The 71,938-nt window shown below is 39.8% G+C and overlaps 4 protein-coding genes and 1 long non-coding RNA gene across 10 annotated transcripts in view; all 5 read right to left on the bottom strand.

Moving 5' to 3' along the window:
* Window positions 1-6,236, bottom strand: part of ifi44g (interferon induced protein 44g) — a 7,024-nt gene extending 788 nt beyond the window's left edge. The window contains exons 1-11 of one of the 4 annotated variants that reach the window (XM_018695193.2): window positions 6,093-6,236; window positions 5,672-5,782; window positions 3,870-4,027; window positions 3,009-3,060; window positions 2,553-2,677; window positions 2,397-2,442; window positions 2,070-2,265; window positions 1,611-1,757; window positions 1,344-1,515; window positions 1,002-1,102; window positions 1-254 (exon numbers count right to left, since the gene is read on the bottom strand). The exon at window positions 1-254 is cut by the window's left edge and continues 788 nt beyond it. In XM_018695193.2, coding sequence (XP_018550709.1) covers window positions 51-254; window positions 1,002-1,102; window positions 1,344-1,515; window positions 1,611-1,757; window positions 2,070-2,265; window positions 2,397-2,442; window positions 2,553-2,677; window positions 3,009-3,060; window positions 3,870-4,027; window positions 5,672-5,700 — 1,230 coding nt within the window. In that variant the 5' untranslated portion in view covers window positions 5,701-5,782; window positions 6,093-6,236 and the 3' untranslated portion in view covers window positions 1-50. Of the gene's footprint in view, window positions 255-1,001; window positions 1,103-1,343; window positions 1,516-1,610; window positions 1,764-2,069; window positions 2,266-2,396; window positions 2,443-2,552; window positions 2,678-3,008; window positions 3,127-3,869; window positions 4,028-5,671; window positions 5,783-6,092 lie in introns of those variants that run through there. The other 3 variants (XM_018695185.2, XM_018695202.2, XM_018695210.2) reach the window with 3 other exon arrangements.
* Window positions 6,237-28,111: 21,875 nt separating this feature from the next.
* LOC108896218 (uncharacterized) lies at window positions 28,112-44,077 on the bottom strand. 2 transcript variants are annotated; one of them, XR_001963081.2, is made up of 5 exons: window positions 43,794-44,077; window positions 43,301-43,376; window positions 37,038-37,103; window positions 30,467-30,569; window positions 28,112-30,337 (listed from the first exon to the last, which is right to left on the bottom strand). It is a non-coding gene; the product is annotated as an uncharacterized LOC108896218 (long non-coding RNA). The 2 variants fall into 2 exon arrangements; XR_007814862.1 differs by having other exon boundaries at window positions 28,112-29,030; window positions 43,794-44,074.
* Window positions 44,078-48,804: 4,727 nt separating this feature from the next.
* On the bottom strand, window positions 48,805-54,217 carry LOC108896140 (arrestin domain-containing protein 2-like). The gene is given in 10 exon segments (XM_018695161.2): window positions 48,805-50,301; window positions 50,588-50,748; window positions 51,193-51,355; window positions 51,463-51,524; window positions 51,527-51,556; window positions 51,559-51,717; window positions 51,818-51,920; window positions 52,023-52,193; window positions 52,195-52,241; window positions 53,791-54,217. Coding segments are annotated over 10 exon segments (1,227 nt in total). The 5' UTR covers window positions 54,068-54,217; the 3' UTR covers window positions 48,805-50,247.
* A 4,081-nt stretch (window positions 54,218-58,298) lies between these two features.
* On the bottom strand, window positions 58,299-60,401 carry LOC108896149 (arrestin domain-containing protein 2). Its single transcript, XM_018695173.2, has 3 exons — window positions 60,211-60,401; window positions 59,014-59,268; window positions 58,299-58,761 (listed from the first exon to the last, which is right to left on the bottom strand). The coding sequence occupies exons 2-3, from the start codon at window positions 59,264-59,266 to the stop codon at window positions 58,742-58,744; spliced, it is 273 nt and encodes a 90-aa protein (XP_018550689.1). The 5' UTR covers window positions 59,267-59,268; window positions 60,211-60,401; the 3' UTR covers window positions 58,299-58,741.
* Window positions 60,402-62,642: 2,241 nt separating this feature from the next.
* Window positions 62,643-71,938, bottom strand: part of LOC108879433 (uncharacterized) — a 26,674-nt gene continuing 17,378 nt past the window's right edge. The window contains exons 5-8 of one of the 2 annotated variants that reach the window (XM_051076976.1): window positions 63,574-63,695; window positions 63,216-63,405; window positions 63,053-63,138; window positions 62,643-62,858 (exon numbers count right to left, since the gene is read on the bottom strand). In XM_051076976.1, coding sequence (XP_050932933.1) covers window positions 62,730-62,858; window positions 63,053-63,138; window positions 63,216-63,405; window positions 63,574-63,695 — 527 coding nt within the window. In that variant the 3' untranslated portion in view covers window positions 62,643-62,729. The remainder of the gene's footprint in view (window positions 62,859-63,052; window positions 63,139-63,215; window positions 63,406-63,573; window positions 63,696-71,938) is intronic. The other variant, XM_051076974.1, reaches the window with a different exon arrangement.

Raw genomic sequence — 71,938 nt, 5'->3', positions numbered from 1 at the left:
CACAAATGATGACTTTGCTAATATTGTTTGAAAGGTATACTTCCAAAAGCTTAGGCTGTAAAGTTTTTGTCTATCTTTGACTCATATTGTGGCGTGTTGTCCTGGAAATACAGATCAGCGTACTGCAGGATGTGGTCGACAGCACTGAGAAGCAGCACGTCTGTGTTCACGTTCAGGCCCAGCTCTGAGGAGTAGTTCTTCACAGGGACGATGTAGGAGGTGGACATACCCAACAGAGTTCCAGCTTTACCCATCTACAAACACACATATGTACAATACAGACTTTGTTTGTATCATATTCTCAAAGCAGTCTATATATTTTTGACTACTTCATTTGTGTACTGTTATTGATTAATTAAATAACCAGTACCATACATTTTGTATTCAGTCACATAGACCACTGACATTAAACTGTTACATAATATGGTATAATGAATGTAAACCATGTTATATTGGGGCAATAAGGTCAAATGTCTGTGTCTGAATATGTGTGAACCAAATCCACATGCAAGAGTGTGGTAAGTTTTGAGGGGACTGTGTGTAAAGAACAGGGTGGGAGCCTGATAGGAAATAACAAGTGATCAATCTGCCAACCAGAGTCCGGTGGGGTGGGGTGGGGTGCAGTCATCTGAATGAGCTGATATAAATGTTAGTTATACTGGTCTTTCAGTTTCTTTGCAAACTCATTCCAGTTCACAAATGTGCTTTAACAGCCTCTTCTGTCAAAAAACTCTCCAAGAACCACGACATGGTGGCATGTTGGCAAGTGACACATATTCAAAACAAGTTCTATCTTCTAAGTCATGTTTTAAGTGCTATAAAAGTAGGCATGTTTATATAGTACATTGACTAAATGACAACCTAAATGTCTATATCATCCATTACATTCATTGTAAATTCATGGTGTGTTGTGAATTACATTTTTACAGACAGTTTTAATCTGAAATTGATGATTACAGAATAAACATTTCTCAAACTGCATATAGATTAATTCAATTTACCATATCCTGAATTATGCGGCTCGTGTAAACCTGGGTGACATCTTTGGCTGTTTCTGGACAGATTTTGTCTATGTGGGTCAGCAGCGCCACCTGGTGAACACCTGACAGACAGAGAGTACAAGGCAGCCATTCAGGTTTCACTGCAGTAATAAGAGAAACAGCTTTTAATTGTTACATCCTTAAATTAGTGACAATTTCAGCAATGCTTTCAGTTCGGTTATCTCTGAAACTTTCAAGCCCCTCTGTCAGTCCCTCTGCAGTTCTGAGTGACAAAAGTTCCATTTAACGTCACCGTGTCTGAAAATGTTGCCGTGTTCGACGGCTTGTGTGTCCTTTGCTCACCCAGGTCACTGATGTGCTCTCGGAGCTGTTGGAAAGTGGTGCTGAGGCCTTTGGGGTAGGTCAGGATTTTAGAGGCGTCCACCACAAAGGCCACACAGTGGATCTTGTCTTTAAGGCTCGGCCTCTTCACATAGCCCACACTCTCTGATCTCACCGGCTGATCTGGGCTGAACTGGCAGAGACAAGTGAAGAGATGCAGCCAAGACTATGAATTAGGTATAACCAGGCCCAGATCACAACGTTAACATATAAGGATTCTTGCTGTACCTTGTATCCCTCAGGTACATGACCTTTGATGACAGACAGGATGTCATAGAGGGTCAGTCCGGTCATTTCACCATCCCCCAGGCCCATAATATCACACAGCACCAATCCGGTAAGATCTTTTTGCTTCTCACCACGGATTTTGAAGGACTGCAGCTGACGCAAACAAAAAGAAAGTTAATGGTTGGTTTTCTGAAAGCGTGAGCTCAGCACCAACGCTGTCTTCTTAAGAGCAAACACAAAATTTTCTGGTTTAGTGTCACTTTTATGGCACTTTTTGTGTATATTTGTCTTGAACTGAAAAGTATCAGACAGAAGGACTCAGCATCTGGCTCACACTCTTTTAAGTATCATTTCATTTTTTAGAAATGCAACAACAAATTTCAGCCAATAAAACATCAATAGCTTTAGTGATTTCTCTAAGTTAATGTAATGTATGTAATGTAAGTGCTCCACTTGTACCTTCTTGGTGAAGCTGGTTGAGGAGGAGCCCACCATGGCCCGGTTCGTGACTCTTCCATTAAACACAGACTGGACAGAACTGATGAAGCTGGATTTTCCAGAGCTGACCGGGCCAAGGAGGAGAACCCTGGCCTCAGTCACCTCCTCACAGCTTGGTTTGTAGGAGCTGACACTCGTCATCAGGCTCGTCTTTTGCCTGGGTTGGAATTTAAAATGCTCATTTATTGTTTATAGTAATTAAAATGTGTTTTTTTTTATACAGAAGTATTAATGTGACTGCCAGGAATCAAAATAGTTGAAAACTTGACTTGTTACAGCTTTACTCACTCTTCTGTCCACTCCACATCTCTCCACTGAGATTCCAGCTTGGGTCCTGAAGAGTTTTAAGAGTTGATGAGATTTAATGAAATAATATACAATTCTATGGATAAATGGTATGATAAACACAAAGTGATAACACAATAGCTTCGTATTTTTTTTTACCTGGGAAAGGAAAAGGTTTGTCTGTCTTTGGCTCTGTGGAACTGACTGTGCTGAGACTGTCTCTAGCGCTCAGTGCTGTGGCATTAGCAGGCTGGACTGTAGTAGCTGGAAATTTAAAGCTGAAACTGATCAACAAGACAATCACATACATTACAGGAAGACAACAGACAAAGCAAAGGAGCAGAAATTCACTTGAATGTCCTTGCGTAAAGATCTTGCATTAAAAATACTATGTCGATGTATGACCTAAAAGTAGCAGCATTGTTGAGATGATTTTTGTTGTTGTTGACAACTGAGATCTTAAGGCACTTCTAATTTAAAGGTTCTGTAATAAAACCCCCACAGTTCTGTAATAAAACATGGCAATAAACAAAATGCAGCTGAAACATTTGACCCATTACTCATGGCCATGAACAGGATTGGAGCTGGTTTATTGAATGTCGCAGCTTTACTCACACTTGTTTTGAATCCATGTCTTTCCGTTGAACTCTGACCCTCTTATAATCTCCTGAGGAGAGTTTAAGAGTTGATGAGGTTTAATGAAATATCCAGTGTTTACTATGTTTCACTTCATCTAAAAAAAGTGGTGAAAAACAATGAAAATAAAGTGTACCTTGCATTTATGTTTGTTGTTCAATGTATTTTTCTAATTCAATAGATAAGTGGCAAACACACAGTTTACAGATATTTCTTTCCATTTAATTGTTTGAATACATTGTTGGTAAAAGTGTTAAGACTGCAAATGTAGTAATGCAAGCTTAACCTGCTTTTGTTCAGCTTTTACACAAACTGCAGAACATTTAATGCAGTACAGACTCTGACTACAGACACTAGAAACTCTTCTGCTCACAATATTCTCAAGCTTTTTCTTCGTTAAGATGAATCTCTGTTCATTTGTTTTCTATGAATATGCAGAAGCACTAAACTTTTGACTCCCCTAAGTATGATGCCACACTAAGTTGGTTACCTACTGTATGTAAAAAATAAAAGAGAACATATACAGCTGTGGAATTTGTGCAAAGGTGGGGAAATGCTGGGGTAAGAGTTGCCCAACATTGTTACAGTACAGTTCTGTACTGACCATCTTGACTAAGGAGAATTTTGTTGACAGGTTTCTTTTTGCACCACATCATGTTATTTTGTTAATTGTGTAAAGAGTTTCAAAGTATTTGCTTACTGTTTGAGACACTGGAACACAGTTGTGTATCCTGTTTCCAAAACTGACCTATTGTTGTTTACAATGTATCTGAGCAATACAGAAAAACTGTGACAGTAGGGGTGATGTGTGTCTTGATGTGGAATTGTGTAGTAGCTTACCTAGGCGTGTATAAAGAGGTTTGTTTGTTTTGTCCGTTGGGCTGATTGTAGATGTACCTATGTTGAAAACTTTTTTGGCATCCACTGCTGTGCTTGATGCTGGTTGATCTGATGTAGCCAGAGCTGTGAGAGACTGGACTGGACCAAATCCGCCAACGCTGATGAGGAAAACAATCATACATCACAGGCAGAAGCAAATGAGCAGAAATTCACTTAAATGTCCTTAAAGATCTTGTACTTAAAATACTGTATATGTGACCTAAAAAAGTTTCCCAAAGACAAATAAGACTCAGTCCAGTTGAGTCATGAGTTTGTAGGCCACTACTAAGTCTCATATCCATGAACAACACTGTTCACCTGCTTCAACATCACACCCAGTCCTGTCTTTCTTTAAGTCCACTGATTGTGGGTGCAGGTCAGTGCCCATGCCTTATGACATTGGCGTGGCAATAAATGTGATTCTGAGTAATCAAATAATCAAGAAAATGACAAATCTGAAGCCTGAATCAAATCTCCCATGTGGTAGAACTATATATTATGAAACTGTTTAAAAATGGCCTTTTGCAATTGCAACAGCCCCAAAACCAAATATAACATTTAGTGATTAACAGCAGATCTGCAGCTTTTGATATCAGTTACCTTATATGACTAATCGTGGAGCATAACACTGGCTTATATTAGCTTGTTTAAAGTTTAACATACAGGTAAAAAATTTAGCTTAATTTTCTGCTAATTTTTCCCGCGCAGGTTATAGACCTAACTAATTCAAGTCAGATCTTGTACCTCAGTAAAAGTAGAAATACCACAGTTAGTCAAATTTCTCATTTCATATTGGGAAAAAACTGCAACTATACTGTCCCATTACATCTTCAGTTTAACTTTTTTGCGCTTTGTGTTGAATCAATGGTTGAGTCTTGTCTGGGTTTACGCCCCTTTTCCCATGTTTCCCCTTCACCACTCCTGAATCATGGGAGGCTATCAGAGGTCAGGTGGTGCACCAGGTGGAGCGGAAACATTCAGATTTTGGCCACACTTAATTGTAAGATTTTCTGCTTAGTTTGAAAGCTTACAACGCATTTTAGCTTATTTTTCTAGTTATAGGAAGTTACTGGAGCTGTTGTGCCAGAATATACTTTGATTTCAAAGTAAATAACGTTTATTTTTTAAATATAACTCCCGTCGGATCAATTTGCTCTTTGTTTGGACTGCAGCTCGGAGCCTGTCACACGATACCCGGAGCCTCAAGGCAAGTTTGGTTTCTCAGGATGGCCTTTACAACAGTGTAGAAGTACTTTGTTTTTTGCAGTCAAATTTTGATTTACGTGCAAAAGCAACAGAATCAAAATATACTTGAAGTACCAAAATAAAAGCACAAATTAAGCAGAATAACCAATTTCAGAATATTATAATTATTGGTGCACTAATGTGATCATCACTGTAATGCTGAAGCTGGTAAAAGTGGAGCTGATTCACCTTTAAGAAAACTGCAAAATAAGTAGAGATATTAAATAAATATGAATGTAGTGGGGGGGAAAAATGTTGCAAAAAAATGGATGTGCCTCAAAATTGGATTTAAATCCAATAACTACTTGAGTAAATGTAAAAATATAAAATCTTACTGACTCAGTTTAGTATAAAAATGAATGTTACAGTTAGTTTACCGTTGCCTGCTTGTGAAATATTATTCAGTCTGGCAACATTCACGAAGTGTTTGACAGCTGTGTCCACACAAACCAACACCGATCATAACTCAACACAGGTTAACAGCAGTTTAACTGTCGACACTAAAAGTGACACTTTACCTGTTTTTTAATCCAGTTTGTTTCTGCATAACAACTTCTACATGAAGACGTGGCGAACAACAACAGAAGTGAAGTCTGGGTGGAAAACGAAAAACACAGCCGGTGCCCTTTCTGGGGAAAAGAAAGTGAAACTTAAGCTGTCAACACAGAAATCGTACAACATTCAGCTAAGGAAGTTAATCACTGATGTCTTTGTATTTGGGTTCTCCAAACAACAAACATGAACCAGAGTTATTCTGGGGGCAATTAGGTTGAAACTTATCGGTTTATTCAGCGATTAAAAGACTGGAGATAAGTGCATCTTGATGACAATAACAACGGGGCGTGCCTATCAAAGTAGATGCTACGGACGCTGTGCTATGATTATTTGTTGAATATAATGCATTGAAATACAACAGCCATGCAACACAACAAAATCTACCTTTGTGGAGCTTTAAATGTTCAGTTTCCTCAGAAGTTAGTTCCTTCCCTTTAAACCTGCTGAGGCTGACAGCTTCTCATCCACCCCCAAGTTTAGGTTTGCATGAGCAAATCATGTGCTTTAAGTTACAGTTGCACTGCAGAGGGCGACACTGTTTCACATACCAGGGTTTTTGAATATGCAGACAGACAGCAGAGCAAGAGCACACTGACAGTGGAAGAAAGAAGTGATGTGTCACTTGATCGAATAATCACTGCAGCTCTAATGTTGATGTTATTGTGTAACAGCCACTGACTGAGTGTTCAAGTTCCACTTCAAAAAACATGAGTGGACCTGAGGACAGGTCTGATTTGTCACTGAGCAGTACTGCATGTAGCTTTACAGACACTATACGAGGAGAGATGAGTGTAGAGTGACACTAACGCTCAGTGTGGGAATCTTTTTCATAGCAGACATTTTGATTTGTCATAGCAAGAAAATAACAGGCATAGCCATTAATCATGTGTACAGGTGTGTGTATAATTATGGCTGTGATATTGTGCATTGGGTTGGCACACCTGAATGCAACTGAGCTATTAGTAATGTTAGTTTCACTTGTTCTTTCTCTGTCTTTAAATAAAATCTACGCTGACTAATAATAGCAAAATATGGGTATCTTCGTAAACATTCACAGGCAGCTGTAACGCACTTCCATGTTTCTCTTGTTTGTACTCATCATATCCACTAGAGGGAACTCTAGGCACGTGTTTGAGGCTGTAGCTGCTCACCCACCAGCTGACAGCAGAGGTCAACCTGTAGACAGCCTGTGCTCTTATTCCTCCGCAGGGAGACCCCTCAGGCTGATATCCAAAACTTCCTCCTACGGTCGAGGAAAATATGTCCTGATACACAATCACTGTTGTCACTCAGTAGCTTTTAATAATTTGAGAACATTTTGAACTGGACACTCATCTGTAATTGATGTTGGTGATTGCTAGTCCTTGGGTAGGAAATTTACTCTGTGTTCAGGTGTGTGTATGTTTATGTGCTTTTGTTTCTTTGACTTGTTTGAGACAGGATCAGTTTTTCATGTTAGAGCAGAACTGTCCCTCATCTAATTCTAATATATTACTATAATCAGATAAATATACATGAATACATATTAGGCTATTATTATTTGTACTAATTGATGTTTATGGTTACACTTGATTGAGCTTAACTCTATTATTGCATATCCTTCATATATGAGATAGTATGTACTTTACCATGATGTTTTAATGGCGTGAACAAATATCAAATTAATTAATCAAAGAATAAAAGTATTTATATATTGGCTTTCACTGTTTTTTCACTGGTGTAGGTCTGTTTAAGAATAAACATTTGTAATGTGTATTTTCAGTGTATTTTCTGCATGAAAGTGGTCTAATTCAGTCATTCATTATTGCCTTTTACTTAATCCCAAAACTGCTTGCCTTATGAGTATGAGGTGTAGTGTTGTTTATCACTATATTGAGGGGAAAAAGGCACAGTTCCCACTTTTCTCCATACCTGTGCCCATGTTATAGACTCAGTCTGTGGACTTTGGTTGTTCACTTCAACCGGTCTGACTTCCCCATGATCTCTGTTAATTAACCATCTTGTTGCTATCTGACATTAAAACTGGACTTTTCTGGGCTCCTCTCTTTTGTCCTTTTAGTGCTTTTTGACCAGTGTTCATCAGAGCAGCCTCAGATGTGCTCCACGTCCAGAGAGCTCCTCAGGAATCCTGTAGCAGATCACATCTATCACCGCTTCACCGGGTAAGACATCATCTCCAGTTTTTCACCACCACCACCACTCTTGACTCCACTGGGGAAAATGTTGACAACTCAAAGACTTCATTATTAATGATCACTAAAATGATGTCAGTAATAGTAATGCCTAATTTTTCTGCTAGTTAGTTCTTTACAATTGGAGGTTATGTCTGCAAAGTTTAGAGGATCATGCTTACTCAGCAGAACCCCTCCAACCTAAATAAACATTTGATAAAATATATGTTTGCATCAGGTCTTTCAGGTTGGCTGTTTGTCATTCACCTCTGCTAGTAACCTGCAACAGATCAGGCATAATAACAGCCCACAAAAAGATGCAACTATCTTTATGGCCTTATGCCACGCTTTTGCTGTATCAGCAAAAATAATCTACTCCCAGGTCTTATTTCTGCAGCCCCATGTAGAAAGACTGGGTGATTTTGACCCTCTGTTTGGATATAGACATGAGGGTTAGGTTGGTAACTTGATGTTAAGAAAGTGAAACATTGCGGCCTTGAGGTCATGACTGGGTGTCATTAAAAGTGAGTGTAACTGTTGGTGGTTTGACAGCAAAGTCTATCTTTAGGCTGTTAATCTGTCGATGGAGGATGTTTCCCTGCAAAAGCTGGACTCACACAGATCCAGACATAGTAACTGTGCAAAACAGAACTCGTGATTTAGCTTTCCTGTAACCAGAAAACAGGTGTAATGCATCTATAAATAAAAAGTATGTAATGTGCACCTAAAGCACAAATTTCTATGTACACTATAATTAATTTTATGTGTCCTGACTGTTGCCAGGATTTAAGAAATGCTTAGGCCTCAGTGTTCTGGATAGGGATGTTTATTGCCAAGTTTGGTTAAGAAATGACTAACCAGTAGTCTTCCAGTTATACTATGTGATCAGACTTACTCAAATATACACACACTCAAGTCTTTCTAAAAACGAAGGCATGTTCTGTGAACTCTATTATTACAAGGATCGCAGCTTGTCCCTACCTCCCTCCCTGGGAGAATAAACATGAAAGCAGCTACTGATTTTGAGCCAATGAAAATGTCATCTCAGCTGTTGTTGTTTTCCTTTACAATGATTATAAACACATCTCATAATTAATGTAGAGAGGAGATTATTTATTGATGGTTAACACCTTTACAGCAGCTCCTCCTCATTGTCTGGGGCTCTCGGTTTATAGGGTTATATAGTTCAGACCGATTCAGCTCTTGACTCAGCAGCTCCAGCTGATATCTGTGGAGCAGAGCGCTGCAGGTGGGAGCAGGGGGATGAGCCGTCTAAACAGGGAGCTATGCCGACCATGTAGCCGTGTGACACAGCAGTCTGTTTTACAGGCAACACCCCCACCACCACCACCACCCTTATCCATCCACTCTGGGTGACACACATGCACTCAACTTCTCCCCCTCTCTCTCTCCCTCTCCCCCCGCTAAGCCTGCCAGTTGCCTCGTTAACCCAAAGTGCAGTGAGGGTTGAAATGAAAGTGCTGCAGTGATCTGGATGGAACAGGTTGGAGCTGAGGAGAGGCCTTGGAGAATAACAACTTGAAAATACAATGGCTGTGCTTTTGAAATGCTGTTTGCTTTTAGAGTCAGTGTGAAAGTTGGACAAAACAGACGGCTAAGCATCCAAAAGGCCAACAAGGCTCTAAAACAGAAAGACTGTTTGGTAGACTGAGAAGAAAGCTTCTTTTCATTTAATGTATTTAGATGCAGAATGAGATTAACATATAAGATTTACAATATGTATCTCAGAAAACATTTAGAAATTCTGCCTGTTTTACATGTTTGTTTTTGTTGAAACATGGCTTCCTCCTTAAATGATGCGGGAATCCCTTATATTAGCCCAGTCAGTGACAAGTTAAGAACTGGCTGTATAATATTAGTTGCCTTTTAAAGTTTTAAATAGTGACCAGTGCAATGTTTTAAATGCCAAAGGTCGTGGGGAAAAATGAATAACCATAAGAACCCACGGTGACACAGGTGTCACCAACTCTTTAAATGTTGTGGAAAGTTGACTTTTATATAAAAACATTTCAGAGATGTGTTACATGTGGTCAGTTTAGTCTGTTTTATATCCCCCATAATTTCTAATTTTCCTAAAAGGAGAAACGGTTCTGGGCTCTTATGGGATACATAAATAAATCTTGGTACTCACTGTCCTTTTTAGGCTAGTCAGTGTGTTTGTCAGTGCTAAAAAAAACACCAGAACACATCCCCATCTCCAACTTTAGCCAAACTCTCAAGTTATGAACTTTAATTACAGGGCCCCCCATTTGGCCAGAAAGCATATTTCAGAAAAAGAAAACAAAACACTTGAACACAGAATTTTATCATCTATTGGAGTTGAAAATCAATTGTCTGCTGTCTTAATTACATTGATCAAGAGAAGTTAATTCACTTCTTTTATGCTTTGAGTATACTGACAAAATGACTGATAATATAAACCATAGACAGAAACATGTGGGGTTTAAAGAAGGTTAAATAATGCTGTTTTTCTGTCAGCTGAGGCACAGAGATGACGACAGAACTGATCTTTTTCAGTCTTATTGGTTGTTTAAGAGAGTATTTTTCTGTCCATCTATTCTACTCATGTTTACTTTCCTCTCCGTGGAGGTGATAATGTGACACTTGGGTTTTGACAGCTATAGGATGGACAGGACATGATGTTCTGTACTGACAGCCTCTGGTCATGTTCACAGTGCCATGTATAGACAGCAGCTGGGTGGAGGTAATTACTACACCTTAACGTAAAGTGGGTCATCTAGTTTGTTTGTTTAAATGAAGAGAACGCAGACTGGCATCCTTCAACCTATTGCCTATTTGCTATTGCAAAGCTGTTGCTATTTCCTGTTTATATCATTTCTCTTTCATGGGTTCTTTGAGATTCTGATTCTTTTTTCTAATTTCTAAGAATGAAACACTGAAGTCAAAGTGCTCCCCAAAGGTCGTTGCAGGTACCAACATGACTGTGTTTGCTTTGGTGCATGTCTGACTGCAGACTGCCCGCTGCTCTGTGCCTCCCATGTCTAGAGGGAGCTATTTATAAAATGTAGTTTTTCTGTCAGACACCAGGGATGAAAAAATGTCCTGACAAGTAAAGTTTTGCAAGTTTGTGTGACTCCTGGTGTATGCATACCACTGCAGATGATTTTACACTTCTCTTGAAGTGGTCCATTTTACAACATGTACGATAGTAACTGAATCCTCTGCAGTGGGTGGCTTAGTGCTGGCAGAGCACCTTGCAGTTGAAAAGATTTGATTCATCTTCATGGTCATTGTGTCCCTGAGGGAAACACAGAAACCTCTCCCTGTATTTACTGTACATTGCTCCGAGAAAAAGCTTCAGTTAAGTGCACTCTGACCCCGCCTCCACTCCTACACTGAGTAATATGGGTAAACATGACTCTGCCGTTTTCCCTGCAGGTTACAGGTAGTCTGCCTCCTCACAGGGGAGACTGTTACTTTCCATGCCTGAACTTGTATTCAGTTAAAGCTGTTTATACAAAGTGACCTGCTGATATCTCTTTATAACAGGTGACTGTTTGTTAACATGTTGGCTTTGTTTCCATCCATTTTCACACTTTGCTATTCAAATGCAGCTATCATTATCAGTTACAGTTCACCCCAGTCTGTTTATGGTGTGAGGAATCGCAAGGTGTGAGGAGACAGTTAATTTGTGCATGTGTTTCGACAGGAAGCACTTCGTTGATGTCACTTCACTGTCACAGGGTTGTTGTGGTTGTCTGTCCCAGACAGACAGACAGACAGCCTGTGGTTCACCTTGAGACACCTAGTGTGTTATTATAGGCGATATCTGGTGTTGGCAGCAATGGATGAAAATATTTTGTTCTCCTATCTTGGTTAGACAAATAGTTTAAATCGGAGGCGACCATGGCAAAGAAGGAGGTCAGTGTTAACATGTAGCTGCAGAGTGCTGGTGGTCCTGTTGTTAGTAATAGGTGTGGTTAAGCACAAGCTGCCAGTGAGGAGTCTGAGTGCAACACAAACATGTAGACAGCATATAAATCTATATCTATCTTTACAATCTATCACCAACTGCAGAAAGGCTGTTATGTTGACTGCCATTTTTGTATTTGAGCAGTAGAAAAAGAGTAGTTGTACAAAACAAAAAGATAACTTTTGTACTAACAGTACAAAAGGACTGCAACTTTTGAAGTGCTCATTTAACTTCATCAGCTACTTTATCTGCACACTTTCTCTGTAAAGCGAGACAGCTGATAAGCTCTTTTGTCTGAGATCACCTTGGACTGAAAGATGATTTGCTGGTCATCTGTGTAATATTCACCAAAAGACTGAAATTCTACTTAAATTCATTTCAATTCTGGTAATTATATATAGAACAAGTTACAGATCTTAAAAGGTTGCATTTATGGCACCTGCAGTTCAGCACCTACTTAAACCAATGCTTTCAAGGTCAGTGGCTCAGTCGGTGCCTGACTGTATTCTCCTGCAACCAGAGAGGGATGATGAGAGAAAAAAGTAGACATAAAAATAAATCCACATTTAACAGGAAGGCCTCGTACTTTAATAACCAGTGCAGGTCAATGAGATTATCAGATGCTGTGTCTGCTGGTCAACATGCCCACTACACCCCACACAGACAGTAAACAAGCCTTAATTAGTAAGTCGAGCTATCAAGTGTCTCCCTGTCACCAGAGATGCTTGTTTGTGCACGGGACTTTGGCACGGGATCCCGCAAAATAACGCTCATAAACAACTTTTAGGGGGAGTTGTTAAGAATATAAGGCAAAAGCTAAAGATAAGTGGGCATGGACTTGTCAGCAGTAGGAGGATATTTAACCCACTTCTCTAATCTTTCTATGGAGCAAAACATGGCACAGAACCCAGTCTGAATGATGTCTGTGTCAGTACTTTTAAATTCTCCACTGGCTAATCAGTGCTAGCACTAATAGAAGAGCTTTTGGGAAACGAATAGAGCTTTAATCCTATAGGGCACTTCATTATGATACTTGGACATGCTCTACTGAAAACATAACCCGCAAAAGTACGTCTTTGGTTCAAGAATCTTCCATCAGTCTTTCATCTCATCTGGCTGAGCTGTTTCTTTGCGTCAGATCTCTCTGCTGACACTCTCTAATCCGTCTGGCCGGCAGCCTGGAGAAGGAAGCATTGTTCAGCCTCACAATGTTTACATCTCCAGCCTCCTCCGGGTGAACGAACCCTGCAGCTCAGTGGAGAAGTGAGAGTCTGCAGTTTTGCTGAGAAAATTCTGAACTCTGTTTAGAATATCAACAACCGGCAGTAAAAATCAGACCCACCTTCCAGTGTGTTAATCTTCTTCTCTCAGTCTGGCCTCTAGTGAAGGTTGTGTTTCTCAAACTCTAGCTGCAAAAATGCTACTGATACCTGACTTTGATCTGGTGCATTTAATGTGTACTGTACATTGTGCCATGTTTGTGTCTATCAGGAGACACCACTAGGAATAAGGACCATGAGATCATGAAAAAGACTATTTATCTCATCATCTTTCTTTCTCATGAAAAGCACAGACATCTTGTCACACTTTTACTCTCTCTCTGTCTTTTTCTTCTCCTATTTCACACACTCTCCAACTCCCAACTGGCCTATGACCTTCTCGTGATCAGAAACCGTGTTGCCAGCAGAGTTTACAAAGTGACCATTTTAAAAGGTTGCAACTGGATTTTACACATTCAAACCATATCAAGATGATGAATTATTCTGTTTTTAGCTGTGCATAATCTCTTTCTTTCTCAAGATGGAGTAGTGAGTTAAGTTTGCAGCCAAACATCTGTAAAGGGGAAATAAGAGGAACAGAAAGAAAGACTGTGAAAAGACGAGGAGAATAGAGGCAAAGAAAATAAAAGAAAAGAAAAAGAAAGAAGAGGAAAGAGTGAAGGAGAAAAATAAAATCAGACCAAAACAGGAGAGGAAGCAAAAAAACAGAGGACACGATGAGATGAGGAGAGTAAACGAGAGGAAACGAGGAGGAGGAGAAGCGAGAGAGGAGAAGGGGAAGGGGGCAGGAACCGGTCTGAACCAGCGTGGGCTGACTGGGCTATATTCCCCTCCTCACCCCCTCTCCCTCCCTCCTCATCCTCCTCATCTTTCCTCTGACTCAGACTGGCTGAACTTTTTCTTTAAGCACTCCGTCATGCGCTTGTTGTTACCAGGAACAATTTGGATACACATTCCCCAGAAGTGTAAGAGGATCCAGCAGAGTAAAAGAAGGGGTGGTGATGATGATCCAGGACCTTTAGTGCTGAGCAGGTGTTCCCCCACACTTACATAAGGAATCGGGAGGTGTTCAGAGAGAGTCAGTTTGGATATATTGATTATCAGACAGACATTCCTGGGATTAGTGAACTTCCACACATACCTCTGGTGGGACAGTTTGTTCTATTGCATTGCATGTAATCACAAGGCAACTATTTGTGGCTATAAGTTGTAGATCTATATGTGGATACTATAAAAATGAAATGTAGTAGTAATGCTTTCAAGACAGTATATCTTCTTTAAGCGTGGTTGCATAAGATGAGTGATTTATGTCTTGTTTATTCAATCAGATTTTTTGTTGGTTTTTTTTTTTTTTGAGTGGAGGATGTATCCCTATAGAAATAAGAATTTTAAGGTGTTGCCCCAAATGTGCACTTTTAGACAAAAACAAACACACCAATGAAACTGAGATAACAAAAAATACAGTGTTGTACTTACAGTGCACACTGTACTGCTTATGGGAATAGGTAAGATAAGAAGTTTTTTACCACTTCAGAGAAAATTAATTAACCTGATTGAGGTAAAAGGCCATAGAATGAAAAATAGTCAAAAAATATTGCTAGCCAGAACTTTTCTTATTTGGAGTACCATGAAAATAAAAAATAAGAATTCATTTATTTATCAGGTATAACATTCATAAATTAATGCTATGATTGGTCATAACTGCAACAGTACGCAAATGATGGTTAGTTGCTAATGGTTAACAACAAAAAATCAGGAGAAACTAAAAACTATGTTAAGAATTAGTTAAAATTACTTATCTTACTTATTTTTTCAAATGTTTCAAATATATCCATAACACTTAAGGTGAGATGATGGATTTAAAAATGCTGTGTCAGTTAAGGTCTCAGATGATGATGGTGATGAGGAGAGGAGAAGATGACGATTATGAACTAAATAATGGACATAGAGAGAGAGACGTATGCAGCACTGGAGTCAAGAGTCAAAGTCAGCTTTATTGTCAATTCTGCCATATGTACCATGTACGCACATACAGAGGACTGCTTTTGTTGCACTTAGACCCATGGTGCAGCAAGGTAAACATAAACATACTATACGCATAGAAAATATATATATATAAAACAAAATAAAATAAAAATAAACACCTACAACACAACAACAGGTCAATAAATATAAAGACTAAGGCACATAACAGATTAAAGTGACAGTGATGTGATGTTGTGCAAACAGAGCAGTCCAATGCTGCGTAAAGTGGCTGGTGCCCCTGAGTTAGTGTGTGTGTGTGTGTGTGTGTGTGTGGGGATGAACAGTGGTCTTAGGAAAAAAAAATAGGGAGGCAAATTTCTGGTATGGTGATTTAGAAAGAAGCCAAGAGAAAGAAAAAGAAAAGTATTGATTGGTTTGGAATTAATAATGGAAAGAATGCAGAGAGGACTGGCTGTAAAAACACTGTAAAGAAATATTAGGTGTGTGTTTGAGGAGTGAGGAGTGCTTGGGCCTTGTGGCTGCACCGCCATTTGGTCTTCTCTTTTAGTAGGTGAGAGCTGTTATAAAACCTTGATAACAGAGGGTCAGCACGGTCAGAGACAGCGGTGTCTCGCTCTCTGCGTCTAATGTAAGCTGGCTGTCCGTCACAGAGCTCATGAGAACTGACACTATTCCTGGACTCAGCCAGCTGCCAAGTCCTAAATGTATTTTCCTGGACCGGCTAATGTTGGCTGCTGTCTTCACTGGAGATCAGACACAATCTATTAATATACATTACACTCCCAGTAATCTTCACTCATCAGAGCAAACATGGAATCACTGCACACCGCAGCTGATTCATGGCAGTTTGCCTCAGTCTCCATTTTAGGGCTTCAGGTCAGACTGATGCTGTAAACATGTTTCATAACTGTTATATTATATCCAATCTCAGATATTATTAAAGTCTTTAACATTTAGTCATTATATTTTCATATCACCATTTTCATTCATGTTTTGTCTTTAAAAAAAGTAGTCTATGAAAGATATTTAGTGTTTAGTTTTTGTTTGATTTCTAATGAGTATATATTGATATGCATGTTGTATACTGCACTAATCTGTTAAACCCTCGTGGATGCAGTCAAACTGTGGAACAACACACATACCTACTGAAAAAATGTATTAAAGAGCAAACTTGAATTGAGATTTTTTAGTGGCTGTAGCATAAATTTATATTGTGTGAAAACAATAGACAATGGAGAGCAACAATATGGAAATGCTATTATATGGAAAATAGATTTGGCCTTGTAGTAGTTGTGAGTAAAGGCAGATCAGGGTGTAGGGTGTGGGTCTTCAGCCCAGTGAGGTCAGAGCTCTCATTGGATGTCTGAAGCAGGGGAGGGGACACAGCTGGAGGTCAGACTCCTGACCTCTGACTTCACCCCATAACTCTGCCAGGAGCCTCACTGCATGCAGAGCAGCTATCAATCTGCTGCAGTGTGAGATAGTAGCCGCTTTGTGCTGACTCACAGGTTTTATAATGCGTGACCAAAGGCAGCTGTATACTGCTGGAGCAGCCCAGAGCTCTTGTCTTAAATACGATAGATCATCTTTGTCACTTTCACTGACAACACAACACGACTTTCTTCCTTTTTGTTTTTGGTGAACTTATTTGAGTGTGTAGTCAAGTTGAGTGTGTGATTTTATCATTAGCCTTACACTCTTTCCACTATTTGTAAACACCTGAAACTCAGAAGCATTAATTCAAATTGCTCACTGGGAATATATGTAGGAAAAATCTTTCAGGGTTTGTCTGGCTTCTGTATTTTTGGACCCACAGAGAAGGCACTTAAAGTCCCATCTTTGCAGAGCTTGATCGTTTCCTGCTATCTCCCAGCTCATGTGAATGGCATAAAAACAATATACTGGCTAGATTTTTTGCTTTTTATTGGACCCAATGGAACAAATTGTGTTAATTTGAAGAACTGTGTTCTGAGTGTTTGTGACGCTTCAGGATTTTCCCTCTTTCAGCTTTAGTCTGTTCAGCAATCCATCACATATAACTGAATTCAACCTGGAGGCTGGAGAGTTGCAGTCACTTCAGGCTGTCAGATTTCTCAGCAATGGTCTCATTTGTTTATGGTAACACTACCAGGGTTTGAAAATAAATGTGGTTAAAATTAATCGATGTTCAAATGTGGCTAGGATAATGGGATATGACCAAAACTGAGTCAGACTAAGTTTGAGAAACAAGTTTGTGAAAGTTGCTGGTTCAAAACCACAAATTGACCACAAGGGTTACAGTACAGTTGTGAGAACTGAAATGAAAACTCTCTCACAGCGGTAGAAAACGTTGGGGTTTGAATGAGTGGAAGTGTACAGATATATGGCAGGGTGTTGCTATAAAAAAGCTCAGTGGATAAATAGTGGTTAAAAAAAGCCCAAAAGCACAAATCCTGAATGAGTGTCTCCTCTCCAAATCCAAATCCTCACCACCTCATTGATTGGAAAAACATGCACTATAATCCAAGTAAAGCATACTTGGGCAAAATTTCTTCATGTGCCACAGATGAAAATCAGTTCCACCTGGACAGAGGCAAGGCGGCACCACTTAGTTTTTCCATTGCATAACTCTCCAGCTGCATTTTATTTATTACTCTGGAGTCTCACTGCAGACATGGCCTTACAACGAATGGCCATACAGATGTATCTATTGAAAGCACAGCATTTTTTTTTCGTGCTGTTTTTTTTGCCACATCTGCCCGAGGAAATGGAAAAATCATGCTTTCTCTATTTTCAGGTGCCAAAGGTTAAAAGAAACTGTCTAGTAATAGTTGGTCAAAACACTGTGTTTTGGACTTTGCTTTTCTACACAGCATTCAAGTAAAGCTACAGGAAGAAGGTCTACAGCAGTAAATACAGTGTGAATTCACTACCTGGTGCCTTTTCTTAACAGCAAAGCAAACAAGTTTTTCCTGCAAAATGTTTTCAAAAATCTTAGAAGCAGAGAAAACAGATAATCAACAGTGTTTAAAGTTTGACCTCTGACCTCTAATCCCCAAGCCTGAGAGGACCACTAACAATTAGATCCGTTTTTACAGATGTTTGTATCTTAAATGAAGCCCTAAGCTGACACACCACCTGCATCTAGTTTTTGTTGCTCACAACCATAGTGCGAATCTTTCTGTTGCATTTTTATTTTTGGCTTGTTTAAGACGAGCAATTACAAGTGAACCACAGCTTGTAAACTACAGCCCCGAGAACTTACCAGCAAGTGTGCTCGTTCGCACAGAGGACCGCTCGCCCTGCCAAGACCAAAACAGAACTGTAGGCAGGAAGAGGGAGTCGAAACACATGTACAGTAATTCCTGTTGCTGTTATTTCATCTCAGCGCTATAGTGACGTGCACTTGAATAAATAGACATCTCATTGCTGTTATGAAACTCTTAAGATATGTACAGGACTGTAATGTAGTCTCAAGCTTGCTCTTGTGAAGCTTGGCTGTGCTTGTTATCTCTAAAAATGACCACAGCAGTAACTCTGCTTCTGCTAATGTTTAAGTTAAACAGCTGTGTAAGTGACCCGCCTCTCAGTCAGTCCAACTCACTGCTGCATGTGCGCTCATGAAATATAGATTGTTTATGTTGCTGTTGCATAACTTCCTAGAGAGGCTTCTGGAAATGATCACTGTCTTGTTCGACTTATTGATTATTTACCGTACATTTACTGCATGCTCTTATATACATGCCATAGTCATTTTAGAGGCTAAATTTCCTTTTTTTTAAAATTTTGCTTCCATCAGAGTTTTGCTGTTACTGATCTTGATTCATCAGAAGTCTCAATCATTTAACTTTCACTTCAGCTTCTCCTGTGTTGTATTAATTTAGTCCAAATCTAAACAAAAAATGGGAAATACATTAAAAATGACCACACTGTGACAATAACCACGCAGTGCTCACGTGTTTGTGCAAGTGTTATACCCAGTGTGGTGCATAAACAACAGTATTCATATGACCAGCCTGAGTATCTTAGCCTTGATTCCTCATACAGGGAGTGGTGATGGCCTCCGCGTGCATTCTCTACATACAGATATCTGTCCGGCATGTCAGTGGGTGCCCCTGCCAAGGCCCTCAGTTCTGCAAAGGGCAGTCGAGGCGCTAAATGACCCCCCTCTCTGAACCACCTCCCCACCCCAAATCCATCCGCCTCTGCGCTAACCTCGCAACCTCGCTGTGGGGCTGGGCCAGTGAGAGGCAGCGCAAACCGGCGTGAGCCAGTGCTGGGAGCTGCATCACCCCTCGCCTCCTCCTTCCTCCAATTTCTTCCTCCCATATGTGCATACACACACACACACACACACACACACACACACACACACACACACATATTAGGATTAGTATACTTATGAGGGCCTGCCATTGTCTGTTTTCACTCTATGATATCTGACCCTCAACTAAACATCATTCTGACTGCAGTGCATTTTCACTGAAAGATCATTGAAGCTTGAGCAGAATTTTGGTTTTATTTCATTGTGGGTTCTTTGATTTCATTTCGTTCATGTTGTAAGTATAAGACCCTAAACATGATATGAACAGCATTTAAAATAGATTGATCCTCATCACACCATGCCTAACATAAACATCTTGATTCTACTTTTACCCCTAAACCCAAGCCTCCAACCAAAGTCAAACATCTACCGACTTCTAGTTGAAAGTCTAATCTGAATCTAATCCCTAATTATAATCTCTTCCAATCTAATGCTGATCATAGTTAAGAGAAGTTCAAGTAAATGTAATAATTGTCAGAAATGAGCTCACTTCACAAGTATGTTTCCACCCTGGAGGTCTAAAACTCAAACTGTCACTCACAGAGAGAGAAAAACAAGAAAACTCTCGCACTCACCATACACCCACACTTCCTCCTCTGTCCCCCAGTCACGCTCTGAGCGCTGACTATCTTGAGCTGGCAGAAAATGAGATGTATAACTCTGTGTGACCAAGCCTCTGTAACTGGCTGAAATAAATCATATCAGAGATGTTTCTCTGTGGTTATATGATGAAGACTGTCTCCTCTTAGCAGAGTTAGGCACTGTGCGTGTGTGTGTGTGTGCTTTCTCTTCGTTAATGAACCATTGGTTGGTGTTGTGTTAGGGACTTTTCAGCAATTAAACCTTGAGTTTTTTGGATGTAAAGATGGTGACTACAGTGGTACCTGTAAATTCCAGTAAAATAATTTTAACCACAGTGTGAGAATTGCGTAGCCTGAGAGAGAGGTTTAGCCTGAGTGGTCCAAGTTTACAAGGCCCTTTCCTGTTGTTGGGGAGCTGTGAGGGGTGTTGTTGAGCCAACTTCCCACTCATTCAAGGACGCTTCTTTTTTTGGCTTGACTCCTTTTCTGGAGTTTACAAGGGAAAATGTGACAGCACATCCTCATATTAGATGCTCTCACACCATAAAAATATATGCAGTGTGCCATAGACTCTTAAGGAGTCTTTTAAGGAAATGTCCGCCACTTCAGACAGGTTAAAGTGTAGGAAGCTATTGTATTAGCTGTATTGTACGGCCTGCTAGTGGTCACTATGTTAGCGAGCTTCCAGCACAAATGATTTCTGTTAAGCTACTTTCTGGAATCATTGGGCAGGGACAATGCTCTGCAACACCGTTGTGATCCTCACAAACACATATTAAACTTTTTTTATTTGTCATTTTCCCAAGACTAAACCTTTGCATAATAAATACAAAGAGATGCTGTGAGTATCTAAAACTCCATAGTAAATCACTGCTGTTTTCACACACACATCAGAAAACAGCCATTCCTTTCACAGAGAGACAGCCACACACACATACAAATGACAAACAGCCACAACATATACAGAGAGCGAAGTCTCAGTGAAGTGTAATATAACATGAAAACAAAGAGGAGAAGTCAGCGTGTTTCATACACAGGCAACAGGGGGGTGTGTTGAGTCGCACTCACTGGCTGATCAGTCACATGCTCAAAGCCGCAGAACACAGGAAACACAGGAAGTACTTTTCTCCTCTCACCATGCGCGACGTGCATCACAGTGGGTTCGCGTGTGTCTGCCGGCTGCACGGGGGCGTGTGCTGCTGATTTTTATCTCCACCTGTATAAAAACTTAGACAGAAGTTTTGCTGAGAGAACACGCAGTACAGGCTTTACGCAGTTCAAAAGGTCACAATGGCAAAAATAAAAAAGGACATTCTTATTTCTTTAGGTACATACTCATATAGCTCGATAAACAGTGTCAGATTTACTCACCCTAGTGCCAGATAAACAAGAGTCAGCACTTGTCAGCTCTTAACAAATGACATTGAAATATGCCCATCCAGCAGGCCTCTGGAAGACAGAGGGTCAAGGTATCAAAAGATTCCTGAATCTTGATTTTACACAGTGATGCTGTGGAAAGATATTTGATGCTAGCACATGTTTCAATCCCATAATAACCCACATGTGACTTTGTTAAACATTTTGTTGGCACAACTACAAATTTAAAGGCACAGACCTGGCTATTGGCCTGAGTGTAATGCTTAACTAATTTAACTTATAATGAAGATGTCCTGGAACTTTCCTGGGAGCAGGAAAAAACTAAATGCTTATATAATTGAGTTTCACTATAGGAATCAATGAATTGTACTATTCTAGGTCAGCTTTTTTTCCCAGAATGGTTATATATATATATATATATAACATATTGGAACAGAAGCCCTTTAGACAAATAAAGGCTGCACAGTTAGTCCTGCTGGTCAGTCACCCACTTGCATGTGAACTCTCACCCAGTGGCTAGACATCCAAGAGTTTCCCCTCTACAAGGCCGTAAACAAGTCATCTGCCCTCTCACCTGAAATGCCCGCTCACTGGTATGAAACAGATGCTGCCAATCTTTTATAGCATTGTTTGATGTGTTTACAGTAGTTAATCACAGGGGCTTTAATTATTTTTGCACGGTGGTTCAGTAGTTATTATCTCAGAGAGTGCACATTCTCCTCATGTTTATGTGTGTTTACCAGAAAACATGCATGTTGGGTATTTGGGACACTCATGCCATTGCTCTTCACCAACCAAATGCTCTTAACACTGGCGCTGTGGCTGCCCACTGCTACTAAATAGTTAGGATGGGCAAAGATGCAGATGATTTCCAGCTTGGGCATTAATAAAAAGAAAATAAATGTTTCAATATTTAAAAGCTAAATAAATAAAGTTAATAAATTTTTCACAAAAGAAAAAAAAAACATCACTTATTTAACTGGTCCAAAAGCTCAAAATATCCTTCACTCCTTTGTTTTCAACGCTTAAGCAAAGAAACATACATTTTGGCCTCAAGCCTTCTTCATTGGCTTTTATTTTGCATTAATACAAACAAACCTACTTAAAAAATAGGTAGTTAAATAGGTAGATAGTTTCATAGTTTTTCATACCTATCTTAATAAAATAGTCACATGCCCATATATAGATTGAAAGTGCTATTAATCACTGTATTTGTACTTGGTGTGTGTAAAAATGAAGCTGAATATGAGGCTTCTGCAGCCTTACATTGTCTTTATCTGAGCTTCACAGTGCATTTTTTGTTTACTTATACTGAGACTGCTTCAGAAAGGGATCAGTTTGCACCAGTATGGTTCGGGGGGACATACAGTAATTACAGCAACCATAAACTCTCACTGTATATGGGCATATCAGTTTTGTTTTTGGGTAGACTAGACACACTTTTCTAGAGCAGTCAAAACACAAATTTGTCTCGTTCCTGATTCTTGTTGTCCACAACCTGAAAGAATATTTCTCAACCTTTTCCCAATACAATAATCTGACTGGAATTTTTATAGGTCCTCTCCAGCTGTGGGTTCCTAGAATCATTAATGAGTATATTTACTAACCAGTAAATACACTTGCCAAGCTCCTATATTGCAGCCAAGTGTGCCACAAGGTGTCATTGTCAGAAACATTTCATAGAGCCTGCAAGTAGGCCAACTGTCAGTCAGCTGCTGAACACACAAACACACCTCAGACTTTTCTTTCCTCCTAGCTGTGTTCTGTGGCATCAGGCCATTTAAACTTGGTCTGTGGTTTACAGTTTAAAGAGCCACGTGTGACGTCACCACAGATAAGGTGCTGCGGCATGCTCTGTCCTGATTGGCCTGAACAGCAACTTGTTTTTTTATTAAATGCGCTTGACAACAGCACAGCCAATGAGAGCAGATCAGTGGGTGGGGCCCAATGTTCCCAGCTGTCTGTCCTCAGACACACACAGCACACACACATGCACGCGCGCACACAGTTTTTAGTTCCACTTCCCCTTTGTTGTTGAGGCTGATGCTGAAAGCAAGTTTTTCCAGTACTTTGCAAAGTTTTGCAGCTCTGTAATTAGTTTGAACATGTCAGTCTTGGGAAAACATTTTATGTTTTGTGGCACATTTTCACAGTTTCTACAGAGAATCTTAATGTAGCATAATATTACTAATATTTGATACACAATAATGTAAACAAAACCAAAAATGTTACAAACAAAATGTGAATTTGTGCTGAATATAAATTGCAAAATAGATTACAAGGTGCAACAACAATAGTATTAAAAGGACAAAGACGGACAGCATACATACTGGGAAATTTTGCAACTAATATGAGCTGTGGTGAGGAGTGAAAGTGAGAGTGTAGCAGTATGAGAATCTAAAAAGAAACATGTAGTGTATGTGAAATTACCGCCTTTTAAATGACACAAATTGTTCATTAGATTCATATCAAGTCTCTAAGGCTTTTGCACAGGAAGCCTCTTGAAAAGACATTAAATATTTTCAGATTACACTACAGAGAGATGATGTGGAGAGAATATGCAGATTGAAAATGTCATTTATTGGCTCCTAGTATTTATTTATTTACATTTCAGTCTTCAAGTTTTCTTTTTTTGACTGGTTTCCAGTGATATCAAGAGTAAAATCAGTTTAAATGTCTTGATCCCAATTATTACTGGCAACCAGCACCAAGGGGGTCAAAGGTCAGAGCTGGTCTCTTGCTGCTGACTCCAGGCAAGTGTCATTAGAGAGCAACTTTTGTTTGTTGTTTTTAAGGAGACTTTCTGCAGGGGAAGTTTGCTGAGTTCTGCACGTACATGCACACACACACACACACACACACACATACACACACACACACACACCTTGGAAAGACACCTTTAGGCTTGTTTTAGATTCAGCTGTAGTAGACTATTTGTATTCTGTTTGCTGGTGCAGCCACCCATTTTTAATGCATCATATTTCTTTTGTAATTCTTGTTTAACAATTCACATTATAACAGTAAATCATTGCATGTATTTACTTGTGTTTCTGCCACGGCCTCATCTCTCCCTACTAACTCAGACATTGTGAATCTTGGCCTTGGATTCAAATCAGCAACTTTCCACACACACACTGACATGCAGGCTCAATAGCAGTGACAGTCTGTGCACGCACAAGCCAAACACACACACATAAATGAATACAGACACACACGCATACACACACACACACACACCAGTCTGAACAAGCAAAAACATGCCGCCCACACACAAGACACTTGCAGAGCAGCATACAGTCAGCCATGCACATCCTCCATATGTTATTACATTTAAATGTCTGGAGCCTCAACACAGCTGGTGCTGCACAGAGGAAGCCTGTGCGTGTGTGTGTGTGCGTGTGTGTGTGTGTGCGTGTGTGTGTGTGCGTGCACAGTTGTCGCTCCATCTGCTGTAATTCTAAGTGTGTTCTACCATGCACGTGTTGGTGTATCACTTGTTCACTTGATGCCTGTTCATGCATTATGTTTAATATTTTTGCTTATTTATGTGAGTGTGGATGTGTCTGTGTGTGTGTCAGCATGTGTGTTTGCATGTGCTAGACACTAGTGTATCCACACATTTCTGTTAACGTCTACTTTGCCTATATGCTACCTGAGGCCTTAACAAAGTGACTTACAGTCAGGGATCTGTCCAGTAGAACCTGTCACCTCAAGTCTTTGCATAATACTGTGATCTCCGTCACACCACATCAAAAGTTCAACGTGACTTCCTCATAAATGCGAACAAACTGTACAGATTGTGTGTCGCACCTGGTTAGCTGTCAGTACTGATCATAAGGCATCAAGTGTGAGTTGTCAACTTTATTAACATGCTTTTGTTTATCCAGGTCAGATAACCCAGTTTAGTGACAGGACATGTTTGTTCCTGATGAGTTGATTAAAACACAGCAGCAGCTTTGTTCTGTTAAGTAAACAACCATATGGATGTGATGATACACTCCAGGTTGTCCTGTTGCGGAAAATATATGCTTCACCTCTTTCATCTCAACTTTCACTTTTTATACTAGGTCACTTTATTATGCATTATTACTTACACTAATCACACGTTTATGCAGGATCTTTTAAACAGTAACATTAGATGATTCATGGAATCAAAACTGGTATTTGAGAGGTTGAAAGTAAATTTTGGAAGTGGTTTGAAAAGTGAAAAACACTAGTGAAAGCTTTAAACTCACCATAACTACATCTTACTCATGATATTTGCAGTATGATGAATTCATTGCTACATCTGTGGTTAATCAATACATACTGCTCAGATGTTTACACCTGCATTTTATGTGTTTTATCTTTAGCATATATTACTCACTATGCCTTATCATATGTTGTTCTTTTTAAGTATATTGCTGCTCTGCAGGACTTGATCATGCAGCAGGAAACTGGATGGTTTTGTTTACAGGATGTTCTCTCAGCTAATCCAGCTGTAAGAGCTCAACAGCCAGATACAATGTGTTCTCAGTACAGGTCACCAAGTTTGTCTGTTTGTCCTCATTCCTCCATCCATCCAAGAGTCAGTCTGTCTGTTTCTTTGGTTGCTGGTTTTTGCTGAATTCAGATCAGATAAGAGCCACAATAGGCCCTCTGTATCAGAGGCATTCCTGTGCTTCACTGGTTACAGGTACAGGGAGTCCTTGTTGTTCCTCAGTTTGTGAATGGCATCACCTGTCCAGTCTTGCTTTCATTGTGACACATGCACACAAACTGACAAACATATGTGATAAGGAAAAACACCTGTATAAAACAAACTTTCTTCTGTTCGCTCCTTCCTTGACTTCCTTCTCTCTCTCTCACTCTTTCTTCTTCAGTTCTATGGTATTTCTGACTTATTAGATGTGTTTGGTTAAGAACAGTTGCCATCTGATGCTGGTTTTTAAAATCTGTCCAAAGACAAAATAACATAGTTGTTGGTTAAGTCTTTATATCTCATTTCTCCCTCTCCTTGGCTTTCACAATCTTTTATTCAGCCACAATATATTTCTAATCAGTTTACACCCCCCTCCTCCCTTCTCTCAATATTTTTCCATCTCTAGCTCTTTCATCCCACCTCTCTCCAGCTTTCTCTCAAACACAAACACTGTCTTTGCCCCCTCGCTTCTTGTGTTTTTCTTAATCTTCCTTTCTCTTAGCCTCGCTTTCTAAGTCCTTCTTTCACATTTTCACTATTTTTCCCCATCCCTTTCTTGCGTGACACGAGACGTCTTACATAATACCTCTTAGTGTTTTGCAAAGTTGTGTGCATCGTACATGTTTCTGTACATTTGACAGACAAGAAAATGAGCGAGGTGTGGTTACAGTGTAATGCAGGACAGATGCAATGCGGCAGAACTCTGTGCAACCCTGTGTTCACCCTGCAGATTGACTGCAGCTTTAGGATGAGTTGTGTTTGGAAAGAACTTCAAGTCAGTGAGGTACAGCATTCAGCCGCGAGCATTCAGAATGTAAACAAGTGAATAGGATAATTACATTTTAATAATTTTGATGATGGGTGTATTCACAATCTCTAATTTTGTCTAATTAAAATAGCATTGTAATCATGAATGTTGCCACAACACAAAATGAGTTCAATCAAAGCCTCTTTGACACAATCTCATTAAAAATTAATAGCTTCACACTAATTAATCCTCATAGCTCAGCTATGACAGCATTGTGCGGTGTCCCTATTTTTTGTTCCACCTCCTGTATTTGTCTCCACTTAAAAAGCTAGTGACCATCATAAGGCACAAGAACATCAAGATAAAGTGAAATTATTTATTTAAAAAATATATAGGCCATCTTCCCTGAAGTGACTTTATTTTAAAAGAGGTTGGCTTATTGTAATGCAGTCAAAGGAATTTTATGCAGTGGTATGTTCTGGTGGATCGATAAAGACAAATTAGATTAAATTTGTTAACTTCACCATCATCTTCGGGATGAAGAAACATTTTTTTTTCAGGTCAAAAATGGTTAAATTCGTCATAACAATCCTCCATTGGTCGTTTTCCCAGTGTTGTGTGTTTATGTGACCTGGACCGGGGATTAAATCAGCTGAGTGACCTTATGACTCTCCAGCTGTGCTTTTGGCTGCAGGAGCAGAAAGGAGGAGGGGGACACGATGAAGTTTCCCAAGGGGCTCTGGTGGATGGGTGTCAGGGGGTACATCAGGGGTTGAATCTGTTTTCCTAGTTCTGTTTCCCCAAAAGATTCCCCACTGCGTTTCTTCTTTCCAGAGGAGAAAATCCAGACTGTCAGGGACACAGACCTACTGTGACAGTTGCACCAGATATTTAGAGGCCTCAAATGTAAGAACAGTATCAGTTTTGTAGTTTCTGTATGTTTCTTCATTTATTAAAAAGGTTATGCTGGAACACTTTAAACAATACAATTCAATCTCATAGTAAATAATCTAAAATATTAGCTGTTAAAACATAGCTTTACTTTTTTATCTACTTGTATATTTTTATTTTAAAGACTACAGCTATTACAGTAATAACAATAATGAACCACACCTAATACACCTCTGAAGTCCCTATGATGCAAGGTGACAGTAATATCACTTGTCTGACTGAAAATAAAGGGGAAGTCCAATTTACTCACTGAGCTGTAACAGTGAAGTCATCAAAATGCTTAGATGTTAAACTGGTTCCTGAAATGTTGGGAAAACCCTTCCTGACCTGCCTCTGAAGCTGATCTCAAACTGGTTATAAGTGGTTTAGATTGGTGACAGACTTTTACTTCTCTTTTTATTTGCAACACACAAAGGTTGGTTTGGGTAAAAACAAAGAGGAGGAAAAAGTCCTGATAATGTAAGAAGGCATTTCTTTGTCATATCAGCAGGAATAGTTCCCTACTACATTATAGGAAAAGCTTCCTTTTCATGTAAAGGAATCACTGAGGAAGAAGTTCACATCTCATAAAAGAGCACACGTGTCATGTTTGACATGTGTGTAAACATTTTAGATTATGTTACATGAATAACATTTCCTGTTATGTTATAGGACAAGATTTTCCCTCAGGTGAAAATTATTATCTACAAAGTTGAGAAAAACCTATTGATCCTGTTAAAGGTGCTATGTGTAAGTTTTTACCATCGCTACATAACCATAGCTCTCTAGTGGTGGGAAGCATTAAGTCTTCCTTTGATCCTATTTCTATCACATTTCCCTTAGTGAACTTAGAATGCCTGTTATCCCTGCATAACCCCAGTCTGTCGTAATACCCCTTTGTGATAGTGAGTCACTGTAGCGTACAGTCTGCTCTCCAACAATGCAATGATGACTAAAGCTCTTGGTAGGAAAACAGCCGCTAATGCTTACATTGGCTATGCAGCAATAGCAAAAACTTACATATAGCATCTGTAAAATGAATTTAAAACATACTTCATATCCAGTGCCATATATTCAGAAAACAACAAACACGTATTCATAAAACCGTGTTCATATACTGTTTGTGACCACATGGATGGTGTCGTCAGGCACAACAGTGAGTATGGTCCACTCACATGTTAAAGTCATGCAAGTCACAGACGATGACAAGTTATGATTGGTTGGTGTTCACGTTGTAGACTGCTGTGTCCCTTGGCCCGGTAAAGGCAGGAATTTATGACTCTGTGATTGTCTAATCTGACAGTGCCCATCTGTAAAGGAAAAGAGATTCTGTATTGCAGTTCTGGCATAGGATGTTTGTTCCCCCACTTCTAAGGAAAAAATAATTCCACCGAACCAGTACAACAGATAAATAAGAGAAATGTTGCCTGACATACTAAAAAAACATACAACAACAGAAACTATTAGTCAGCTCAAGTTTGACTTGCTAGCTGAACTATTAACAAAACTATTTTGATTAAGCAAAAATGCTTCCTTGTTTCAGCTGAGATTTCTTACAAAGTTTGCTAATGCTATGCAAAAAGTCTGTAGGTAAGTCCTTTCCGAGGACTATGTAGGACAAATGTTAGTTTAAAATAGTCTTGTCTTTTTTATTTTAAAAACATTTGCAGCTATGTGAATAGTGTGGAACACAACAAGATGCCGTGACTCTGGGTTCAAAGTACGTCAGCAAAGAAGAATGCGTTTTTGACTGTTTGACTGGAAGCTGACAGACTGACCAACCGGTTTGAACAATGAAAACATCCAAAGATCACAGAGACATCAACATTCAGCCATGTAGGCCTCCCTCCCCTACACCCCCCCACCCCCCGTGACCGAATGATCTGCCTCATGTTTTTCTGAAAGACGATTCCCTATTCGCCAACACCTGGGCTGTAAAAGCAGGCACTTGGCCAAGAGGAGGAGGAAAACAAACCCGACAGGTTTCAGGTTTCCTTTCAATGAAAAACAAACAGGGAGAGAGTTGAGAAGGAGGAACAGAGGAATAGATGGATAGACACAGGGGGGAAGAGAGAGAGAGACGTGCAGATGAGGGGGTGTTTGGCCCCAGAATGGCCTGTTTTGCTGTCCTTCGACACGGGACCAGCAGGACTTCCTCTGAAGTAGCAGTTTGCTGCGAGCCTGTGGGTGGGTTGGGCTGGGGGTTGGGAAGAAGGTGGTGGTAGAGGCCCAATGGGTTGTGGTCGTGAAGGAGGAGGGAGGTTGTCCTCTGTTTAACCCTGTTTATCGGTAGCAAACAGGCCATAATTCCACAAAGTCACATCCCCTCGCCAAAAGTCTTAGAGTGTGTTATTCGAGGAAACCAGCACCTCAGCACGTGCCAAAAGAAAAAACACAGGAGGCAACAACAAATAATGGTGCTAAAAAACTTTAACAAAAATAACAACTTGCCAAAAATGGGTAAAAAATATTGTAGAGCTTAGAGTCATTAAAGACATCATCTTCATCTCTTATCCTGTCTTGGTGCATCGTCACAACTTTTTATCCATCATGTGCCTCTTGTTCTTTCCCCTATGTCTCTTTCCGACTGCTTCGACACAAACTTTCTTTTGAACATCTATAAAATGCATCGTGTATTGAAATGTCCATCAGCCAAACAAACATTTAAAACCATGAGATAAAAATATGCAATCTGTGAAGTTGTTGCAATGGCTCCGCAAAAACAACCATGCTCGCCTGTACAAACCTCAGACATTGTATCCTCTCCAGGGGAATGAGCTGAACAAAAACACCACACTCCTCCAATCGTGACATCACGGCCAGTTGTTGTTACCCTCTCAACACTGAGGCTCCATGTGGATAAAGGGAAAAGAGATCAAGAAACAGCAGCAGTATTAGTGGGTATGATAGCAGATATTCTAAAACACACATAAATAACAGAGAGTCTACACTACAGCCATGTTAACAGCTGTAATTTGGCATAGGAATAATCATGCTAACATGATTGCAATGGGCAATGGTAACATACTGACATTTAACAGTCATAATATTTGTCATGTTCACCATCTTAGTTTAGCATTAACATGCTAACATTTGCTATTTAGCTCTAAACAAATGCTGATGGAATTACAGTGATAATAGTGGTATAAAAAGTTAAGGGAACTTATTACAATTCATTATTAAGGGGGCATGAATGTCTGTACTAAATATGGTTGTAATCTATCTGGTATTTCTTAATCAAACCACAAACATTAACACCATTGTGGTGTTAGAGTAAAAGTCAGGGGAACAATGAATGTCCAAGTGTCTGAGCCAAATTTGTGCCAATGTATCTGGTAGATGTTGAGTGAAAACTGTGATCTGTCGAATGGTACTTCATAAACTGTCAGGAAATCACCAAAACCAGTACGGTTCATCCTGTGAGGATCATGAATGTATTTCAAAATGTCATGGCAGTTGGTCTAGTAGTTGTAATATTTCAGTCTGGACCAAAGTGGTGGACCAAGCGTCTGACAGGCCAGAACTGTAGGTTTACTGGATAACCAGCATCAGCTTTTAGCACTCTGCTAACATTGTTAACAGCTTAGCAGCCGAGGCTTGACAGAAACCCATTATCTGCATTTACTGTGTTGAAGAGCTGCCTTTCAACCAGGCTTGTGTTTACAGTGACAACAAATCTGTATTTCTTACATCAGTGATAAGGATCAAAGGTGATGCTGGCACCACTGAAGACTAATGAGGAGCAGTTTAAAGCCATTTTACAGCTGCTTGTTTACAGCAGTAGCCCTCAACCATGGAGAGATACTGTAGGTTTTCGTGCAGTGGCAATAAAAGTACAAAATATTCATCAGACAAGCACATTCCTTCTATAACTACTCAGGGTCTCTCAGTGCAATGTTAAGAGTCAAATGAAATCCTGCTATGAAATCAACAGATGGGCTATTTATTCTTCATCCATCTTTCTCTTTTGATCATTTTTGTCTGTGGACACACTCATATCTTTCAGAATTTACTGATGCTGCCTGTAACTGCTCTTAAAAACGTCATTTTAGTTTTGCCCTTTGGAGCACCTGAAATAAAAATGAAAATAAAGATTAGTCTAGATTAGACCACAAACTGGGGTGTAGGTGCTGCAGTGTGAGCCTACACTAAAAACAGTCCCAATTTGTGTTTACACTCACACTAGTAATGCCAGCTTGACAATACCAACTCTTATCTCAGTCACTGTAAGGATGATAACATCTGAACATGTCCCGTCTGGCACAATGACACTTAGTGGTTTAAAGCGAGACTTGGAGAAGATTTATGAGTTTGTTTCTATTAGGGCAGGATCAGTCAGTCAGTTTCAGCCACACAAAGTCTGTCTGCAGTGTCTTCAGTTCAGGATGCTTTGCATTACACAAATGTCTTTATTACAAAGCCCAGAACTACATGAACCTGCTGACCAAAGATTTACCTTATCCCTGTATTATCAGCTTTCAGATCAGTAAATACTTTTAGTTTCACTTTTCACTAGCAAGAGCAGCAGTAATTTAGGACCAAATAAAGCAGACTAACAAGGGGATTTTCAGTGCAGGCATCACATAAACTTAGCACTGAAGGTTGCTGATACATGACTATCAAAAGTTTTTATTTTTATTCAAAAAATATCAGAAACAAAAGTGTCCCCTCATGAACCTCTATGACAGCGCCACTAACCTGAATCATTCTAGTCTTATTGTGCATTTGGGATAATTCAACCAGTTTTTTTCCATTTAAATAGGAAAAGTTATAGATGAACACTCTCAAGCGTCTTGTGTTGTATTCTTGTTTCTCTTTAAATGATGCATGATCCCAGCTTTCTGCTTCTTTCCCCTCCCACAATACTGCTAAATATAAGCAGACGTAACAGACATAACATGTCACATATGTTCCATACTGAAGATTCGGAGGACGGCTCCACTATGCAGAAAATCATCTGGGATCCATTTTGAGCTTGTGTTTTTCCCTGAGAAGTGCCCACTAAATCTTAGGAGTTGGTACAAGGAGTATGACAGCTGAGTCAGTGGCCTCCTCTGTCTGTACTTGCTAATGTTTGATGAATGGATGTTTGAGCAGAGCCTCACTTTTGGTTTCACATCTGGACTGAGGTGCTGTAAATGTCAGGTAAACATACCAACAAGTGGAAAGACATTTAAGATGTCTGTGTTGTTAAAAGCAGCTAATGCAAAGATTGTCAGGGGTCAGAAGTTACAGAGAACAGATGGAATGAATAAGATTTCAGAGAATTACACCCTCTTCCTGAAACTGATCGAAGGTCGAAGAAGAGTCATGTCTTTCATGACCTGACAAATGTAAGTCTAATGACCTATTCACTCTCTTTTACCTCTGTTTTGGTCTCCACCAACTCCTGAGGGAAATAGCTGGCTCTTTAACTGCTAAATGTTCCACCAGTAGTCAGTCGGCTGTTTAATGTAGGACGGAGCTTAAAAAATTGCCTGCTGCAGGTGGAAATGAGGCTGGTGAGAGTGTCAAGACTGAATCTAAAAGCTGAAAACAGTGCTCATGGGGAAATACTTTCCTGTGTGTTCATCTACGTGCGACCCCTTTAAGATGACAGAGTCATTTAATTAATTCTTCATGTAACAAGATTGAGAGTCTACAGCCATGCTGACAGCTCTGTGAGGCTCTACTTGTTTAGATATTTCAGTATGGACTGACAGACTAACACTGCCAACCCTGTAGCTGTTAACATGGCTAACACATTAAGTATAGCCTTTAAGATGAGATCTTGAGGAATTCTTAATAAGCTAGGGAGAGTCACTGGTGTTTCTCACAATGAATGGTACGTGATTAATTTTCTGTGGCCGTGTGCTTTGTCAGAAAGTTTTAGAAATTCAAATCCCTCACTGCAAATATCTCTGTGATGCTGGGTAATAGGCGTGCTGTATGAAAATGAAATGAAAGACAGCCATTGATAAGATATACATCTAAATTCTGCCTGTCATCACATTTCAGTTGACTTGGTAAAGTTGGCAAAGCATGAGTTTACTTCCTCTTGCAGAAAGAAGCTGTGGTTAGAGAAGAGAACAAAATGTACAGCTAACAAGGCTTTTATCCTCCTTAACTCACATGTTTAAACCACCGATGAAAGTCAGAGTCAGGTCACAGCACACACGTTCTCTCCTCACCCAGAGGCTAAAAATAGAGTGTGCGGTTTGAAAACAATAAAAAGACACAGGACAAATTTGACTTTAGGGCACAGGGACTATTTACTGTAAATTCTCTGCTCTCTCTTTATCTTGTTCTGTTTCTCTTTGCTCCACGGGCTATTTAAATTTCACACACCAGTCAACCTTACAGCTGAGTTTATAACCTGCCACAGGATGGAAAGCACCTGAGATAATGCACATAAAAACCAAGGTCAGTGAAAATGGCTTAATGGAGTCTAAGGCCTATGCAGTAATACTGTTATATAAGTAACTTTAAGCTAACGTCAAAGAGGTGCAAAGGTCAGCCCGCAGAGACCATACAAGATCTCTTATTTCTGTAATGATAAACTGCAGTCCAAATTTTAGATAACGTACACATATATAGATCACAGATCTTCATATCTTTGATTCAAAACTCAAATGAAATAAACGACAACAAGAGAGTCAAAGTAATGTTATACCTGAAATCCTATGTTTGGGCCATGCTTCTTTCCAGATGTGGTGCTTTGTTTGTTTCTTTGGATCCCATTCACTCTTTCATTAAAGCAGCTATTCTGCTGTCTTACTGGTAGACTCAATCAAAGCACTGATTAGGAAGCTGGAGCATTGTGTTGACATACCTGTGGCCATCTAAGTGTAGTTGATTTTGTGTTTCTATTGATCAAGAGATCCAGGTTTGAGTTAAATGTTAATAAAGTCAGTACGTCCTTTGTCGTGCTTCAAGTCACTTTTGACTTTTTTAATATTTAACCAAGATAATGATTGTTCTCTAATCTTGTATGTCCTGTTAGTTACTATGTGCAGATACTGTAAAGAGAACAACTGTGAACAAGGTTAGTAATAATAGTGACGTTAATATCAGTGAATATTTTGCTGATATACTGTATTCAACAACATTTTACAAATTGGTGTATATATTCATTAAAACATTTTATAAAGCATGTACAGTTTTATATAATCATTCAAACTGCATTAGGTTTATTGTTACCAATGAGTAAATTAGATATTAGCATTTAAATATGCAACATTAGGACCCTGAGGTCAGGAAAGCTTCAGACTTAAAAGACTCCGAAGAAAATTCTCCGGAAAGAAGCTCTAATTTAGTGTGCTGTCTTTTTTTTCCAGCAACTGGACTGAACAGAGCCTGGATTCAAACCTCTATCATCCATTTATCCAAAGAGGAACTTAAACAATGTGTCTCTGTGCAGATTTTCTGCTGTTCACACAGACCTGAATCACATGACAGGAAGAGGACAGGGAATACTGGGAAACTTTCAGCTAAAGTGTGAGTAAAGCCTCAGTTAAACACCTTGTGTCAGCATTTTCTGCAGAACTTCACAGTGACACAGTAAACTTGGCCAGACTGACATTTACACAGGGGCTCTTGCAAGCCAGTGCACAGCTCCACATGCACATGTAAACACGCAGTCATGAGTCAGGGATGCAACCAGTAACCCCCCCTCCCCACCACCACCACCACCTCCATATATATATATATACCACCACTATCCATATATATATATATATATATATATATATATATATGGAGGTTCCTAAATTAATATATTTTCAGTTTTTCAGTTTTTCAGTTTACAGTTTCAATTGATTCTCCCTTAATGTGAAGATTCAGAGCAAATATTTCAAGGCTGTTGCATTATGTTTTATACCCCAGACGGCACAATGAGTTCAAATGACATGAACAAGGAAATAAAATCTAAACCAAAGAACAAATTTTAACCAAAAAGCATTAGTGCTGTTGGCACTAAAATTCAGGCTCAAAGCCACTAAGAAATGAGAGTCCTGCTTGTTGTCTAAGTAGTTTATATTTGAACCTGTTTGAAATTTCCTGTTTTGAACCTGCTTCTCTGGGCTATAGGTCATAGCTGCCGTAAATAAGTTTTCTGTGAGAAAGGACACAGTAAGGAGACACAGGGGAGGAACAGTAGCGTCATTTGGGAATAAAACTAGAGTGTAGAATCCAGACACAACATCACACTTGAGACCAATACATTTGTTTACACTTGTGTTGTTTATTTCTTAAGGTGCTGAGGCACATATGTAAAAACAGAACCAGTTTTCTTATATATGAAAAAGCTGAGTTGAGAAATGTGAGTTAATCTGCATAATTACACATTATTTGAATTTTTAAAAAAATAGTCACTGTATCCTTAAAATCAAAACTCTTTTTTACAGTTCAGTTCATTCCCACTTTTTGTTTTAGACCACACTGAGACCTCCCAAATCTGTCTAAAATTAGCACAATGTATAAAAGTCCATGTAAAGTACTCTGTGTATTAGGATCATGTGGAGGAAAACATGACCAGAGGAAGCAGTTGACGTAATAGTAGACATGGTAATTTAAGAGAGCTCTAACTGCCTTCATCATCTACCATAATCACCAGAATTTGAACTTTACTGTAACCAAGTTACATGTTTTATTTACAGTTTCTGTTTCCGTTACATAATTCTTTAATACTGGAGGTTTTCACTCATTTCAGAGATTTATGAAAGTGAATTACTTTCAAACATCCAGATAAATTATGGAACAAGTGTCTCTTTGGTCATAAATAAACAGATTTCAGAGGAGGAACTGTAGGGCTTTTTTAATAATTAACTTCATGTTATCTGCAATTAATTGATAGGAGTGACTGAGAGTGCATGACACTGACTTCTTTGACTCACAAAATCATTCACCTCACTGACCCAATGCTGTGTATTTGTCATCCCTCCAGCAACTGCAGTATTACTGTTTTTGAGCAAGGCAGATCCTGGTTGCACAAAGCTACAGGAAGGCGTTTAAATGTTTGTTTTGCTGCTTCAAAACATGAACTACTGCTCCACATTCACATTAGTGGTGTAATCATATCATGGCAAATCATTTAAATTGTATATATTTAAACATAACTGTATTACTGCATTTGCAGTAACTGTTGCCTTCACACTGAATCACTATGGGAAAAGAAGAAATGCAATGGCAAATCTCATTCTCTTGCTCCCATTGCTCTCCTTTTCTCAAATCAATTTGACCTTAGCCTATGTTTGCCTCTTAAATCTAAATCTTATTGACAGTGACAACAGCTCTGTTTACATGGGGGCTCTTCCCTCGATTAATCTCTGTTTACTTACCCATAAAGCCTGACGTCAGAACCCAGGATAGCCCTTCCTCCCATGGGATGACCATAAGAGGATGATCTGTGAGAAGTGAACATGATAAAAAATAAAAATAAAAACCCACATAGTTTCTGTGTTCACTTTGTTGGATGTGTTATCACTGGCGTGATGACAAAACAAAAAAAGGCACAAATTGACAAATTGCACCTCTATAGACTGTCTGATTGACTGACCGATTATGTAACAACATGATAATCTAATCATTTCCAGCCTCCACTGTTCTGAACACAAATTTCAAAATAAATAATGCTGTATGTAACATACATAATGTGGACACCATTTAGTTCCAGATTAACTTTATTTAACATTGTGGGTGACAAAAATAGATGTGTAAAGGTCAGGAGCTGACCTCCTAATAGTAAATCAAACTGTGGAAAAACAAGACTGTGGTTCATTGATCCATCCACAGACCAAAAAAAACTTTCTTTCCATAAACTACACAGGCATCAAGGTCCTTGACAACCATTGAACAGAGCATGGATAATCTGGAATCTTAAATCAGACATGGGTTTGTTTTTTTAACCTTTTGTTTCTCCAAGCAAAGTCAACTGCAGCAACACACACGACAGACGGTGGTGAAAGGTATCTGAATACAGTTTTGATGTAAATGAGTATATTTCCCTTTTTGCACCATATAGAGCCAGCTGAAACTGGGAGATCGTGTTTACTAATGTCAGTATAGCTCTAAATTTTCCATGGTGCAGCATCAGAGGGTATACTTGCTATCATTTTTAAAGGGTTCAGATGTCGGTTTTGACATATGATCTTTAAACGGAAAATAACTCGCTTTTCCAGACTAGGATGTTGTTATTTTTGTCTTGGTGAATGGGATATTACATATTACACATTTATTCAATAATAATAACAGCTAAATGATTTCAGTAGGAATTCAGGCTGATTATTCCATGTCTTTTTTTTTTTTGTCATGAGCATATGCAAATGAGCATCTTTTAGAGATTTTGTAATTTGCTTATATAACCCGCAGTGAACCAGACCTCTTTGGTTATTTGAAATCATTCACCTTACTGACCTACTAGCATATGACAACAGTGCCACAATAACTCCTATGTCTTTTAAATGCAAACATTTGAGAAAGTAAACAATAAACAATAGTAATTCTGTTTCGTTCTATTTGCACACTTTGAAGGGATTCTGATGTTTGTCTGTGTTACTCTGCTTTTCATCAGCTCTTGTTGACTGCAGACAGGGTAGCTTAACATCGACCCGTTGTGTCTCAACCAACCAGAGCCCATCGTCTTACCCTGCAGGGAGTTACACCTCCCCTCAGCAGATCAGATCAGTCCAAACAAGGAGCCTCTCTCATGGCGGTGTAACAACTAGTTCTAGACAGGCCGAATCAAATTACATTCACAATAACATTTACATTTTAGGCGTTTGGCTGACACCCTTATCCTGAGCCACTGGCAGCGTGCAGGAGTACAGTTAACTTTGGTTCCTTCAGCAAATCAGAGCTACAGAAAACTAGAAGTAGGGAGGTCAAGGGTCAGAGAGAGAGAGAGAGAGAGAGAGTGACCTGGCAAAACTGATGTGACAAAGAAGTTCAGTAAAGAAATGTAAAACCAGAGCAGGGAGAAAAGATAGAATGTTTTTTTTATGTATGGTAATTTCGATCACATTCTTTCTTCCTTCAAGAAAAGACAATTAATAGTTAACTGAAACAAAGCAGTGTAATTTGTACTGTACTTTTCATACGTAGGGCATTAGCTTCTGTCAGTGTGAAACCAGCATCACCACTGAGGTTTACATGGACCACTGACATCTGTTAACCTTTACTATGCTGTTGCTTCACAAACTTTTAGTCCAAGTTCAAGCAGGAAGACAGTTGCTGTCTGTATTTGTCACCAGCCTGGGGCTTCATTTCTTTGTCATTTCCCAGTGATGTTACTGGGATTTTTTTTCTTAGGAACTAGAGAAATGAAACAACCGTCTGCTTCGACGTCAGTGACGAGTAATTGTCTGAACACATGAGCAGCTGTTTTACTTCCCCAATTAGAGAAGAACCACAGACTTTAGCTTATCTTTATTTTCAGTTTCATTTTCTGAGATTGTTCTATTTCAGTTCTATTTCAGTTTTAATTTTCCCAGGCATCTCAGTTTTTAGTCCCCAGATCACCTTTGCACATACTCTGCTTATAGGTCCATCCACATCACATTTCTTAGGGTAAGGGGAGAGAAATACGCACATACTCTACAACACTGTGTATCACATGAAGATACACAGAAACCTTGCACACAGACTGCATTTGTCATATTTTCCTTGTGGGATTTTAAAGTAAGAAATAAGACACTCACTGTTCTTGTCAGTAATGATGATAATGGGGGATCTCTTCCTTCGAGTAGCAACACAAGTGCCAAGTAGGGGGAAGATTTTGACACGCTGATACAGGTACCTGTTGAATACATCACTTTGTTGATGTCAGCAGCCCAGTTTTGAACGCTGCCAACAATGCTTAAAGCCCAGATTCAATCCAACCAGCAGAAAACAGAGCCCCACTAGTAGCCAGATCTTAGTTAATAATCTTCATCCTTAAGACTGAGTTGACACATCCAGTCCATGGTGTGTAAAAAAACAAATCTCTCCCCTCCCAGCAGAGAGAGGCCAGTGTAAATTTGATTAAATACTTTGTTGAGTGTTTCAGCTGCTGTTAAGTATCAGCAGATTTGACACTTTACTCTGATGGGACTGTTGCAACAGTTAGAGATACTGTCCCTCCAATGTTTCTCTATGAACCTCCCTGTTAAAGTGTCTTAGAGCAGAGATCTTCGCCCAGTGAAATTAAAGATAAAAACTGCATAATGTAAAGTGACTGCAAAACCTGTGGTGGCATGGAAATAAGCATCTCTACTTCTGCAGGCGGAGAAAAAACTGCAAACAAGTCACTTCTGTTGGAGGCCTGAGTTTATCCTCCTCCTCTTCCTCCTCTTCCTCCTCCTATACATTTCAGCATTATCCAGGATATCTGACACCTTGTTCTGCCACATCCCCTTTTTCTACGCTCTGAGTATTTACATCTGACGTGTTGTTTTGCATTCCTGGGACATAGTGTTCTTTTGGGCCTGGAAAAGAAGACGATTGGGCAATACGTTCAAGTCAAAACTTACTTGTCTCATCAGCTTACTGCTGCTATTGTTTTGCTGCTCTGCAGCTCTCAGAGAGCTACAGTACGTGCTAATCTTGCACTCATTCCAAGAAAAATACATTCCTGAGCGCTGCTTTCATGTTTGTCACATTATGGAGGAGGTTTCTCCCTGTTGGCAGGCAGCCAGCTCTCCCAACCAAACAACCTGGCCACGTGCACCGTCGCATGGGAGGGGAAATAGCTTGCATATGCTTTCTACGCATATAGCACAGAGGGAACACATTTGTACTACATTACTGCGTGTTTGAACTGGTAGCCACAGCCTGAGCTTTCTGAAACTTCACATGGTTCATGTGCCAGGCAAGAAACCAGACAATGCAAACAAAAGTTTGAATTTACTTGAAATTTTAGTTTATATTCCAAATTGGAATTTATGTTGCTGTCTAGTGTCTGCACAGTGCAAATTTGGTTATTTCGATTTTTTCAGTTAAACTGAAACTGAACTGATCAGAGATCAGATAGATATCTAATTTGATGAATTATATTAAGTATGTTCTGTCTGTAAATTAAACCTAAGGGTACAGGCCTGAATCTCGGTTTAGTTCTGCACACCAGGACTGAAAGAAAATTTATAAATGTTGCCCTTCATAGCAGGAGTAACAGTGCTGCAGTAATTTTATTGTCAAAAACAGTGTAGACAGTCCAAAATAAAGTGTGTGGTAAGTTTGCCGAAGGCTGGTAAGCTAAGAAATGATACCTGCCCCAGATATCATTGTTTGGTGCTTTGCAGCTGTTTATTACTGAGATTTTAGACCCAGACGTCACTTTTTTTGTTTTATATCTGATAATTGAGTTGAGCTGTGACTTGTGGTGATGGCACCTCAAGATACTGAAGATTGATTTATTTGTTAAAATCCATCACGTCATTCATTTTGGGCCCTGTGTGGAGCCTCCTTTGTACTGAGGAGGGTTCACAAACAAAGAGCATCGCAGAGCCCTGAAACAAAGAGAGACAGATCATAAGCAACACAATGCAACAAATAGATTTTGTGGAACCCTGAATTAAAAGTGGGGGAGGAGCAGACGTAAACAAAGCTGTTCTTTTTGCATTTTGCTGGGGATGTTGTATGTTCCTACTCTGTATTTTTCCCCTTCCAGAATATTGTGGGCAACAGTTTTGTGTGCAGCTCGCTGCTGTCTGCTCTGTGACCCCTCTGAAGTTACACTGATTTCCATGAAGTCTTGGAAAGGGAGGGGAGCTGCAAGCTGATCTGCCACCCCCCACTCCACCCCACCTCTCTTTTCAGAGTAAACAAGGCGCTGACGTCTTGACGTCACGTCGCCTACGTTCAAGCAGGACAGAGGGACATATGTGGGCGTCATATGGCCAAACGAGACACAGCTTCATTGGTCAGATCATTAGCTTGGTGCTGACATCAAAGGAATTCATGACACATTTCCTGAAATGTTTTTGACAAAATAGTTGTTCTAAGTTTGTCAGGATTATATTTTTTAACAGGACAAACACACAGCCACACCTCAGACTTTACCGTCTATTAATATAAAGGATATACAGTATCTTTAAAGAATAAGTAACTAACCACTTTGTGATGAGACAATGATATTGTAAAGGTCTGGTTAAGGTAAAGGCTCAAAAGCAACTTGGTTAGGTTTAGGAAAAGATTGTGGTTTGGGCTGAAATGAGTACTTTGTTAAGGTTAGAGGACCTTTGTAGTGGTGACAACAATAAACATGGTTAATGTTATAGAAGTATCATGGTCATGGTTAAAGAAATAACATTGGCTGTTGGTTTGTTGTTGGCAGTGAAGTAGTCTCCAGTGCTTATGCTTATGTACATATTTACTATTGCTGCAATGCTAATGTTAGCATTAACACCTGTTTACTTACCCAGTTATTTTAATGTATTCCTCCTTAAAATATGGCAACAAATATTTGGAAACACAATGTGATAAGTGATCTGTCGGCTATCATCATTCTCGTTCTTCTTCACAGTGTGTTGTATATTACTGACACATATGAGCAAAAAACTACAAGTCACACAAAGACAGTACAAAGACTGAGGTAAAATCTTTGCCCCTAAAGACAAAACATATATGGCCATGGACAAATCTGCACATTCAAAACCCAGAGAAACTGCATTCTCCTCTAACACTGAGCACAATAAAGCCTTATGATGTCTTTCAAAACAACCCGATAATATGTCCTCTGATTCAGACGGCTCGGCACTGGAGGAAAAGCAGCTCTGTCTTGTTTTGGTTTGTCTGCCACTGTTCCCTCCGGTCTTGTTGTGATCTGTTTGGAATGTAGGCTGATACTGATTTTAAACATAAGATGAGAAAATCAGGACAACTGACATCCACCCGGCAACCTTGACAAGTCTTTTCTGCTCAGACGTGTCTTGATTGAGAATGTTTTGTATTTAGTTTTATCTAGAGAAGAAACAGTTAAACAGTGATGCCAAATGTGTCTTGATAAGACTGGCTGATGCTACTTTAAGACTTTACAGATATGAAGCATTACACAGTCAGACTGCACAGTTACAAGGGGGACTGAAAGAGGAAGTTGATTATCAAGAGTGCTGGGTCTGCTGACTGTTGCCAACCACAGTCTCTCAAAGCAAAGTATTACTGTGTAACTAGAAGTGCATTACAGACATGGTAAAAACAGCTAATAATAGATACCGGAGTATCCAGGGTCAAAAAACGGTCACAAGAACGCAGAAAAGGAAAAAATAAACTGGTGTGTTCAATGAAACAAAATATCTTAACTTTCTCTTCACCTGACCCCATACACAGTAGAGTACTGCTAATGTCACTGAATATAAGATAGAATACTGCACTAAAACTAGGGGAAATACAACAATACTGTTGTTGACATAATGGTAAGGCATCAAATTATCACTACAGTAATAATTTTATGTCCATTTGACATTTTTGCATATTGGGAAAATTGCATAACCCACCTTTTGTAGTTCTTTTTTCTATTTTTTTAAATTTAAATTATTCTTATTCTAATTCTAATTCTTTTTAATCACAACAAAGCATTAATTGTTCCATCTTCCCATGAACATAAAAATCAAGGACTATTGAAACTCACAGTTGGCGTGAAGCACATGACATTGTTTGAATGATGTCTCATGGGAGAACAGTCACTGGATTTTCCTCAGAAAGCACTGTTAGAAAGACCACGATGAGGACAGAACAGATTAATCTTGTAATAATATTTGTACTGTTGTACAAGCTATACTTTATTTTCGTCAAAACTTTCATGACTTTGTCTTTGTTTAAGTTAAATTCTGTTCTAATGAGCTTCTAATCTCTGTGATTCATAGTGCAGTCATAGTGTTACAAAATTAATACGCACATTATGCAACTTTGGGTATAAATCAACACTCATTTTTTCCTTCAAATGGTACAAGAGACACTGACTAGACCAGTTTCTCTGTTCTTGGTCATAATTTTCAAGAGGTAATTGTGCTTATTTGGCATTTATTGGTAAAGACAGTTTAGTCTGACTAAGGCAACATTGATCTTATCCAAACACTATAGATAGAAAAGATGCAACATTAACAAGATTAGTCAGCACATACCCAGACTAGATCCTTAATAGTGATGATTGAAGACGATAGCAGCACTTGCTCATGGTTCAGGAAGACTATGACAGTTCACACTGAAGATGCGTCCAAGATGTTAAAAGGAAGTCTTTTTCTGCAGAGTATGCAGCCTTGCATACTTGACTCCTTACAAACAGGAACATAGTTTGACGTCTTTGGCATTAACCACACAAGATCTAATATGCAGAAACTTCTTCATTTTGTGAGAACCCCATCAGCTGCTTTTGTGTGTGTGTGTGTGTGTGTGTGTGTGTGTGTGTGTGTGTGTGTGTGTGTGCGCGCGCGCGCGCGCTCGCGTGTGTGTGCGTCACCATGGAGCAGTATCAGCAAATATGTGTTTAAGAAATTTGAAAATCTCTGACTTGTTGGAGCTGTTAGTCTTGTATTGCTGTGTCTCATGTTGTCTGAAATTCAATATGCTGTCATTAAGTCTTTAGCTCCCTCAGCTATGTGCTCTACAGTTAATTAAAGTGAATACAGTTGTGATCATCCCACGTAGGTGAGGTGAGTTAATATGTGCAAAAGGATTGGTTGGTGATGCTGTCTTGTGTCCTGTGTGATTTGCTACTGCTTGTTTAGGGTGGGGTGAAAAATGACCATGATGCCCTGGGCGTTTCTGTTTGTGTGTGTGTGTGTGGTGTGTGTGTGGTGTGTGTGTGTGGTGTGGGTGGGTGGGTGGTGGTGGTGGTGTGATCAGCCAAGGTGATCAGCAGTGTGTCAACAATGTCCGGACAAGAACTCTGGCAGGTCATAATGACTCACACACAGGCAAGCCCACATATAAAAACTGGAATGTGCAGCTACTAAAGTAAAGTCAGGATTATTTATGTAGACAAAATGGAGAATGACGGAGGAGGAATACCTCTTTCAGAATGGACATATGCACAACAGATGCTCCATACACAGCTACTGTGTACTGAGTGCATATCCCAGCCACTATAGAGTATTTACTACATTGACAACTGCCTGTTTACAAGACAGGATCCCTGTAAACAGGCTCAATGTTGAAAGTATCATCCTGACACAACCAGTTTATCCTTCCCCCAGGAAACTAACTTTAAACTACATCTGCCTTGTGAGGACACAGTTTTGCAGCTCTGAGTTTACAGCTTTGTGGCCACAGTTAGGGGAAGGTCCTTTCCTGTTTCGACGTGACAATGCCCTCTTGCACAAAACCATGGCTGCAACGAAATGTTTTTCTGGGGGGTTTGGTGTAGAAGAACTTGACTGGCCTTCCACAGAGCCCTGATTTTAAACCCATCAAACACCTTTCAGATGAACTGGAACAGCGACTGTGGGCCAGATGTTATCACACAACGTCAGAGCCTAATCTCACTAATACTCAGCCAGGTTACAAGTATGAAGGTGTCCACATACATTTGACCATATAATGTATTTTCCAAGCAAGCAACACCTCAACAATCCTGTTCTCATAGTGAAGGTTGGTGTATGGTGACGAACATGTCTCTAAGAGCTGTACTGAACCTGTGAAAGAACTTTTTGCTAGAATCACCAGGGCATCCAACTTTTACTTAACTAGTCTTGTCTCCTCAAGCAAGTTGTTCTCAGATGTTTATGTGACACACTGGATATACAGATACACACTCACAATCACTTGTTTGTTTATAATTTATGCCATGCAACCACTTTGCAATTCATCGTTCCTCACACATGAAATTAGTGATCGGGGATTCACTGCCACTGCACAAGTTACAGTTTGTGCAAATCGTTTTTGAAAAGGAAAAACGTTGTCTCCGTTTGGGTCATGCAATTACATTAACTTAATTTTGCACTGAACAAAGAGTTAGGAGGAAATGATGACTGTTGGTCAAAGACAGTTTTTGTCAAGTCGTGGTTTGTCTGCATGCTTGTGAGGGGGAGAGAAACAAACAGGATGTGCAGATTTCTCGGAAAAGAACACTGAGCGAATTATCCTTGAAACTTTCCTAGATTTTGTTGTTTCTGGAATTACTAAAGAGAGGCAACAAACAGGTTTGGATTTTAAAAATATTTTCACCTATATCACTATTTTACATTATATTTCTCTTTTGTTTCAAAGTTAGGTTTTAAACGTTGAATTCGAAAACTGCTTTCTAAGGTTCTTGCAGTCTGTTTTTGCTTTTCTCTTGAGTTGGATTAAGGGTTACAGCTCAGATACAATCTTTCACTCAAACAGGTCAAGAAAACAGATGCCCCAAAAGACCTGTTGTGCACACCCACCTAAGATCTGGGCCACAAAACACCCTGAGGTGAGACTGGAGGTATGCAGGTTACAATGTGTGAATCTACAGGGAGAGTTTCTGTTTAAAGTGGGACGTCAACCCACTGAAAAGTGTGAAACTAACTCAGACCAGTGTTAAAAGTCTCATAGTAGATGAGTGCAGCCTCTGTCTGACATTTTTAAACTATATGTTCAGTAGTTTAAATGTTCCTTCATGACTACATGTTAATCAAAACTTAATGATTCTGATGTGGAAATTTAGACCCAAATAACAGAATGAAGCAGGAGAAAAAGTGATTAAACATGTGCTAAAACAAACCACTGTAACGATACTGTAACAGATACAGTATGTGGGCCTGGTGTTTGTTTTTAATGAAATCCAGTTTCATTGACCCATTTACAAGAACTCTGTGGTGTGCTTTTGTGGTTCACATTATTAAATTTAACTCAGCTATAAATTACGTAAGTAAATAGAGAAACTCACTTTTGAGAGGTAGAAAACAATGACAGAAGAGGCACAGATGTAAATATAGATGAAAATACACAAACAGAATATTTGAGCTGTGATTTCACACACCAAAACCAGACAGGCAGGTTTGACAACAATATAAACCAAAAATAAAAAATAAAAATCTACGTGGTTAAATGACTCACTCTGACTTACTCAGAAAATTGATTAAAAGCACCACCTAAACAATGATTAGGGAAAACAAAGTCACGAAACATCTTGCTCACTTCTTGCACTTCACCTGTGTTTTCTGTGTGAAAAGAGTGACCTCCATAAAATCTCACCTACACTGACTGAAAGGTCAACCAGGAAGCCTTCATTCTTGGTTTAACTTTAAATAGTCAAAGGGCATTTATACAGTGTAGCTTTACATTCACATAAGAACAGAACCCTTTGATTTCATACTTAAAAGCCAGGTATACTGTTAATGTTAAGGTAAAATACTTCTGAGGGGTAAAACAACGTAATTTAATCTGTAAAAAACTTATGGGAAGCTTCAAGTGTCTCTCTCTGTTAACAGTAATGGATAAGAGGTTTAACCAGTTAATTTAAGGTTTAAGTAGCTTAATGTGTAAAAGGAAAGTTAAGATCAGTTCAGAGAATTTAAAGAACACCATGGAGTGTCTATTATGCGATGATGAAGGCATTTTAAACTCTCTGAAGAGATGTTTTTCTTTCAGTGACTGGGTTTGGCATTTGTTTACCACCAGAAAAAGCTGCATGACATCACTTGTTCCCGTACAAAGTCAGCTTTAATTGTGTTTTGTTGTTTTTATCGAATGTCTGTGACCGTGTTTGGTGTTGGTACTGACATCTGAAATCTAAACCTTTGGCAGTTTTGGTGGAACCTGAGTTTCATAAATATCACAACAGCTCTGTTTCTATTCTGTGTGAAGTCTGAACATTTATAAGGCGAGACTCTGCACTTATGACTTCCGTCTGTTATTTCAGAGCACCCTGGTTCAAGCCCCCCTCCCTGCTGAGGTGTCTGTCCTTGAGGCAAACCACAATCTGATTCCTACCAACGACTGGACCAGAATAAGTAAGCGGGTGCTGAGTGTTGAGTGCTGATGTCTACCAGCTGAAAACTGAGATCAGACTCTGACCCATTGTTGTGTCTGAGACAGAGACCAAAATCTGACTCCTCTTGGTTAAAATTATCAAGCAGTAATAAAATCTGATTTTAAGTATTTTTAATAATGATATAAGTGAATATGCTAGTTCCTTATCTTCCTCTTATGTGTGTAAGAGTGTACTTTTCTCCTATTTCTTTCCACTCTCACCTCCCACCTCACCACTGCTGCGTCTCAAAATCTTAATAAGGCCTGTAACAAAAAAAACATTGATTTCATAAGACTCCTACCAGGTGTCAACAGATAAAATGTTGATGGTTAGTCAAACAGAATAATGCATACAAGCAAATTATCACCACTGCTATCAATCATAATGCTATCATTTGTTTTGATTAAAGCCAGATCTAATGTTTAATTTAATTAATGGATTTACTATTGAGTGTTTTATTAATTAATTGATTTACAGTTCAAAATCCAAATATATTCTGTTAACAGTATTATACACAGCATATCCTCACACTGACACAGCTGGGAACACAGAGTCTCTGATAATTTGGTTTGAATGATCACCTAAATGTTTAACTAATTATCAAAAGTGTTGATGATCACCTACTCAATTACTTGACCAATTGTTCGTAAATATTCCCAAAAACTCTGCTACAGTTTTTGCTACTCATACAAGTATTGTATGAGTATAAAAGCTTCTTCCTGAAACAGGTTGAATAAACCCCAGAGAATTTCTTCAGTTTGGCCTTCATCCATGTTTACAGCTTTGCATAACCTTGTATATAATTCACTGAGCTGCTTGTTTGTTCCTACGTGTTACGTGTTTACAAGTGGCAAAAAATAGCTGAGATACTTGTTGGAAAACCAAGTAAACATTGTACAAACTCGATGAGAGGACACTAGATTTGATTCGAGAAACTGCGTAGCCTAAGTCGACAATATTTGAGCTGTCACAGGCACAGCTTCTGTCTGTAATTACAGTTTTGATCCAATGAGTGTAGCTGGTTTCTCCAGTGAACCATGCCCTTGGCAGTAACATAGTTTTGACTCACACCGTTGAACATGATGTACCAATCCACTTGCACGCAACAGGCTAGACAAAGGCCCTCTACGATTTCCCTAACAAAGTGTACAGCTTACATACCAGTCAAGGTTTGAAGGAAACGCTGGAGACAAACATCCATTTCAACTGTTTTATTAGAAAAAAAACAATTACAAAACTTTGGTAAGATTGTGAATCAACAACTGCATTTGTATAAAAATACATTCGGTTTCTCAGTGCGTGCCAGGAAAGTCGCACAGCTGACCCTGAAGACCAGTTTTTTTGGAAGTTGAGGAGAAAACATGATCCTCGAGTTAAGTTTTTGGAATGTTCTTTGTCCATACGTTTCAGTGGCATCTCCATCTTATGGCTCGACTCGAACACTGAGCGGTGTGCTCTGGTTGAGCCTCACAAAAACGCCCCACAGCACTGAGGCATCTGGCTCCCATCAAAAAGCTTCAGACCACACGGCTCAGAGGTCTCCATCTCCTCCTCCTCCTCCTCCTCCTTTTGTTTAGCAGCTGGGAGAGCTAATCTATGAGCCTCGTGCAGCTTTATACACAAACTGCTCGTCCTATTTTATAACTGTGCTAAAGTCAACCACAGCTATCCGACACTTCAGTGCCTTAAAGCCTTGCATTAACACAACACTTCTCTTGGAATTCGTCCACATACAATCCAACCGTTTTTTTTTTTTTTTTGTTCTAAGTTCTTTCAGAATACATTCAGCTCCATTCAACTCTATGAGAGAACGACTCCCTGAAACTCTCATGCAATCTTCCACTGCAGATAATTAAGGCATACATAGTTTTCCCTTTTACATATTGTTACCTGCATGCATAAAATACATCTACATCTGCTTAGCTGACTTGTCTGTGCCACAATCACACCTTCAGATACAGTATGTGCTTAAGTAACAGCAGAAATCATCACAGACCCACTGCTGTTGAGTCACGCAATGCATAGCAATGTAGGCTGTTAAAAATCTACTGTGCTGCCAGGCTAAGGAGAGTTGGAAATTGAAAACAATAATTGCACTTCTTTCCTTACGCCACTCAAAGATGACAATGTACTTCTGTCAACTTATCAAGAGCGATTTTTTTTTCAAACATTTGAACACCAGTTGCAATTCCAACTCTCCACCTGACAAATATCAAGTGATCTTTCCCCACCCCCCAATATGTCCCAAACTCCTTGAATCTCAAAAAATCTCTTCACGTGAGGGAATTGTTGATTGGGAGGTATTTGCAGGCTCGCTTCATGTGAGCCAAAAAAAAATCACTTGGGAAGGACAGGAACTGATGTAGAGAAGTTGCTTCCCTCTCGACAGAATGAGGAAAGCATCCACTTTATTTTATGGACTGGAAAAACGAAGTGGCAGCTCCTCCACCAGGCACCCAGTTCCTGTGAGCTCCTTCTTTCTCTCCTGAACTCTCCGTGGCGCTCCGGTCCCTCTCCACAACACTTGGTGGGACCAGGTGCCATTTGTCAGAGAGAAGTAATCCAGGAGAAGACAAATCTCTTGATTCATTTCATTGAATTTTTTTTCAGTCGTTCGACTCTCAGGCAGGGCTCATCGTTCAACACGTCATGCAGCGAGGTCTCATGTTGATGGGCTGAGGGTTGGGGTCGATCTGTAGGCAGGAAATGGAAATAAAGACACGTAAGATGAAGGTTAAGTAAGCAGAAAATTCAGTCGCTCTCCAAGCAAAACATTCAGAGCTGTGATACATCCTTCCTACACCCACAGATACATTTTCATGTAGATACTGTTATACAATTCAGCTGTGATCTCAATCTTTGGCAGAGAAGAAGTGCTTGACACAAAAAAAAAAAATCTCTGAGCTTTTATATGTGCCAATCAAACAGAGTAAACCATGGGTGAGGATGGGCGGTTGTTTCCAGCATTTGGTGACTCACCTCGCTGTACACCGGCGGAGGTCGGAAGCGAAACTCTTGGACAAAAGCCATGAGGGGGCGCTCCAGGATCCCACTCAGGTCCTCAGCAGGCTGCAGGACCACCGCGCTGTTGCACTGCCCGGCCTCCTCCTCTGTCACCACAGAGCTGTAATCTGGAGGAGCTGCGGGGGAAAAGAAGCTGGGATTAGTCCACTGGTCTGACTCAACAGAACAGTACAGGTCCAAACACTAAGCTGCTGAGTCATCACTGCAGTTTAAACTCACATAACGTTTACTGCCTTTTGCACCAACAACGCTGATTTGATCCAGCATGAATCTCAGCTGAATCGAAGCCAGCATGCATAAACTTTGTTCTGACCCAGTGGTATTTTGGCAGTCGGTGATCATAAAAATAAAAGTGGAACAGGCTCACAAACCGATAGAGGTTAGAAAACGTCTTTGAAAGCAAAAAGCAATAATCTCTGAATTAAGTCGGTCCTCTACCGTCCACACTCAAGAGGAAAATGCTGGCAGGTGTTCCTGCCTTAGTTGTGTCATAAAAATAAAAATGTCTAGCCTCTCCAGAACTACTTGTTTCTGCCACCGCAGTATTAAAGGACACTTACGCTCAGGCTGCTCGGGGATGGCCATGCGCAGCCACTCCAGATTGACGCTGTACTGGCTGCTGACACTGGAGGTCCGGCTGCCGAAGGGATGGAGGGGGATGGTGCCTATGACCAGCGGCAGCTCCAGACACAGCTTTGACGTCCCAGGAACGTCAACGCAAACCTGTTAAAAGGGAAAGTGGACAACTGTTGGATCCAGCAACCTTCATGGGAAGAGAGGGCACAGCGTTTCAATTCAGAGGAAATAAAGCCACTGTTGACTGAGCTCACCTTGAGCATGTATTCCACTTTGATGATGCGACACTGCAGGATGGATGGGCCCACTGGGGGATTTTGATGGCGCGACCGTGCCAGGTCTCCCGGCATCTGGCCCCACATTGTCACCGCACAGCGTGGCCACCACCGAACGCTTCTGCTTCATGGTGCCGCGGGCGATGAACGTCTGTGTCTGAGTGATGTAGGCTTTGGGCACAATTGATCTGGAGGTAGAGTTGTCAAACTCTGCAAAGACAGGTATCACCTCACCTGCAGAGAGGGAAAGCATGTTAGAGATTGCAGGCACTTATAATCTGGCCAATAAAGAATGTGTTTGTAGAGGGTGTCGTTTCAGTTGCTAGACTCTTACCTGGTGTGTAGCCTTTGCGGTCAATCTTTGCAGTTACAGACACCTGTCCAAAGTTGCGATACCACGCCCGTGCCATCTTATCCTTCGTTCCAGCCTGTGGCGCCTGGGAATGATGAAACCCAATGAGCATGTGCCTCAGAACACCCAGAAAACCATGAAGTTTGTGACGAAACATTCATGACAAAGTGAGGGCCGAGATGCTCACCAGTAAGGCTGGTGTGTTGATGTCAATGGGCTCGATGACCGTGAACTCCTTCTTGATCTTCTTGACGGTGGCCCACGGCCTGTGTAGCTTAACTTTGACCCAGTAACGGATGCTGCCATGTTTCCCCTCGAAGGACGTGACCAGTGTCTCCTCTGGAAGCTGGAAGCTGAAATGGAAATTCATGTCTGCCAGCAGGAAGGACGGTTACTTCACCATTATCTGAGGGGAAGAAAGAAAAAAGAAAAATACATTTAAGTTAAAGTTCACAAACTTGTTGCTTTGTTTTGTTGCGTTCATTTTATGTCTAGGACTACAGGATATTGCAGGCAGCTTCAATCCCTCGATCAGTCTCACTCTGTCAGTATCAGGTTATTATCAGGAAGCAGGGCATAAAGAAATAAAGCAATTCAGCGCAATTAAATTTTCTCAATCTTTACTGCGGTCGATCTTCTGATTCTAAGTAAGGTTATTCATGCAGCACAATCAAGGCACATGCCTTCTTCTGCATGAGGAAATAAAGTCCAGATTACACTGCAAACTTTTGAATAAACGCTTATATTCTTTAAGAAATCTTTGTAAGTCAAGTCATCTTGGTGAGAGAGAATGAGCAGATCTTTTAAGCATGACTTTTGCTGAAATAGAAATCTCTCTGTCTTTCTTTGCAATCACATGGCCTCTGTGCTGGCTCAGAGGGGCGGTTCTCGCTCTATTGTGCTGACTGAGAACATGTTTTCCTCAAGCTGTATTGTACAGCCCGTCTCAACTGGTCTGTTTTTTTTCACTCCCTTGCTGCACAGGTCCGGGAACACGTGTTTGCATTTAACAGACTCAGTGTGTTTTGTGTCCCTTTGTTAGCTGCAAGCCCCTATTTGATTTACATTTGAATACTGTCACTGTCAAATCCTCTTAATGGGTCAATAGGGTTTTTGTGAATGTATTCTATTTCCAAGCACACCTCCAAAAAACTTATTTACCAAAGGCTAAACTGAAGTACATTACATTATTGGTTTTTAAATTGTTGGTTGTATGCAGGTTTTTTAAAGACCAATCGAAGCAGACAGACCGAAACAGGAAAACAACATAAAATCGACGAAGCCCTGGCTGTGAATTTCCTGTCTGCGCTTTAAACCAAAACAACTCTGCGCCCAATGAATGAAGACAGAAACCTGAGGCTCTCCCACTCATTTCACTGGAGGAAAACAACCCAGGATTTTCTCTGAATGAGGGAAACTCTTGTGCCTGTGCTATTTCTCCCAGCAGATGTTTTCATAGTAACAAAGCTAGTCAGCTGCTGCAGCTTGTTTTTCTCTCTTCCTATACAGTAAGGTGTTTGTATATGCATATCAAGTTAGTGCCAACAACAAAGGATTCTTATACGACAGAAGACATAAGTCAAAAATGCTTTCGATAATGAATGACTGGATGTTTGAATGCTTCTTTGTGTGCATTTTCTCTATCTGGATGTTCTGCTTTACTTCTTCAAGGAAGTTTTCAACGAGAAAGTGAACACACAAACGTCTTAGATATGCGGAAAACAACTAACAGGGGGGAGTTTGACTTCATTAGACAACCAGAGGAAGCAGGGCTGTTCGTGCAAAATCATGAAAACAACACTATTCCCAGTTTGCAGACAAACAACTAGCCCCAGTGTCCCCAGGCACATGAACCACTTGGTGTTTAGTCAATGAGATGACGCTGGTTTCTGCTGTTTAGAGACAAGGATGCACCCCTCTCTCCCATCACCGTGCCTGCTGCACAGCGGACTGACCTGCCTGCAGCAGCACCTCTCTCCGGTTCAGGTACTCCACCTCGTCGCTGTAGTTCTGGGTGTACGCGGTGCTGGAGCCCGCGGACCGGGACTCGGTCCAGTGCACTTTTGCGAAACCTTCGGCGTGAAGCTTCAGGGATTCTATCTTGCTCTCCCCGGAGAGCTCCAACACCACCCGGCCGGACACCACGTCCCCGCTGCTGAACACAGGGGGACAGTCCACCTCCGGAGAGTCGAAGACGATGTCAAACTTTTTCAACTTGTCAAAAATAATCATTTTTGCAGCTGCTGTGCGAGTCCTCTCTAACGCACTGAGTGATTCCTTTCTTCTTGTTCCGCAGTAAGTTAAAGTACGATGAAGTGAGTCTTCAGGCTGCTGATGTATCTTGCCCACTTGTTTAAAGCTCAAACTGCTCAGCACTTTCGGATTGCAGCCCTATTTGCAGCCTGAAAACAGTGGGCGTGGTTATTTCTGAATTTATTATGTAAGGCCTCAGGAGAGGTTTGAAGGCTGGGCGGTGCTGCCTTCATGTGCTTTTCTTCGGCACCGACTTTTCAGCTCTCGAAGTTGCAAATAAGACATGACTGGATTTGACTGCTTTGTTCAGTGAAAAGTGACACCAAAACTTATCAAGAAAGGTAAAACAGTAAATACATAAACACCGCGGCAGCTGTTTCCAATAAGAAACACACTTTCAAACGGAGGGGAGCAGGAGTGATGAGTGAAATGCTGCTGCTTAGTTTTCTTTTGTTTTTGTGAGTTGAAGGAGGGAAAAATCAGGGCAAAAATGTTTTACTTCGTTTTGTAAACAACTTTCGATTGTCACTTTGTCTCCACGGGTTTCTGCAGGTTGCTGTCTTGGTGTGGGAGGAGACAGCAGTTAGAGAAACATCAGAACAAGTCCGGACAAAGGCTGTAAGCAAAACCACCTGATGATGTAAACATTTATAGAAAACAGCAACCATTATGAAACGAAAACTAAAAGCACATCACATATACTGCCACAAAGCTGCCACAACTTCCATGACAGCCATACCCCTGATAGTCACATTATGACTACTTGGATGTCATTAAAAATTCCCACTGCCTTAAATATATTTACCACTTCAGCAAGCTCTTTTCAGAACACCTTAAATTTCCAGACTGACCCTAAAGGCAGCATAATAAACATGCAGACTGGGTGTGGAAGGAGCTGAGAGGAAAACAAGGCCTTGTGATGATTGATGGTTACAGGTTCTTAGAAGAAAACAGGCCTACTGGGCATGCCTCAGTCTGGCAGAGATCCTCCCTGCACAGCTCAGAGGAAAATAGTTTCACTCGGGACCCAAAGCTGTTTACTTCGCTGCTTCTATGTCGCTTTGAACATACTGTTACGCTGGCTCGGCTGCCACACACATGGAAAACACACAGCTATGCACAAAAGCATGCAACGTATGCAGCCAAATCCTCTTGAAAAACAACTGCAGGCATTGTACCTTCGATAATAAAGTAATACCATAGAGATAGCACAGGAGAACTACAAGTCACCACTTAAAGAAAACTTGTGCAGGTCACTTGCAAGAATCAAAGGGTGCAGCCTTTTAGCACCTAAAATTAGTCCCAACATTTGCAGACAAAGCAAGTTCTGAGCAGAACTAATTCCCATCCAAACTCCTTTGCAATCAATAAACTAGTCAAACATCTCTAAGTTGTTAAGCTGCGTTGCTCTCCTCCCTCAGTTCCAAAGCTTCCATACAAAAATCAAGTCTGGTCTGAGAAAAACAAAGTTGTTTACTCCTTTGTTCCAGGGGATGAGGAGTTAGCTGTCCACTGCCACCAACTGGTGATGTGGAGGCAGTGTGCACAGCTGCAGGACTACAAGGATGCGGTTATAGTCAGATATCTGCAAATCTGGGAAAAGTTTTAAAAATAAGTGTATCCCCTGACTTTTATTTTACTGCTTGCAGTTTGCTATAATAGTAGCAAAAACATGTTTACACTGCATATTACCTGCAGTATGAGCCATTGATTTGCAAAAAGTAAAATTAAAATTAAAGTGCAAATTAACAGTAGATACATGTTCATATTTAAGGAGGTCAGTGGTCCAGTTTGCCTTAATTTGCCTGTTTTTACTGTAAATACATTCAGGAAGTCTTGGCCAGCGGTAAAAATAAAGCCCAGCATGCCACCTGCTGGTGACTAGGAGTAGTGCCTGGCACTGCCTGGGCCTCTTGGTCTCTGATAAGACGAACATGAGGTTCCCTACGCAGAATGATGGCCTTGATAAACGTTCCCGCTGTGCAGATGACTCAGTATGATCAAGCTAATCATGGCTGACAACATGTTTGCCACTACTACAGTCTAAAGTAAACATATTTATCCCTGTGAGTTTCTTTTTGAGAAAGAAGAGCTGCTAAGTACATAAAATTATAAAACAAATATTAACATTGAAGCCCTACATACTTTAATGTAGCGATGGGCTTGAGAAAGTGTAATTCCTCCTGTGGTGTTTGCAACAGAAACAAGTCTGACAAGTTGATACATTTCTGTCTTTAAAGGAACAAAAGTCACAACAAAAAAAAATGTTTGTGAAAAACTAAAACACGCATGAGCTGAAAATAACACAATATTGTAAAATGAATGGAGAGCAGCAGCTGGCTGCAGGGTGGAGGATGGGGGGAGCCACGTGTTGTTTTCCTTGTTGCCGTGGCAACACAGGCTGCATTTTTTAAATATCCCCCACCCCTTCCTCTTTCCTTCCTTTCTCCTCTGTCTTTCACCTTCTCCTTACTGCCTGCTGCTTCTAAATAGAACCAAACTCTACTTACACTCAACATATGTATTTACTAAATCGCCCAATCAGCAGGTGAATAAAACTGATTTTGTCCCTGAAAGGATTTTGAGGAAGTACGTGAAAAGGTTGAAACTTTGCAAAAACCATTAGATGTGTTATTTCCTGTACAGATTCTGCAGATAACACTGGACTATACAGAGTCTAAGTCGGTCTAAGAAACCACTATGTACTGACAGCACCTTACTGGTACAAGTAATTGTTTAAAGCCTAGAAAACAAAGTTGTATGTAATCGAACAGAAGACTAAAGTCCATTTATGGGTAAGGGATGAAGAAGCATTCTGGTGCTTTCTAACCTCCATCCATGTAAAAGCAGTAATAGCATTGGACTCTTTCATAACGACAACATTTTTACACATTTTGTCATTAATTTATGTTTGTTATGTTCTATATTTACGGTGTATAAATCATCTTAGAAGATCTTTATAATACATTATCATTGTATTTAAAACATTTCACTGGCTATATGTAATTCTATGATATCTTATTTGTAGTAATATTTGGTGGCCCCAAATTACTGAGAGTGGAAACAGAGTGAAAACTGCATAATCGAGAAATCCTGTGTGGTGACATCAAGTCAGTTTTATTCATGTAACCCAATTTGTGGCTTTGGGTGATCACATCCTTTATTATAGTATGTTATATGTGGTTTTATTCAGAGATATTGATGTATATATAATCAATTGGGAGATTGTCAGTGGATAAAATAACCAGTCACAAATGTTTATTTTTGGCTAATTAAGACAGAAATCCACTTTTGGTTGGATGGATAGTAGACTTCTTACTGCATATATCTGATATCGTCCTCTCCTGTGCTTTATTTCAAAAGATAAGTTAAGCAGAGGAAGTAGGCATGCAGTTGACTGAGAGGCATCTAAATGGAAATGTTTCCCAGTTTTTGTTTCAGTTTTGATTTTGAGTCACTTCCTGTGTGGGGCAGTTTTCTCATTGGTGTTCTCACGTGTTATTGAGCATAACTGGAGGAAGCAACAATAGTGGTGAGTTATCATACCAAACATTTGCTTTTTACAGATTTTCACTTTTTTGAATCTTGTGTTAATAAATGTTTAAAGTTTTGGGGGGATTTTTTGCTGCTGTTCAGACTATGTTATAAAAAGTCTGTATTAGCTTTGATAACTGATCGTAACAGGTAACATTTTCAGTATTTTAAAGCCTAAATAATTAAAACAAAAAGACTGATGGAAAATCATTAATTGATATGTTAGTTGTGAGCACCTCAGTCAAAGGATGACGTGTTACTTTTTCACATTTAGCCTGAAATGTAGGTTGGGTGTTAACATACAAAACCTCCCTGTTGCACTTTTAACCACAGCGCATTAATGATGCAGCTTTTGCAACAGTAAATAACCAGGGGATGACGTGCTGCTTGAATGAACATTTTAGACTGACTTTTAAACTTGTGTGTATTCTGCTAAAGTAACAACAATAACTCAGGTTTTAATCTGAGACTCTGGACGTGCTGTTCATTCCTATTTACCTGTCAAAACAGACTGGGGAGTCAAACCTGTTTACAAAGCATCTAATGAAACATTAACAGCTATCTACAATTTATTTACCCAGCTACTTCGGCCTATACACTGTGTTTCAGTTGCCCGGTGCCTTCAACACCAGGAGAATTTCACACTTTACAGTGTTACAACCTGTACAACACAGCACTCAGTAAACCAGTTGTGTTTATTTGGACTCAGCACTAATGGATTTGTGTTTAATGTTAGGATTATGTTATCAGGCAGATGTATCTGGGTGAGCCTGTGGCGACTTCTCTCCCAGGTTTCCATGCAACACATTTGGCCCAGGTGGCTTCCTTTTTGCAAACTGCAGCGACTCAGAGACTCAGAGGCTACCAGCTGGCACATGACAGAGCACATCAGCAGTTTTATACCACCAGCAGCTGCAGTACATGCTGAAATACAGTTACTATGTATATCGCAGCAAAATTACAAACTATGGATTATATCTTACAAAAGGGAAAGTGCAAGAGCTAGAACAACATCAGCACAAAGGATACAAATGTCCCTCCTTGTAAAGAAACGACAGTGCTAGTCTGCAGTTAATATAGCCATGTTTATTTCTAGTCACCTTTGGACCATTGTAACAGTCAGTGCATCCCAGCTGAACCTGTTGATGGATCATATTTGGCTCTCTTTGCTGAAAAAGCACTATTGAAATGCATTTATTTGTCTAAAACCTAACTAAGAAGATCCACATTTTGAAAATGTATTTGCAAAACACAGAAATTTGCATGACTTAAATGTTACCAGCAACAACAAAACTATGAAAACAAATCACACGATACAACTCTGCAAGGTGGATATATGATTGTTTGCAAGAAAGAACAGGGAACTTTAATCTGCAGCTTCCACCACTGACCTCGGATCAGATGCTGTCTCTTCCTGAAGTAGGTGATCTTGGAGGTGTAGTCGTTATAGACGGAGTTCATGCCACGGTTCTCCAGCCAGTGTGCCGTGGCCACCCCTCTGCCCTGCACCTTCATGGAGTGCACTCTGGTGTCCCTGCGGAGGTCCAGGACCACCTGGCCAGACACCACCTCCCCCCCGGTGAACGCTGCATCAGCCGGACCATCCAGCTCCAGCGTGAAAGACTTAATTGAGCTTAACGTCATTCCTGAGTGCAGACAGGAAAACCATGAAAACACACTTAACCGTGATGTACAGTAACGTAAGAAGTGTGAAGAACTGATTTTCAGGTGTTGAAAACCGAAACAGAGCCAGGAGGCACAAATTATTTAAGCGTCATAAATTATTTGTGGCTTGTTTGGACACGAGGAGACCCCTACAGAAACAAATGACTGTATTCGTTTTTTACATAATTTTGTGCAGTGTTTCTGGACCGCCTTTAAACGTACTCTCGCCATTCAATAGGAACCTTAATTATTATTTATTGTTTCAATTTTATATCTCGGGATCTTTAGGGTGGGGTTGGGTGGTTCTGCGCTGGGTCCCTGACATCCCAGGGTCAGCCCTGCCAGTAGATACTGTCGTGAAGCCTGCTGTTTGTTTTTAAAACACGTATTAGAAATGTTTAATCATAATAATACATGTTTCTCTTACAATAGCTATTAAACACTACTAAACAAAGTAGTGATTAAAACTACAGTATATGTTAACGTTTTTTGCTTAACTTTACAATGTCATGCTTTCATTTAACCAACACAAAAACAAATGATTATCTTTTCATGACTACTAAACAAAATTGGTGAGACTGTTTGGTTTGCTCATTGAAACACTCTCACATATGAGGTCAAATAACAGAAATTACACTTTCTATCACCAACATTTAAATAATACTGTAATCTAAGTCGACTGTCACGCTTCTACCGCCCGGAAAAGTAGATCTGTTCATGCAGTTCTTGGTAGTTATTTACTGTGGGTCTAATATTGTTTACTTTTCCCGTTATGCGGGATGTTTAACGCACATTTTATAAACGCTTAATTCAGGTCTCAGCCAATCAGGATCGGAAATCGGGACTGCGTTTTTTTTAATATAAATAAATAAAAATACGAGATGTAACCAATGAGCTGATGTTTTAAAAAGCCTCAAACTCACCTGTAGTTTAGGGAGCGGCGGAGAGAGGAAGTTCAGAGCAGAAGGCGAAATTCACGGCAGAAAAGACCAAACTGTGCGGGCACCCCAACTGGCTGTTCAATGGAAGCCCGGCTTTATAAACGGTGGCAGGTTTAAACGCCCATAAACACAGCAGCTCTCTGTTTTACACCAATGACAAAGCGCACATGCGAGTCACCCCCGCCCACTTTTCCACGGAGGAGGAGGTGGAGGAAGACCGCGTGGACTGTCTGTAGGTCAAGAAAGGGAAAAATTGATTTTCCGAATGTACCTTTTAAAAATGAAACTGTGTGTAGCGTATTCCACCCGTCCGTTTTTGTCGTTTACTGGTGTATTTCCTCTCATTCACAGACACGAAGACGCACAGAATACTTAACAGTAAAATTTGTGTTTTGTTGTCGGATCCAGGCTTTTATTTTGAAAGTAGCATGTGCCTCTTAGCTAAACGTAGATAGTAGAATGTTTTGCTCTGTCGCTCCATTCTTAAATCACTTGAGTGTTTTCTCCTTCATTTTTATTATAATTAGAAACAGAAAAACACCAGTACAGAACACACAAGTATGATGAGATAAATATTAGCCTATTTCACAAAGTAATACAAAAACCATTTACGAGTAAATGAAGATGAGAAGCAAAACAAAATGTAATAAAAAAAAAACATTTAAAAGGAGAGTTCTGATTCACTTCAGTAAATTGTGGTTTCTGTAGTTGTTTAAAGTCATATGCCTCAGCAGTGGAGGTAGTCTCATGACAACCATGTCACATGTTGGCCTAAACTTAAGTTTATGACATGATCACATCACTAAAGCAGTTGTCTTTGTAGTTGTAAACTTTTTCAGGAGTTTACATTTTAATAAAACCTCACATATGATGAATGAGAATTCACTAAGCCATAAGCTGACTTTGTGTCCTATAGTGTCTGCAGAGATATTTGCATTGTGCTCAGATGTCAACAACAGTGTCATTCAAATTAGCAAGGTCACAGGTGTGACCTGAGCAGGACCTGCTACCTGCTCACTCATTAATGTGGACTGTTTTTAAATGACTGGGTGAAAAAAAATGCTATAAATTATGTATGAATTTGATACATTCATTTGTTGAATTAAAATTCTGTCTGAAAATTCACCTATATGTGGCAAAATGAAACAAGCACTGTGTCTATTCTGGAGTGTAATCTGCTATTAAACCATGTTCTTGCATCTGTACCCCACAGACCTGAACCTGGACTTGTTGGACAGTTAACATTGCGGTCCATACCTGGATTGTTGTTGTCTGGGCAGGTTGATGAACTCCAGATTCTGTTTATTTACATCTGCTTGCCTGCCAAATTTTTATCAGCAGAACCTGCATCTCAGGGTCAAGGCTGTGTTATTGCTACAACATAGATTGTTTTTACAGAGTTTTGTGGTCAATCATGTGAAACAGACGCTAACCTTCTTCTTAGCGGTTTAGCATTGACAGTGTAAACAGGCTGGAAGTAGGACAGTCAAGTTCGAGGCTGCTCCCCTCCCTGGCCTAAATGTGACAGGCGAGGCTATAAGGTTTATGTTTAAGCCACCTAACTGCTAAAGCTGCACTTGCACACTGCTTCAACATTTCACACTCTGATGGCCTCTGTCTTGTTCTGGGTAAAGGTTTAGTTATTTATCATTCAAGGAAGATTATGAACATTCTTACGCAGTTGATTGAATAACACATAAACTCTGATAGATGATGTGACGGCGTGGGCTTTGGTTGGATGCATGTTTGAAATTTGAAAGAATTCTTAGTTCTAATGAGCTGAATTTCAAACCTCAGGGTATTCTCAAGGGTTTAAGTTCCACACATGCTGCACCTCTCCTGTTGGGGTGGTTGAAAAGGATTCTGGGAAATGTAGGAACCATTAACCCCAGGAGTTCAAGGGGTTCATTGCATGTCATTTATTTATAAAACACACACAAATACGCCATGTGTCAACACAGTCTCATTACAGTCACTTATTAAAAACGTTAATTCCTTTAGAAATCTGTTTAAATCAAGTGATAGTCATTAGTTTTCATTTCCCTTTTACTCACTCAGTCATAAAGGAATTAATTCTCAGCTGATAATGGGATCTAGAGGCCCTGTAAGTTACACAGAGAAGCTGAATATAGCCAATACTATGATTCATTTGCATAATTTGAAAATGATACAGTGAGAGAACAGTATATTTGAATATAAAATTCAAAACAGGTGCCCTTTGAACAGAACCTGGTCTTTGTAGCAATAACTAATGTCTGACCTTCAGAAACAGGCTGCATAATTTGTCAGTGTTCTGTCTGTACAGCTACTGTACATACTGTAGGTGCCCATGTCATGTGCTATACGAAGTCTTCTGTCATTGCTGCTGATTCACAAAAGGTCTCTGCAGCATTTTTAGAAACTGAAACTACAAAATCAGGGAAAACATTTTTTGATTTGACTTTTTATCTTTTATTACGAGCTGGCCATGAACGAGCCGGTGGCCAAGTTGTGATTCTCAGTCACTTCATGACAAAATGAGACAAGTACTGACTGTTGGCAGGGTGCTGCAGGGTTAAAGGTTTGGCTGTGTATGCTTCACTGTGAGTGGTGCGGAAGTGCTGTTCGGCCACTGGAAACCTGATGTGGCTCTAGACAGCAACAAACAATGTAGTCATCATTATATAATATTACAGAGAGAAAAAATGAGAATGGAGAAAGAGAATCAAATGCTATTACCAGCATTTCTGCTAAGTATTATTGCTGTTGTTATGACACTATTAAACTTGTTACAGAAAGTGGAGAATTTAACCATTGTTTTTGAGTGTATCTCCTGATCTCTCACCCTCTGCTGTGACAGACAAGGTGTCTGTTTGCGGGCCTTGAAAGGGAGGAAGTGAGCCTTGGAGGTGCTGAGGGTCAGCGCCGGTTCTGCCAGACAGATTAAACACACTTTAATACCTACATGTACCTCCCTTTAAACACACAAACAGGGACCAATCCATCACCTGATCCACTCAGTAGCTTGCATGGTAGCTGGATGGCTGGTCTGGCTCGCTCTCCCTCCTGTTTGCCGTAGTGTTCTTTGGTCGTGGTCGTGTAGTACTGGCCCAACAGACAGTGTGGGCTGAACTGTACGTTGCTTTTGGTCATCAGTTCAGGCCCAGGGGCATACACTGGACGCTCTGTGTGGTTGAGCTATCGAGAAGAACACAGTCAGCATGATCGAAAATGACTTGATGAAACTTAATATAAACTTAATCAAAATCGGCTCTACACTCTATTGGAAAATGTGTTCAAAGGTCACTTTTATTGTAATTTATACATATTACAAAAATTAACTAAGTAGAAGGTCTCTTATCTCACTTCAGAGAAGGAGATTCTGGTGGTGGTGACTGACATCCTCTCTTTGTTGCGACTCATATCAGTGTCCCCCTTGGGAAAGGAACTGTACTGTTGGGTCCCCCTTGTCAGAACAACTGGATCTCCTGGGGAATAAAACAAGCAGACTCATCCAGATAGACATTAAAATAATAGAGTAATGCTTTGATTGTTCTGATTGGTTTGGGATCAAAGTAAGATAAAGGCAAATCCCAGTACACAGACTGTGAATTGTACAGTGATGTAGAGTCTAAGTCATCTAGAAACTGTGAGCTCAATATAGTTTCCTCAAAAATAAGCAGTAGAAAGGATAGATGAATTGGATTATGTAAAAATAGAGACCCATTTTGAGGCCTTCTGTTGTTTGAAATCCCTAAGCAGCTACTTCACTTACTAATAGCTTGCAGAAAACACTCACCAATCTTGTGATAACAAAAAGCTTCTTTGGATGTGGACGACCATGGGGCCTTAGAGAAATTTCCAAGGTTGAGCTTCAAACGGTGTTTCGCCACAGGTTGACTGTATCAAAAACACAGATATTCACTTTTATTGCACTTGTATGGGGATAATTTCAATACCAGATAATGTGAGCTTTGTGACAAGTATATTTAGATTTTTGAGACCTTTGAGTCAATATAATGTCAATTTGACAACCAAGACAGATCCACATCCTTAAAAGAGATCTGAATGGAAACACCTGGTCCTACAGCCACAGTTTTCTCTGTTGTTTGACATCTCTGTGTGTAGAATGTACACCAAGTCACGTGTTGGAAGTGTTTGTCAGTGAGGCAGAAAAGCTGCAGACCTGCAGGGAGTGGGTCGGCTGAATGACGCAGCGTGGGTTGTCTCTCGTTCTACAATCTTCACAGGATCACCCATAGACACTGACGAGGGCTTGAAGAAAGGCATCATAAAAACAATGACAGTCATGGTCTTGTGCTGATAACACTCATTTCATGGAAAGCGCCTTAAAAAAGGTCAGCACCCTTGCCACTGTTGTGTCTACTTAAAGCTGATTGTGCTGGTACTCCAGGTCATAGTGTATCTGTATAGTGAGAAAATGGCTTCTCTGCAACTGCTGAGTAGCTAAGAACTGTCCTAGTTTTTTTAAAAAAACATATTAACTAACCAGTTTAGGGTTGTTCCTAAATCTAACAGTACACCATCAGACGTAAACCTGTCCTGTATTCAAAAGTGTACTGTAGAGTAAAATTACACAAGTATCTGCTAAATATACTTTAAGTATCACATCATAAAAGTACTCTCTGCAGCTCATAGGCTGTTGTCAATGTTAGATTATTATCAATTAATTTATCAGAGAATAATGAGAGGCATTTCAGTGTTGTAGATAATCTAGGGTGAGCTCAATCTTCCTATTCTATATACTGTTGTTGAATCTGTAAAAAATGATGATAATTTATATGTTGATCATGTTGATGAAATATTGTTACGTTTCACCACTGTTTGGTGTATTTGGACTTTCTGGTGCAATACTTAAGCTCAGAGTTATCCATGTTTTAATTAAATATTTCAGCCATGTAGTGTTCAGTTGAAATAATAATGACCAAAAGCTGCTGCTGCTGCTGTGTTACCTTGTCCATAAGTTGAGCAGCTTGGCTCCAGGCTCCCTTGAAGCTGTCTTTGTACTGGGAGATGATGTTGCGGTGGCACCCATCCCCTTTTATTGTGGGAAAGCCTTCCTCTACAGAGAAACACATCCTTTTTAATATTTAAATCTTATTACACAGTACTTTCTGCAGGATTCAGAGATACACCTTCACACAGATTCCTTCACTGTTATTCATTACAAGGCAATGATGTTGTAATCCTGACTGTTTTTAGAAATGTTAGTTAAAGTTAATTCCCAACCAAATTTAATGAATGTTCATGTCAATCATATATGGCTTACTGCTGAAGTCATAATCTAATATGAGTTTATAGTTTTGCTCAAATGCAGTAAAAGAATCTGGTTAAAATTAATGATGTTGTCACTTACCTAGATGTTTAACTGTGGGCTTTATAACAGGAGAACCATGGTGTAGAGTGAAGGTAGCTTTGTTGGTGCTTTCTGGAAATGTTTCCTCCTGCTCGATCTTCTTGATGGCCTCTGTTAGTCTGAAGGGGGTGGGAGGCGCCTGGAAGGGATGGGGCTGGAATTTCTGGGACTGGGTTGTGAGGAAGCTGGAAGCTGCCTCCCTAGGGTCTGTTTGCATCTTAAAGTTGGTGCAAAGCTCAGCCCATCGTGGCGTGCGGGTTACCTGTGGCAGTGGGTGACGGTGGTAGGAAGCTGTCGCCTCTGACAGGTATTCCTTAATGTGCCTCAAGTCTCTGTGGTCCACCTGGGCTGTGATGGCTAGAGGAACAGGTTCTACTTTCTTGGAAGAACAAGGCTGGAAGTCCTCCTTGAAATGGGTTGAATATACATCTGGATTGTTCTTGTCCAGAAATGGGATGTTGGTAAACACGAGGTACTCAACAGGACAGGCTGGAATCAGTGTTTTCACCTCTGCAGTCATGTTGGATTCCACCGGCGTTGTCCTTATGTTACTGTAACTCTTTGGTTAAGCCAGCCATCTTCCTCTGAAGCAGGTGAAAAATGCTACAATGCCTCACCATGGAAACCTCTGTGCTGTGGAACATGATGATGTTGATACTGTTGCTGCTCCTGCAGAGAAACAAATGCATGCCATGGTGTCCTATTACCAGGCCTAACGTAAGGAGTGGACACATAAAACTATTCAATTGTAACATTTAACAAGACAGCACACAAACCAGAACTCGTTCTAAAGCATGGCCAGTTCTACATCATGCTACAGCAGCAGTTTCTGGGGGATTATTTTACACACATTTTGTGGAGGGCATTTTTTTCTCTATGGAATTGGGTTATTAGCTATGTATCTAACCCTCAACCTGGAGAAGTGGATTGCACTCTGTCAGGCCTTACAACCTGTCCAGCTTGGGTGTCCCACCTGAAGACTAAACTGCTGCTGGAATAGCTCCTAGGGTCAGTGAGGCACATGGACCCTGTGACCATGATAAGGTGGCAATCCCTTGGGGCTAAAACTGAATAATAAAGATGAAAAATAAAATAACATAAAAGATCCCTCATCCAGATTTTAACAATTAACACCATAACATGTAGTTTCTCAACTGGATGCGCCTGAGCACTGTGTGATGTGTTAAATTAAAGGTAAAACTGAATAAATGACTCAAAGCAGAGCCTTCATTTTCACACAATAGATTTTGATCTTGTGGTTTAGTATTGCATCTATCAGTCAATTGGCAGCTTTTGTTCTTGAAGGTATTTTTTATTAAGATATTAGCCTTGTAAGGATTAACTGATATGACACTGTGGGTGATTTTTCAGAACAGTTTTCTTTGGGGTATTTTAATTTTTTAAGCATTAGTAAGTAGAGTTTTTGTGATCTGTGCAGTGTCTTATATTTTTATATACAGTCTATGGTGACTTAAATTCATTAAACCTGTCATCCGTTCACATTTATTTACTTCTTCAAGGCTCTAATTGTCTCAGTGTGGTACATCCTCATCATGTAGGATATCACGATGGTCATATATAATCTGCAGTACCTCCACCTGAAGAACAGCAAAGGACTGTTCAATAAACTGAGTAAAAACGTATGTCTCAGACCCTTAAAACAACTATCAGGAGCAATAAGGCTGCTGTAACTAATCACAGTATATATGTTACAGGAGCATGCTCATTAGCTTGGCTTTTACAAATTACAGGTGGCTCATGTCAGGAAACAGCCACAAATACTTTCAGCTTTCGTGCACTGATGATGCATCTGGCGCACGCACCCGTCTTTACCATAGACGGTACAGTCTGTCACGTATGGTCTTGTTTTTTAAGACCAATCAGAGGCGGTTGCTAGGCGGACCAGAATCGGCCGGCCAATCAAGCATTTTCCTTGCTAATGTTAGCTAACCTATGCTGTCATTGGCCACGCCCTACTGGGAGGAGCGCAGAGGGGAAGTCGGGAAATAGATTTAAACCAAGTTTTTTTTCGTGCATCTGTTTGTCAGTACTGTGAAAAACGTCCTTTAGGAAGAGGTCTGGATGCTTAAACAAACTCTGGAGCTGCTTTTTGTCGAACACGAGTAAGACTGGACGCTGAACACACCTGCGGCACGAAGGTAAGGCAAACAGCGGCTAGCGTTAGCATTAATGTTATTAGAGAGTTTTAGCATTAGAAGCGAGCGTTAGCATTAGCATTACCATGTGATTATATCATTTAATTCTATTATCAGTCGTTTATATTGCGTGGGTCAGAGTGTTTTTGTGTTTCTGTGACCGAGGCGTCCCTAACATGAGTTGTGGGCACCTAACATGCATGAATGATTTCATGATGGGCTCTTGATAAACTGTAAATCTGGGTGTTAGCATTACCATTAGTGGCGAGCGTTAGCATCAGCCTTATCTTTAAATGGCGCCTTTTGTCGTCGTTTTTGCTTGCTATGGCTAAAGTGTTTTTGTGCTCCAGCATGGCCATTTTATGGGAGATTATTACGTCAATCGGATAATTTTGTGTCCATTTGTGGCGGTACTGCGTCGTGTTGTGTCTGTTGCTGGCTGTTTTTTATATCTACCCATGGTCAGCTTCTTTGGGGTTGTTTTGCATGTATTGTGTCTTTGTGTCTACCTGAGGCCTGTACTACGAAGGGAGTTTAACCTCCTCTGATTTAACTCGGGGTTATTAAGGAAAGTCGGGACTGACAAATCCTGACTGCCTCGATCTGTGTTAAACGGTACTATGACGGTAGTTCAGATGTCGGTAACTTGAGTCGGTGTTAACTTAATCAGAGTTGGTGCGTTTGCATAAAACGGGCGTGCACAGTATCTCTCAGATGAAGAGCGCACGTTAATTCTGTCAGTTTGTGAGTAATTTAAAGAGACTAACGACAAAATGTAAAACTGCGGCTGCCAACAAAGACAGGGAGACTTGTCACATATTCCCTGGGTTCTTTATCTGTAATATGAGATGCAAGGACACGGAAAATATGTGATAGATTTTAAGATACTTGTATACTCTGTGTATACTACTTGTATACTACATATATACATATGTATGAATGCTGTTATTAATGCTGTTATGTTCAGTATGAACTTCATGTTAACAGTATTTCAGCCTCAGTGGAAATCTGAACCTGGATGAAATAGAAACATCCTATAAAGTGCTACACATTCATATTTCCCATCATTAATACTGCATGTTTTGGTCTGTAGTCTACAATTACCCCCATTTAAATTATTCTTCAAATCGATAATATGCAACACTAATGACGCTAAATTCTGCCACTTGAAAAAATACAAATGAAGTAACTGAAATTAAAAATGGAAAATACAGAGCATTAAAAAACACCATTTATTTGGTCCACATACTGCTACCATCCACTACTTTTTTTTTTTTTTTTTTTTTTTTTTTTTTTTTTTTTTTTGGGTGGGGTTCGGGCGTGGGGGGGACTGACAGTCTTTAGACAACCCCTGTCCTGCAGAGTCAGCATCTCTCAGTCATTGTGCCAGTATTGATTGGTTGCTCCACCTGTGGGGCGGTACTTAGGTATAAGTAACACCGGTAACACCAAGTTAACCACGAACATACACTGCTCGGAGCAGTTTAGAGACGCAGTGTAAATTACCATGGCAGCAGACCCCGGGTAAAACCTATCCACCTTTCGTAGTACAGGTTAACCAGGAAGTTACACCTGACGTCACTAAGTTACTCCTGAAGTTACCCTGATAAGCCAGTAACCTCGTTTCGTGGTACAGGCCTCAGGCCATTTAATGTGTCTTTGTGGTCATTTTGTGTTTCAGTTTGGTAGTTAAACATTTTGTTGTGATCGCTTTGTGACTCAGTTTTGTTTTTTTGTTTTTTTTTTTTGCCTCTTACAAACCAAACACGTATGTGTCCTAAAGATTTATCCAGTATGAAAAAATGTGTTGATTAGCTGAATTACTAATGTTAGTAAGTGTTATTTAAATCTAGTAAGTGTTATTGTTTAAATCCTTGGTATTTAATGAGTCTGATATTGAATATAATAATATCTGATTGATCATGTCTATAAATTGCCAGAAAATAGTACTAGATATAATAATTTTAAAACGCAAATTAGTTGTCAGTTTTCTGCCTGTGGACTTAAGTATAATTACAAATTCCACAAGTTAAAATACTCCTTATAAAATTTTACTGAAGAGAAAGTTTTTATTACACAATTCACAGTAATATACATGATTCTCCCAGAGATTAGTTGACAATTATCATAGAAATTTAAGATAATCATGCAAGTTAATGTTTCCCAAATATTTATTGTTATTGATTCTTAAAGATGTGATGCTTTTTTCTTGTCATATGTGACATTAAACAGCCAATTTTCTGAGACACTCCTCAAATCTTTGTTAAATATACAACATTACAGCTGAGCCAGAACATTTATCTGTGTTTTCATGGTTAAGCATAGGTAGTAGTGTATTGATCATTGTTCTTTCTATGTTTCTTATAAAATTTTACTGAAGAGAAAGTTTTTATTACACAATTCACAGTAATATACATGATTCTCCCAGAGATTAGTTGACAATTATCATAGAAATTTAAGATAATCATGCAAGTTAATGTTTCCCAAATATTTATTGTTATTGATTCTTAAAGATGTGATGCTTTTTTCTTGTCATATGTGACATTAAACAGCCAATTTTCTGAGACACTCCTCAAATCTTTGTTAAATATACAACATTACAGCTGAGCCAGAACATTTATCTGTGTTTTCATGGTTAAGCATAGGTAGTAGTGTATTGATCATTGTTCTTTCTATGTTTCTCTTTGATTCCCTCCAGGCGTCACCACTTCACCCACGACATCATCCGTGATGGCTGAGACGTCGTCCACAATCACAGAGATGACATCCATGATAGCAGAAACATGCATGAGGGAGACATTGTCCATGACTCGCAGAGACGTGCAAAAATCGCATGCAGAGTCTTCGTACAAAGAAGTTCTTTGAGACCAGGTCAGTGGCCTGCAGGTAATTCACAAACAGCTCTACATCAACTGCCAACACAGAGCACTGACATTAAATGATGTGTCTTCAGTAATTGATGAAGTCTGAATAGTTTGATTTGTCACAAAAAGACTTCACTCATTGTTAGTTTATTTATATTATTCATGAACGCGCAGTTCAAAGAAAACAAAGAATTTAAACATCAGCTCTCTGTCTCTCTCCCTTGCTCTTTTTCTCTCTAATTCTCACACTTTCTCTCTTTCTGTTTCCTTCCCCTTCTCTTTCTGCCTCCAAGCAAATACTTGACATTCTTGGTTTAAAAAAATATGTATCAGAATAGTTATCAATGTTTTGTCTGTGGACAAATTGGCTGTAGCTCTAATCATCTCCTCACCAAACAATATCAGTCACATTAGAACCCGCAAATGCTATATTTTGGGTCTTGGATTTATATTGTTAATGATCAATCAAAATGGGATTGAAAAATATCTTAAGTTTTCTTGTACATAACACATACAACACAAGTTAAAATCCTGCATTCAGAAATGGATTTAACTGATAGTGTTTATTTTTGTTGTGCAGTTCACGGTAACATACATGATTGCTTCAGTGATTGGTTGATAGACACACAATTAATAATCATCTTACTTTTTCCCAAATAGTTGTTGTTGGTGGTTCTTCAGGAGGTGATGAAGGCTTGACAGTGCAACCATTTCACTTGCATCCATGCAAACTGTAAAATGTATTAAGGAGCGCACGTGCGAATAAAAAGTAATACAAAATTAAGCCCAGTGTTCTCCCTACTATTGTCTTTGCAGGGCGGCCCATTTGCAGTGTTGTGGTTCAGCTGTAATGTTGAATATTTTCCTGTGTTTTCATGGTTAAACTATTGATGAGGAACAGATAGTACCGTACTGATTATTTTCCTTTGTATGTTTCTCTGTGATTGTCTCCAGGTGTTACCAGTTCGTCCACGACATCATTGACAATCAACAAAACGTTGTCCATGATTGCCGAGACATGGTCCATGATCGGAGAGACGTTGTTGAGGATGAGGGAGGCTTTGTCCACAATCGCAGAGACCTTATCAAAGACGAGGGAGACATTGTCCATGATCAGAGACATTGCCTATGATTTACAGAGACATGGACGTAAGTCGGTAGCGACGGAGTTCCCCAATTTGAAGACATCATCTGTGTTCAGGGAAACATTGCCGATGATCAGACAGACACTGTCTAAAATCTCAGAGACATTATCAGAGTCGTAGTCCTCAATCACGGAGACATTATACACGACAATGCACGCAGAGTGTCTTCATACAATGAAGAAGACCAGG

This window comes from Lates calcarifer, linkage group LG17 (genome assembly GCF_001640805.2).
Source record: "Lates calcarifer isolate ASB-BC8 linkage group LG17, TLL_Latcal_v3, whole genome shotgun sequence".
Lineage (NCBI taxonomy): Eukaryota > Metazoa > Chordata > Actinopteri > Centropomidae > Lates > Lates calcarifer.
Note: the sequence above shows the minus strand (reverse complement) of the source record. Positions and strands in the feature narration are given on the sequence as shown.

Excerpts from the sequence above, each read along its gene's own strand:
- LOC108896149 (XM_018695173.2), bottom strand. The coding sequence starts at position 59,266 with ATGACGTTAAGCTCAATTAAGTCTTTCACGCTGGAGCTGGATGGTCCG. Across the intron at positions 58,762-59,013 it reads GAGACAGCATCTGATCCGAG|GTTCAGCTGGGATGCACTGA; the intron begins GTCAGTGGTGGA and ends ATCCATCAACAG.